General features: G+C 38.0%; 1 protein-coding gene across 1 annotated transcript; it reads right to left on the reverse strand.

The window, feature by feature from the left end:
• Positions 1-4,665: 4,665 nt before the first annotated feature.
• ZMAT1 (zinc finger matrin-type 1) lies at positions 4,666-44,306 on the reverse strand. The gene is made up of 6 exons (XM_065901278.1): positions 44,027-44,306; positions 29,780-29,886; positions 25,766-25,867; positions 25,514-25,688; positions 7,231-7,330; positions 4,666-5,980 (listed from the first exon to the last, which is right to left on the reverse strand). The coding sequence occupies exons 1-6, from the start codon at positions 44,304-44,306 to the stop codon at positions 4,666-4,668; spliced, it is 2,079 nt and encodes a 692-aa protein (XP_065757350.1).
• Between the last annotated feature and the right edge of the window lie 27,783 nt (positions 44,307-72,089).

Below are 72,089 nucleotides of genomic sequence, written 5' to 3' on the forward strand. Positions count from 1 at the left end.
CAAAGGACTCAGCTGATCCCATGGTCTTTCAGAGTTGCCCAAAATTGAAACAGGTGGCCTGGTTTTTGTATACCTACATTATCCCATCAATGTGGGCTGCCCCCAGAAGGCATTACCTTAGGAGAGTCAGTTCCCTTCAGACAAGGCCAATTCCCCAGAATGGGAAGTGAGTGCCTCTGTCCTGATAAGGCCATACTGTAAGAGGGCAGTTCTGGGGAGCACAACACAGCACCCATTACAACAATTTGTATCTCCATTGCTGTCTGTTACCTATTCTATCAATCTGTATAATTTTCAAAAATTTATTTTTTCTATTATTTTCCTTACTATCTTTACCATAGTCTCTTCTCTCTTGTATTCCTTCCAATTTAAGTTTACTTTGTTGTCATAATACTTCCTGGGATCTGCTTTCTCTAGACTCTTCCTTCATCCACTGCTATCTGAACTTTTCCTTCCCCTTCCCCACAATGTTTCTGCCCTGTTGAATTTGATTTCTGACACTAGTGGTTTTCATTTTATATGTGGGTTTGTTCTTCTGGAGTAAACTATATGCTGGATAGTTCTGAAGTCCTCAAGGGCTTAGTTCACCTGAGCACTTTTTGATCTCTTGCTGATACTGTGCATTTTTTTCCACTCACCTGTAATTCAGAGCCTGTAATGACTTCTTTCAATGTTTCAGTTGCTCACAAACCTATTTTCTCAGTTTGATCAAGAAATAATGATGTCCCAGATGAGACTGGTAACAGTGAAGATGAGAATTGGACATTACAAGAGATATTTTGGTGATATGATCAAGGGGAATTGCTTATGGTCTAATGCAGGAGTGAAGAGGTGCTCAAAAATGGTTTTTGGCTTGAGCAACTGAATGAAGGTTTTATAGAAATGGGGGAAACTGGGAGATGAATGATTGGTAATGGCAGAAGCAGGCACTCTATTTGGATAAATTAAGTTTGAAGTACCTGGTAGATAGCTAAGTGGGTATATCAAAGAAGTAAGTCTTTGAGAGGAAAAGGTCTGCTTAGATGTCATTTCCTTTGGGAAGCCTTTCCTGAATACCCACTTACCATCCCATTAAGCTTATTACCCTTGCTACCCACAGCATCCTTCATCACTCCTATTGTAGCTTTTATCAAATTTATATTGCAGTTTCCTATTTATTGGTCCATTTTCTCTGTTAGAATGTGAGCTGTTTGTGGAACAGAACTTATGTTCTTCATGTTTTTCTCAGATTCCTTCCTGGCTCAGTGCTAACAGTCACCTCTTATTATTTGTTCAATGCATGCATATAAACCAAGCAGCCAATTCCATTTTTCTCCATAGCTCCAATTACTGAAAATTATTTTCTAAATTCAGCCAAAATTTGCTTCCCTCTACCTTCTATTCAAATGAGGATATACCTATGAAGCTAAGTGCTATTAATTTACTTGTCTGAATACTGACCTCGATAACTTGCCTTAGATCTATGTGATTATATATATATATGCCTATTAGTCTTTCAAAACAAGCATGTAATAAAAATCCCAACATTGTTTTCACATGTAGTATCTTTTTTTGCCCCCCCTACCACGTAATATCTTAAAAATTATGTCTCCTCAAACATGTTTTTGTATTGTCTTCCATAGCCAAATGTGGATTTAATATTTACGCTCTTAAATTCATCTTGCTAGATTCAGTACTCAACTCCAGAAGTGGAAATCATTTTGGATCCCTGCATATATATATATATATATATTTTTTTTTTTTTTTTTTTTTTTTGCGGTATGCAGGCCTCTCACTGTTGTGGCCTCTCCCGTTGCGGAGCACAGGCTCCAGACGCGCAGGCTCAGCGGCCATGGCTCATGGGCCCAGCTGCTCCGCGGCATGTGGGATCTTCCCGGACTGGGCACGAACCCATTTCCGCTGCATCGGCAGGCGGACTCTCAACCACTGCGCCACCAGGGAAGCCCCTTGCATATATATTTAAATATCTTGACATACTCTGACCTTCAAGTGCTCAGAGGCAGAAGTTGGAAGCAAAGCAAATGTGCTAAAGTTGGATCCAAGTCCTTGTCCCCAGATTCAAGCAGAAAATAATACTTTCTGGTTAACAGAAAATTTATTTTATGGTGGGGTTAAGATAAAGCCCATTTTTGGCAAAAAAAAGGGTTTTGTCCTAAAAATTTTTTAAACCATTTACTAGAGGTCACTGATAACTTCTCCAAGAATGCAGTCAACACCACACCCTTATCCCTCCCCCAACTTGCCACACCACCAATTTAAATGATTTACCCAGTATTGACTAAAATTTTAATTTTTGATGTGTGCAGCTAATTTTAATAAATAATTCATTTATTTATTTTGGAAAGATCATAGTAATTTGGTATCTTAGTGAATATTCTTACGATATATAGTTTGAATTCCTAAGCTCCAGCTTTAAACGCAAAATGGACTTCTGCAAAAGAATTTACCAATTCTAAAAATGCTTACAATTCAATTGAACTCATCTTGTACTTCCTGTGGAAAAAAATGCTACTTTTTTTTACATGTTCAGAAAAGAGAATTTGCCATTTTTGTGGCCAATTAACACTCTATTTGCTCTACTCTGGTTCTTCTTTCCCCTCTCCTTTCACCAGTACACCAGATGGGTTTTTTAACAAGAGGGGAAGTGATATTGTAACACCAATAATGTTATACCAACAGTATTCTGGAAGAAAAGTTAATTTGAGGACCATCGAACTCCCCTTTGGACTATTCATTCAACCAGGTATAAGCCCAACAATCGTATTATGCTTCAGTTAATATTTACCATTTTATTCAAATCTCAATAAAAAACAACCACTAAATGCCTTGCCTAAGTGCAGATAAATCACCGTCTAAATTTATTTGCTTTTTGATAGGATTAACACATCAAGGGAATACTATAGCCTATTTTTCCTATTCCTGATGACTCCATGTTTGGATTTTGATGGTATTTCTACAAGGTCACACAGCAACTTGATGGTACAACTGAGACCAGAATCCTGGGATTTAGATTCCCAGGCTATGACTCTTTATACTATACCATGATGATGCTCAAATGCTTACAGGAGGTGTTTATCATAAAACATAAAAAATAAGGAGCACCAGAGTAAAAAGCATAATCAAGATGAAACAAGTTAAAGGTAATGCCTGGGCTTCCCTAGCAGTACAGTGGTTAAGAATCTGCCTGCCAATGCAGGGGACATGGGTTCGAGCCCTGGTCCGGGAAGATCCCACATGCCGTGGAGCAACTAAGCCCATGCGCCACAACTACTGAGCCTGCACTCTAGAGCCCATGAGCCACAACTACTGAGCCCACAGGCTTAGAGCCCATGCTCTGCAACAAGAGAAGCCACCGCAAGGAGAAGCCTGCGCACTGCAACAAAGAGTAGCCCCCACTCGCCACAACTAGAGAAAGCCGCACGCAGCAACGAAGACCCAATGCAGTCAAAAATAAATAATAAATAAATAAATTTTAAATAAATAAATAAAGGTAATGCCTCCTCCTCACAGTCCTCTCCCACTTATAAATTCTTCCTTTTTCAGTTTCAAGTATTTAGCTGGTCATATTTTTCTAACTTAAAACTGAGCTCAACTCTGAATATCAGCTTTTCCTAAGCTAGATATAGGATAAATGAAACTATTAAAACTTTATAGTGTGATCTCCCCAGAGGTGCAAACTGTTTAATTATTTCCCCTCTCACTCCCAAAGTAAGATAATATCCAGCTGGGAAATGATCATTTACATAAAACAATACGTATAAATTAAAACACTTTAATATAATATAAACATTTCCAGAATATAGACTGATTTTTATCAGTACTTTTTTAGAGCTCTTTAAAACCATATATCATCTTAGTTTACTATAGACTGTTTCATTTTCCACTTTCAGAAATAGAAAATACAAAAATACGCTGCAAATTAGATTTAACAAACAAACAAAAAATCAGTCTAAATCGCTTCACACGTTTTCCTTGGAGAAAACCAAGAAACATAAACAAACACACAATAACAACAATAAAATACCACCAACACTAACACAAACCCAAAGAAGGGATGGATTCTGTAATGCCTGGTGATTCATTTAAAATAAATTATCTCCCACAGGTGAGTAATTCACTATCACAGCAATTTGAAGAATAGAAGCAGAGACAGCCTCATTAAGGGAAATTACTTTATACACAGGAAACATGTAATTTTTCTTTCAATAAATGAGGAAAAATAACTTAAGGAAAAGGCATATTGAATACTCTTATTTCACTTGGCTTTTGTTAGCAGTTAAAGTAACTGTCCACTTAGGACAATTCAATAACATGAATTTAACAAAACCAAACTCTTCAACTTATTTCTTCAATTCAACCTAATGAACAAAACTGAAAAGTTCAAAATTCAAGAGAAGACTCATCCTAAAGCACTGACACCTTTGTCTTTTCTTCAACAGGCTTCCTTTTCTCTTATGTTCTTAGGTTCTTCTTTCTCAGAGACTAGGTTTAGGCTTGTCTTTTCTTTCAATTCAATTTCAATTTTTACACACAAAAAACTAAGCTTTCCTGAACTGACTGACACTGACTGTGTTCACCTCTCCTTTTCTTCATTGGATGTTCCTGTCTTTGTCTAAATTCCCCTATTCTTAACCGATTTCTCATTGGGTAAACAAAGCTAAAAGTTCAAAATCCAAGAATAGACTCATCCCAAAGCATTTCCTCTTCCGTCTTTTCTTCAACAGATTTCTTTTTCTCTTTCTTGTGCTTATGTTCTTCCTTCTCAGAGGGAACACCATGTCTTTTTTTCTTTTTTCGATGCTTAAGCTTTCCTGAACTGACTTTATCTCCCTCTCTTTTCCTTTTCTGGATGCTCTTGTCCTTGTCTAGATCTGTATCCCCATAACTCTTTTTCCTTTTATGCTTCGACTGCTCCTTCTCTGGCTTTTCTTCACCTTCCTCCAGGTGCCTTCTCTTCTGATGTTTCCGTGTATGACTTGCTTCATGGTCACTGGTATTGTTTTCTGAGGAGAGGTGCTTGTAAACTTCAGATTCTACACTGTATGGGCCAGAATTATTTTCCTGTTGACTAAGGCTCAGGGGTACTGGTTTTTCTGGGAAATAGTCTCTGGTGGGTTGACAGTAGGTCATAGAGTCTAATCTCTGTTTGCTGTCATGAGTTGGTAAGCAATGAGGTAACTGCTTTTCCGCTGCCTGTGAAATACTATATGATACTGGGTAATTCTGGAAAGTCTCAAATGGGAGCCTCTGCTCAAACATTCTATATCTGGGTCTGGAATCAACCATTTCTCTGTATTTATGGGTTTCCACAGAGCTCTTGCTTACATTTCTGAAACAAGTCTTTGGCTCTAGTCCTCTGGCTTTCTGCACTTTGATATAATCCTCAAGTTCATCTTGGAAAGAGTCATATGACCTCTTTGAATGAGCTGGTAACGAGTGATGTAATTGGCTTCCCACTGGTGAAGTACCATATGGTCGCTGGGAGTTCTGAGAAGTCTCAAATGAAAATCTTTGCTCACACATTCTTGGTCTGGGTCCAGAATCAACTTCTCTGTACCCATGGGTTTCCACAGAGCTCCTGCTTATCTTTCTGAAACAAGTCTTTGGATCTAGTCCTCTGGCTTTCTGCACTTTGATATAATCTTCCAGTTCTTCTTGGAAAGAGTCATATGTGTTCTTTGAGTGAGCTGGTAAGCAATGAGGTAACTGGTTTTCCACTGTTTGTGAAATATTGTATGATCCTGGGTATGTCCAGAAAGTCTCACATGGGAGTATTTGTTCAAACATTCTATGTCTGGATCTGGAATCAACTGCTTCTCTGTACCTGCAGGCTTCCAAAGAAGTCTCTTGCATCTTTCTGAAATAAGTCTTTGGTTCTGGTCCTCTGGTTTTCTGTACTTTGATGTAATCTGTACTTTCATCTTGGTAAGAGTCTGGTGGCTTCTTCGGATTCTTCACTAGATTGGTAACAATGGATTCTCTGCAAATAAGACAGTAGAAAGTTCTTGTTACTAGATTATTTTATTTGGAATGTTTGCTTTGCTTTCAAAAATATTAGTTTGAAAAAACAAATACAACAGAGGCCCAAACAAAATTTTAAAACCTACCTCAATATAAAAGCTAAAAATTGTGACTTTTTGTATGTCAAAGAGAAGCAGCAGGGATAGTCAGATATCTCCTAAGCACCTCACAATGTTTTACACATAAAAAAATTTTCAGGCCTGGGATGAATGGAAATATGGGTACAAAGAAGCAGACATATTTGACACTGCTATAGTACTGAAAAATATAAAGCATGTTGGGATGTGTGGGAAAGGACCAATAATATTTAATGCCCTAAAGATGGTCTGATCTGAATGTCACATTGCTTTAAAAAACTTTTGATTATTAGTTCCCTGTACAGATCTATAAATGTGACAGCTATTTATTCTGGAACCCTGAGATTTTAAAAAAGAGTCTAAATGAAGGTTAATTTGGTCAGTGAGACAACTTAGCTACTTAGTATACAGACTCAATAATATAAATATTTTCCACTAAAATAATGTAACCGAAATAGTATGCTTTGATTTTAAAAGCAACAAAAAAAATATACAATAGTTAAGTGCCCCACTGTCCCACTACCTGACTTATCCGATCCCCAATTGTCCACTCAATCCTCTCCTCCTTAAAATAACAAAACAGACTGGAATAAATGTGTATTGAGCTCCTACTATGTGCCAGTCAGGCACCTTGCACATATTTTTATATTTCATTATAACCACTTTATGTCAGAGCTGTCCAAAGTTACATACTTGGCAGAAAGATAGATCTGGTATTCCAATTCAGTTCTGTCTAACAACAAGACCTTCTTTCTTAACCACTATACCTCATTGGAAGGATGATGACTGGATCACTGAATCTCTGGAACTAGCCAACCTTCCAGGGATTACAGGGATTATTTGAATTTATATGGTTAGCCTGAGAATGATCCTTTAGCATCTTTCCAAAGAAGGACAACGCTGTCTGGTCAGGAGGAGTGCCAGTTAGCCAGCTCCGTCAGTTACTATCATGGCTAGAGAACTCCCTGGGAGATGGAACTAACATACAATATGTTACAAATATCACCAACCATACCCAGGATCAACTCTTAGGGAAATAAATGCCTAGAAAGTTTGTAAAGTACATGCAAAGGTACTTGACAGAAGCCCTGGTCTTTGGTATCACAGGAGCATTTTGGCAAGAAATACTTACTTAATTTGATGTTCACTTCCTTGCATATGGGACCGGAACATTTCTAAAGATGTAAAGGTGATATTACAAATATGACAAACATAGGTTTTCATACTAAATGCTGAAAAAACAGAGAGTTCAAGTTAATACGGTCAATAGGAATACACTTCGAATCACACAGCTAGACAGGAATTTACTAGAGATCATCTACTTGAGCCTTCCCAATTTAAAGCTAAGGCCCAGAGAGGTCAAATGACTTGGTCAAAGTCACACAGCATTAGTAACAAAGATAGCCTCTCAGAGCCCATGTCTCTTAATTTAAAGTCCAAAATTTTTCACACTACACCACACTGCCTCTCTAGCCTTGGTCTCTTTCCTAAGAAACTGCTATCTGCCTGTTTATTGTTGCTACATGAAAGTACAACAGACACTTCAAATCTAGCATGCCCAATCAATCTTTGCCTCTTAATCCCTCAACCAACCTCTTTTTTGTTTGCCCCTAATTCTCTTTCTACCCAACTAAAACTTGAAACATCCCAAAATATTAAAAACAAATAAAAGAAAATTCTTACTCTCTTACCTGAAATCACTGTAGTGCATTACTTTACCAAAAGTTATTTCTACAGACAGATTTTAGAAATGAGAGAGGTTTAGTGAGCCCCACTCTCAGGATAAATTCTGAAAGCAAAATTCTAAAACAAAACTGCTAGTTACCACTTCATAAGAGTCAAGAACTATAGAATAGATATACTAGCTACCTCTCTATTCTGATTCATAGGTAGAACAGGAAGCAGGTGACAGATTAAGTTTTATTTTCTTAATCTTATCACCTTCCACTTTCTCTTTGGTCTGAAGAAGCAAATTAATAAATTTCATAAGCTAAATATAAAAACAATCCCACCCTAAGGAAGAGGCAATAAACTGATGGCTGCAGAGATTTTTAGGGTCAGGGAAGACCATCTTCTTTTAAATCAAACAGCAACTTAATCATTTAAAGGCCACTAAATTAATTATTACTAAGTGTATTGGCCTTGTCTAAGCAAAGATTATTCACAGAAACAGGAGATTACTGTCAAGTAGAAAGAAGAATTTGACTTTGAAGAACATGAGGACTACATTCACTATTGACATATACTCTGTGGTGGGCCCAGGAGAGCTCAGCCAGTTATGTCAAAGTCTAAATAAATAATTCTTCAAAACTATCCTCTCTTCCTGTGCTCTGATTTTGTGCTTGCCAAGTCACTTCTGATTATAATTTGGTTTCCCATATTACTGATACAAAAAAGAGGATACCCTAGATGATAGGTATTTTTTTAAAAACCTCAGAACTGGAAATATATATTCCTCCTCCTACCATAAATCAAGACCAGAATGACAGTGTATAAAACTACAATGTTTCCCAGCCTTCTCTGGCAAGAATCACCTGGAGGTCTCGAGAGGAAGGCCTCCCACTAGCAGCCGTGAGGCTGTTCTTGAGGAAGGCTGATTCCAGCACAGTCATGGCTGCAGCTAGAAGGATTCCTGGACCAAGCCACCGTGGTGTAGCAGCATTCTTTGAAAAACAACGACTGAGCCAGTGACCGTGTGGATGAAAGGCTCTTGGTGCTGCAGCAAGGAGTCAGTGCTGTGCCTCTGAGGTGGGAGAGCCAACTTCAGGAAACTGCTCAACAAGAGACCTCCCAGCTCCACATAATATTAAATGGCAAAAATCTCCCAGAGATCTCAATCTCAATGCCAGCACCCAGCTTCACTCAATGACAAGCAATCTACAGTGCTGGACACACTATGCCAAACAACTAGCAAAACAGGAACACAACCCCACCCATTAGCAGAGAGGCTGCCTAAAATCATAAGTCCACAGACACCCCAAAACACACCACCAGACGTGGACCTGCCCACCAGAGAGACAAGATCCAGCCTCATCCACCACAACACAGGCACTAGTCCCCTCCACCAGGAAGCCAACACAACCCACTGAACCAACCTTAGCCACTGGGGACAGACACCAAAAACAATGGTAATTACGAACCTGCAGCCTGCAAAAAGGAGACCCAAAACACAGTAAGATAAGCAAAATGAGAAGACAGAAAAACATACCGCAGATGAAGGAGCAAGATAAAAACCCACCAGACCTAACAAATGAAGAGGAAATAGGCAGTCTACCTGAAAAAGAATTCAGAATAATGATAGTAAAGATGATCTAAAATCTTGGAAATAGAATAGAAAAAATGCAAGAAACATTTAACAAGGACCTAGAAGAACTAAAGATGAAACAAACAACGATGAGCAACACAATAAATGAAATGAAAAATATGCTAGATGGGATCAATAGCAGAATAACTGAGGCAGAAGAACGGATAAGTGACCTGGAAGATAAAATACTGGAAATAACTACTGCAGAGCAGAATAAAGAAAAAAGAATGAAAAGAACTGAGGACAGTCTCAGAGACCTCTGGGACAACATTAAATGCACCAACATTCGAATTATAGGGGTTCCAGAAGAAGAATAGAAAAAGAAAGGGACTGAGAAAATATTTGAAGAGGTTATAGTTGAAAACTTCCCTAATAGGGGAAAGGAAATAGTTAATCAAGTCCAGGAAGCACAGAGAGTCCCATACAGGAAAAATCCAAGGAGAAATACACTAAGACACATATTAATCAAACTGTCAAAAATTAAATACAAAGAAAGCATACTAAAAGCAGCAAGGGAAAAAACAATGAATAACACAGAAGGGAATCCCCATAAGGTTAACTGCTGAACTTTCAGCAGAAACTCTGCAAGCCAGAAGGGAGTGGCAGGACATACTTAAAGTGATGAAGGAGAAAAACCTGCAACCAAGATTACTCTACCCAGCAAGGATCTCATTCAGATTTGATGGAGAAATTTAAATCTTTACAGACAAGCAAAAGCTGAGAGAGTTCAGCACCACAAAACCAGCTTTACAAAAAATGCTAAAGGAACTTCTCTAGGCAAGAAACACAAGAGAAGGAAAAAACCTACAATAACGAACCCAAAACAATTTAGAAAATGGGAATAGGAACATACATATCGATAATTACCTTAAATGTAAATGGACAAAATACTCCCACCAAAAGACACAGATTGGCTGAAATGGATACAAAAACAAGACCCATACATATGCTGTCTACAAGAGACACACTTCAGACCCAGAGACACATACAGACTGAAAGTAAGGGGATGGAAAAAGATATTCCATGCAAATGGAAACCAAAAGAAAGCTGGAGTAGCAATTCTCATATCAGACAAAATAGACTTTAAAACAAAGACTATTACAAGAGACAAAGAAGGACACTACATTATGATCAACGGATCAAGCCAAGAAGAAGATATAACAATTGTAAATATTTATGCACCCAACATAGGAGCAACTCAATACATAAGGCAAATACTAACAGCTATAAAAGGGGAAATCGACAGTAACACATTCATAGTAGGGGACTTTAACACCCCATTTTCACCAATGGAGAGATCATCCAAAATGAAAATAAATAAGGAAACACAAGCTTTAAATGATACATTAAATAAGATGGACTTAATTGATATTTATAGGACATTCCATCCAAAAACAACAGAATACACATTTTTCTCAAGTACTCATGGAACATTGACCAGGATAGATCATATCTTGGGTAACAAATCAAGCCTTGGTAAATTTAAGAAAATTGAAATCGTATCAAGTATCTTTTCTGACCACAATGCTATGAGACTAGATATCAATTACAGGAAAAGATCTGTAAAAAATACAAACACATGGAAGCGAAACAATACACTACTTAATAACGAAGTGATCACTGAAGAAATCAAAGAGGAAATAAAAAAATACCTAGAAACAAATGACAATGCAGACACGATTACCCAAAACCTATGGGATGCAGCAAAAGCAGTTCTAAGAGGGAAGTTTATAGCAATACACGCCCACCTTAAGAAACAGGAAACATCTCGAATAAACAACATAACCTTGCACTAAAGCAATTAGAGAAAGAAGAACAAAAAATCCCAAAGTTAGCAGAAGGAAAAAAATCATAAAAATCAGATCAGAAATAAATGAAAAAGAGATGAAGGAAATGATAGCAAAGATCAATAAAACTAAAAGCTGGTTCTTTGAGAAGATAAACAAAATAGATAAACCATTAGCCAGACTCTCCAAGAAAAAAAGGGAGAAGACTCAAATCAATAGAATTAGAAATGAAAAAGGATAAGTAACAACTGACACTGCAGAAATACAAAAGATCATGAGAGATTACTACAAGCAACACTATGCCAATAAAATGGACAAACTGGAAGAATTGGACAAACTCTTAGAAATGCACAACTTGCCAAGACTGAATCAGGAAGAAATAGGAAATATGAACAGACCAATCACAAGCACTGAAATTGAAACTGATTAAAAATCTTCCAACAAACAAAAGCCCAGGACCAGATGCCTTCACAGGCGAATTCTATCAAACATTTAGAGAAGAGCTAACACCTATCCTTCTCAAACTCTTCCAAAATATAGCAGAGGGAGGAACACTCCCAAATTCATTCTACAAGGCCACAAGTACCTTTATACCAAAACCAGACAAGGATGTCACAAAGAAAGAAAACTATAGGCCAATATCCCTGATGAACATAGATGCACAAATCCTCAACAAAATACTAGCAAACAGAATCCAACAGCACATTAAAAGGATCATACACCATGATCAAGTAGGGTTTATTCCAGAAATGCAAGGATTCCTCAATATACGCAAATCAATCAATGTGATAAACCATATTAACAAATTGAAGGAGAAAAACCATATGGCCATCTCAATATATGCAGAGAAAGCTTTTGACAAAATTCAACACCCATTTATGATAAAAACCCTCCAGAAAGTAGGCATAGAGGGAACTTTCCTCAACATAATAAAGGCCATATATGACAAACCCACAGTCAACATCATCCTCAATGGTGAAAAACTGAAAGCGTTTCCATGAAGATCAGGAACAAGACAAGGTTGCCCACTCTCACCACTCTTATTCAACGTAGTTTTGGAAGTTTTAGCCACAGCAATCAGAGAAGTAAAGGAAATAAAAGGAATCCAAATCAGAAAAGAAGAAGTAAAGCTGTCACTGTTTGCAGATGACATGATACTATACATAGAGAATCCTAAAGATGCTACCAGAAAACTACTAGAGCTAATCAATGAATTTGGTAAAGCTGCAGGATAAAAAATTAATGCACAGAAATCTCTTACATTCTTATTCATAAATGATAAAAAATCTGAAAGAGAAATTAAGGAAACACTCCCATTTACCACTGCAACAAAAAGAAGAAAATACCTAGGAATAAACCTACCTGGAGAGACAAAAGACCTGTATGCAGAAAACTATAAGACACTGATGAAAGAAATTAAAGATGATACAAACAGATGGAGAGGTATACCATGTTCTTGATTTGGAAGAATCAATATTGTGAAAATGACTATACTAACCAAAGCAATCTACAGATTCAAGGCAATCCGTGTCATATTACCAATGGCATTTTTTACAGAACTAGAACAAAATATCTTAAAATTTCTATGGAGACACAAACGACCCTGAATAGCCAAAGCAGTCTTGAGGGAAAAAAATGGAGCTGGAGGAATCAGACTCCCTGACTTCAGACTAGACTACAAAGCTACAGTAATCAAGACAGTATGGTACTGGAACAAAAACAGAAATATAGATCAATGGAAAAGGATAGAAAGCCCAGAGATAAACCCATGCACTTATGGTCAACTAATCTATGACAAAGGAGGAAAGGATATACAATGGAGAAAAGACAGTCTCTTCAATAAGTGGTGCTGGGAAAACTGGACAGCTACATGTAAAAGAATGAAATTACAACACTCCCTAGCACCATACACAAAAATAAACTCAAAATGGATTTGAGACCTAAATGTAGGACCAGACACTATAAAACCCTTAGAGGAAAACACAGGAAGAACACTCTTTGACATAAATCACAGCAAGATATTTTTTGACCCACCTCCTAGAGTGATGGAAATAAAAACAAAAATAAACAAATGGGACCTAATGAAACTTAAAAGCTTTTGCACAGCAAAGGAAACTACAAACAGGACGAAAAGACAACCCTCAGAATGGGAGAAAGTATTTGCAAACGAATCAATCAACAAAGGATTAATCTCCAAAATATATAAACAGCTCATGCAGCTCAACATTTAAAAAAGAAACAACCCAATCCAAAAATGGGCAGAAAACGTAAATAGACATTTCTCCAAAGAAGACATACAGATGGCCAAGAGGCACATGAAAAGCTGCTCAACATCACTAATTATTAGAGAAATGCAAATCAAAACTACAACGAGGTATCATCTCACACCAGTTAGAATGGGCATCATCAGAAAACCTACAAACAACAAATGCTGGAGAGGGTGTGGAGAAAAGGGAACCTTCTTGCACTGTTGGTGGGAATGTAAACTGATACAGCCACTATGGAGAACAGTATGGAGGTTCCTTAAAAAACTAAAAATAGAATTACCATATGACCCAGCAATCCCGCTACTGGGCATATACCCGGAGAACATCATAATTCAAAAAGACACATGCACCCCAATGTTCATTGCAGCACTATTTGCAATAGCCAGGTCATTGAAGCAACCTAAATGCCCATCGACAGACGAATGCATAAAGAAGTTGTGGTACATATATACAATGGAATATTACTCAGCCATAAAAAGGAACGAAATTGTGTTATTTGTGGAGACGTGGATGGATCTAGAGACTGTGATACCGAGTGAAGTAAGTCATAAAGAGAAAAACAAATATCATATATTAATACATATATGTGGGAGCTAGAAAAATGGTACTAATGAACTGGTTTGCAGGGCAGAAATAGAGACACAGATATAGAGAATAAACGTATGGATGCCAAGGGGGGAAAGTGCTGGCGGGGAGGGGCTGGTGGTGGAATGAATTGGGAGATTGGGATTGACATGTATACACTGATGTGTATAAAACTGATGACTAATAAGAACCTGCAGTATAAAAAAATAAATAAAATAAAATTCAAATAAATAAATAAATAAAATTATAGACTAATATCCAGCATGAACACAGACTAAATGTTATTAAATTTAAAAAAAAGTTGCAGGATGCAAAATTAATGCACAGAAATCTCTGGCATTCTATACACTAATGATGAAAAATCTGAAAGTGAAATCAAGAAAACACTCCCATTTACCATTGCAACAAAAAGAATAAAATACCTAGGAATAGACCTACCAAAGGAGACAAAACACCTGTATGCAGAAAATTATAAGACACTGATGAAAGAAATTAAAGATGATACAAATAGATGGAGAGATATACCATGTTCTTGGATTGGAAGAATCAACATTGTGAAAATGACTCTACTACCCAAAGTAATCTACAGATTCAATGCAATCCGTATCAAACTACCACTGGCATTTTTCGCGGAACTAGAACAAAAAATTTCACAATTTGTATGGAAACACAAAAGACCCCGAATAGCCAAAACAATCTTGAGAAAGAAAAACCGGGCTGGAGGAATCAGGCTCCCTGACTTCAGACTATACTACAAAGCTACAGTAATCAAGACAGTATGGTACTGGCACAAAAACAGAAAAATAGATCAATGGAACAGGATAGAAAGCCCAGAGATAAACCCATGCACATATGGTCCCCTTATCTTTGATAAAGGAGGCAGGAATGTACAGTGGAGAAAGGACAGCCTCTTCAATAAATCGTGCTGGGAAAACCAGACAGGTACATGTAAAAGTATGAGATTAGATCACTCCCTAACACCATACACAAAAATAAGCTCAAAATGGATTAAAGACCTAAATGTAAGGCCAGAACCTATCAAACTCTTAGAGGAAAGCATAGGCAGAACACTCTATGACATAAATCACAGCAAGATCCTTTTTGACCCACCTCCTAGAGAAATGGAAATAAAAACAAAAATAAACAAATGGGACCTAATGAAACTGCAAAGCTTTTGCACAGCAAAGGAAACCATAAAAAAGACCAAAAGACAACCCTCAGAATGGGAGAAAATATTTGCAAATGAAGCAACTGACAAAGGATTAATTTCCAAAATTTACAAGCAGCTCATGCAGCTCAGTAACAAAAAAACAACCCAATCAAAAATGGGCAGAAGACCTAAATAGGCATTTCTCCAAGGAAGATATACAGACTGCCGACAAACACATGAAAGCATGCTGAACATCATTAATCGTTAGAGAAATGCAAATCAAAACTACAATGAGATATCATCTCACACCAGTCAGAATGGCCATCATCAAAAAATCTAGAAACAATAAATGCTGGAGAGGGTGTGGAGAAAAGGGAACACTCTTGCACTGCTGGTGGGAATGTGAATTGGTACAGCCACTATGGAGAACAGTATGGAGGTTCCTTAAAGTACTACAAATAGAACTACCATATGACCCAGCAATCCCACTACTGGGCATATACCCTGAGAAAACCAAAATTCAAAAAGAGTCATGTACCAAAATGTTCATTGCAGCTCTATTTACAATAGCCCGGAGATGGAAACAACCTAAGTGCCCATCACCGGATGAATGGATAAAGAAGTTGTTGCACTTATATACAATGGAATATTACTCAGCCATAAAAAGAAATGAAATTGAGCTATTTGTAATGGGTGGATAGACTTAGAGTCTGTCATACAGAGTTAAGTAAGTCAGAAAGAGAAAGACAAATACCGTATGCTAACACATATATATGGAATTTAAGAAAAAAATGTCATGAAGAACCTAGGGGTAAGACAGGAATAAAGACACAGACCTACTAGAGTACGGACTTGAGGATATGGGGAGGTGGAAGGGTGATCTGTGACAAAGCGAGAGAGAGGCATGGACATATATACACTGCCAAACATAAGGTAGATAGTTAGTGGGAAGCAGCCGCATAGCACAGGGAGATCAGCTTGGTGCTTTGTGACCGCCTGGAGGGGTGGGATAGGGAGGGTGGGAGGGAGGGAGATGCAAGAGGGAAGAGATATGGGAACATAAGTATATGTATAACTGATTCACTTTGTTATAAAGCAGAAACTAACATACCAATGTAAAGCAATTATACTCCAATAAAGATGTTAAAAAAAAAAAAAAGAATCACCCTAGTGTGAGTTTAAAATACAGATCCCTAGACCCCCTCCTCTGGAGAATATGATTCACTGGGACAGGGATTGTGTATTTTAACAATATCCCAGCTAATTATTGTCAGAGGATGTGTGGAGAAAACCACTAAGGGAATACCTCTCCAGTTCCTTGGTTATTTTTCTGCATCTTCCAATTTTGTTTTTGGTTTTCGGAGTCCCTGATTTGAGGCTGATCACCTCTGAAGACTCTGGACTTCCTGCAAAGCTGAGGACTAAATCCAGGACTCTGCATGCTCATAACAACCCTTTTCAGGAAATTATTACTAACCTTATTTAACAGGTGGGAAAATTAAGGCTCATATTCACTTGGCCAATACCATGTATTTTGAGGGCACCCAAGTTATGCAAGATAAGGAGGAATCCTTGTTTCCTCTAGACTAGTGGTTCTTAAGGTTAGTTACACATTGGAATCTTGTGGAGAAGTCTAAAAATATTCATGTTACAGCTCCACATAAGACTAATTTAATCAGAATCTCTAGGGGTAGAACCAGGCTTTCTTACTTTTTGAAAGCAGTCTAGGTGATTTTTCTGTGCAGACACTGTTGAGCACCACTGCCTAGATTATCAAGTCAATGATCTTCAGTATGATTATAAACTCAGATTATATTTCAGAGGTTTAACATATTTGTTTAGTGCTTATAGAGTATATTGTACATAATGTTCTCCTCAGTTCCTCCTTAGTTTTGTCACAAATTATACCAGAAGATTATAATATAGGCAATACAGTAGTTTAGAGCAGCTGCAGGTCACATATGAAAGATCCAGAGGCAGTTCTGGAACTATGGTCTGCTTTCTATTACCTTAGCCCTTGTCTTTTTCACACACTGATATTCTTTATCTTTTTCTAGGATATAGACATCTCAGAAAATAATATATAAAAATGGTGTAAACCCTTTCTGTGAAGACATGAAGTCTATTTACTGGCCCCAAGATCAAAATTCCTGGTCTGATCCTACTGAAACCTGCCTCTACTATGCTCCTTACACTGTCCATTCTCCTATCTGAGTCTGCTCCTTGGGCCTGTCAAACTTTGCTCCCCTCAGCCCTGCTAGGATTCCGTTTCTGACTTCACCCAGAAACTCAAGCTTCTTTGCAACCTGTAACTTTCAGAATCATCCATAACCTAACACTTGTGGAGTCCACTTTTCTCCTAATCACAGCCGTACCTCATAACTCCCTGGACTAAGGTCTTTGTTTTCAAAGGATAGATTGAGGAACTGCATATCTTTATAGTCTAACATTTTGGTTCTCAATCTTGGCTCTATATCATAACCTCTTGGGGAGTTAAAAAAGAGAAAACAAAACACTAATGTGTGGGTCCCAGGGATTCTAATTTAATTGATTTTAGCGATGGCCTGAGCATTGGGATTTCTAAAAGCTGCCTGCATGATTCTAGTATGTAGTCAAGAATGAGAACCATTGATCTAATATCTTAAATCAACTGAGAGCTACATGCAAGCAAAAATGCAACTTAATGTGGCATTTAGCTTATGAAGAAAAATAGAAAATGTCCAGTTTACATGTTTTTAAATTACGGCAGGAAAACAAAATATTTCAAGAAAACTAACATTTGTTGATGACCCATTCTGTGATGGGTACTGTATATACTGCTTCATTTCATCCTCTTTCAATCCTGTGAAGTAGTCTTATTTTCGTTTTATACCTGAGGAATCTGAGGTGCAACTGGGCAACTGACTTCAAACATTTCTCCAAATCTATGTTTATCCCACTACACAACACTGCCTTTCAATAAACAATTATCAAATATTGAGAAAAACCATATACTCATTCTCATATAAAGCACTGAGAAGGATATTGCAGAATAAAATACAATCCTTTGTCTCAAGGGGGCCAATTCAGTTAAGGGACTATAATTAATGCAACTGTCAATGAACAGTAATACCTATGAAAAATCAGAGGAAGGGGAGAATACCAAGAGCTAGAGAAGTGAGGGAAGTTGTGATGGACTTTGGAGGAAAAGAAGGATTTGAATTGTAAGGAAAGCAGTTAGGGAATTCCAGGGGATGAAAACAATATCAATATTCTGAAGAGACAGAAATGAGCATGATGTGCTGAATTCAAATAACCTGTTCAACCAACACTAGACACCTCTGTGGCACCAAGCATCATGCTAGATGCTAGAGGTACAAGATTAATAAATTGGGCAGGCTGCTCACAAATCCAAGTGAGAAACAGACACATGAACAGAGGATTTCAATCTCATTTGGTAAAAGGTAAGACAAGTATGCTTAAGAGCTATGGGAATTCAATGAAGCAGAGGCACTTAGTACAATATGGGAGCCTGAAGAGGGCTACTGGAAGAGATGATGCCTTAGTTAAACTTGGAAAAATGAAAAATAGTTAACGGTTAAGAGTTGAGAAGAGTACTGTAGGCAGAGGAAATAGCATGAAAAGAACACAGAAGTGTTTACAGTAACTAGTTAAAATTTGGAATTGTTGCAGAATAAAATATAAGGGGATGAGATGGGAGAGGCAAAAGTATATCACATCAAAGAGACTTTTATATTATGCTAAGGAGCCTAGATTTTTATTCTGTGGGCTGGGAAACCTTGAAGTGGTTTAAGTAGTAAGTAACATGGTCAGCTGTGTGTTTTAGAGAAATCTCTCCTCTAACTGCAATATGGAGGGTAATTTTAAGAGGAGCAAGCCTGGAAGTAAGGAGACCACAGTTACATAAGGCAAGAGATGAGAGGGCATGGGCTAGAAAGGTCACAGTAGGGGTAGAGAGAAGCAGGGATATTGGTGAAATACTTACCATTAAAACAGACAAAATTTAATGACTGAGTGAATGTGGGATATAAGGGAGAAGGAGGAATCTAGAGAAGTCTAAAATACCTCTCAGCATAGTTTGGTGACTGAGTGGGTGGTGATCCTAACTGAAATTGGAACTTCATAAGGAAGTACTATTTTAGGAGGTGGGAGAATAAGCATTGGTGAGTTTGAATTTGGACACACAGAGTCTGATATATCTGTGAGCTTTTCATGTAAAGGTGTCCAATAGGCAGTTAGATATGGGAATTTGAAAGGCAGAAGATAGGTTAATTTTGGAGAAGTCAGGGGATGGGGGTTAGTTAAGACAATCAGAGTGGGTGAGATGTCCTGAGGATAATGTATGGGTGGGCATAGCAACACCAACATAATGATAAAAACCCTGGAGAGCACCACTCTTTAAACTAGATGGTAGAGGAGGAGGGGGACTATGAAAAATCAAGAAGTAAAGGACAAAGTTGTAAGGATGAACAGGAGAGACTGATGTCAAAGGAGGAAAGTTTAGTGAATGGAGTAAAGATGGTCATTGGATTTAGAAATTTAGAAGTCACAATAACCCTGTGAGGGACAGTTTCAGTGGAACGGTACAGTGGTGGTGTGGAGGGCTGGGGGAATGTATGTCAACAAATGGTAATGAGTTGAGGAGTGAATATCAGTAAAGACAGTTAAGAGTATATTTGAAAAACAAAAACAACAACACAACAAAAAAAAAACCTGGCAAAGAAGAGAAGGGGAAAGTGTAGTAGTTAAAGGGAAACTCAAGGTTAAGGGATTATTTGGTTAAGGCAAGATACTTGTTTACCACATTTGATGGCCACATTTTTCTTGATGAAATAAGGAATAAGCTTGCCTGAATGTTGTGAGGAGGGGGAGTGTTGAACAGTAGAAGAGAGTCCTGGAGAGTGGTGTAGGCTTAAAAATCACTGCTGAAAGGAAAGTGAAGGAAAAGGAAAAGTATTAAGTAGGACTAAAAGGCCACAGAGATTGGATACTAAGACTCTGTAGAGGCACCCAATCTCTAGCCTTATATAATTCTCCATAGCATCACTCAGTGTTCTGAATATAAAAGTAGAACAAGTGGACAGTGGAATTGATCCTGGGTTGAAATCTTGCTACTAGGTAGTGAGAGAATAACAATGAGGTATAAGTAAAGCCTTCAGAAGGTGGTTACAGCATTAAACTGTGAGATGATGGTAGTGAAAATGCAATGGAAGGATAAAGGAAGAAGAAATAGTTCTAAAAAGACCTGATAAGACTGTGGACGGATAGGAGATAGGGAAATTTAGTCAAAGATGCCCTCAAAGATTCAAGTGTAGGTGACTAATAAATAGTGGTACTACTGGCAAAGAAAGAAAACTTGGTAAATTTAAGGTGGTTTTAGGAAAGATTATTAATTCAGTTTTAGATATGCTGAGTTACAGGTGAAGGTGAGACATCTAAGTGCAATAATGGGGCTAGAAATTAGTAAAGTAAACAAAACAAATACAGTAAATTAAAAATACATACATATTTTATTTCCATATTGTTATGGTAGCCATTCCTGTGCTAATAAGATCTGGACTGAATGAGGGACATGAAGAGAGCAGTAAGAATGATGAAGAGAAAGGGAAAGAGATTAGATATAGTAGAAACATATATAAACCATAGCAGATAGAAAAGGCAGAGACAGAAAGAAGGGAGAAAATGGGTGAAGAGTGAATATAGTTAAAGTGGCACAGGTTAAGCTGTTTTTGTCTTACCGCTTGCTCACTTATAATATGGGCTTCTGCTGTAGCTGTTCTTTGCAATTCTCATTTGCTACTTTAAATTCTCCAGCTATTTTCTTAATCCTCAAATGTTTACTGTTATCAAAATGAAATAGTCAAAGCAGGGTTGAAAATCTGTTCTTTGAGCTTCATCTTCAGAGGCTAGTATAAAATGACTTCAATGACTGGATTAAATTATGCTGATGATCAGCACTCGCCTCCCCAGCCAGATAAAAATTTCACCAAAATCCTTCTCTCAATCTAATAACCTTGAAACTTCAGAGTACTAAAATGACCCTCCTTTCAGAAGTGACCAAAGTGCACACATTTCTCATGGCTGACACACTTCTCAGTTCCAATTTACCTAATGCCACAAACTAGAAGCCACTTATTTCAGATCACCCTCAGCGTAGCGATGGGAAAAATACCCTAACAAGTGGAAGTCTGTCATTTCTCCAAACATCTACGACTTTCAGAAGCCCTACCACTTCTATTTCTACACTTGCCTAAATCAATGTTCTTTAAAATCCTAGATAAAAATACAGATCTCTATGTAACTTTTGGGGACATGCTGAATCACATTAAGCAGAAAACTTAATAGTACAAACACAGGGTTAGCACTCAATAAATAAAGGTTAATAGTTCACTGATTCATATATTAAACTAATCTCTATTGAGGTAGGCCTACTCTGTGCCAGTTTCTATCTCTAGTACTGGAAATATAGATGAGTTAGATGAAGTCCCTTCCCTCAAAGACCTTACATTCTAGTGGGAGATAAAGACACAGGGAGAGATAATTAGATATTCAGGTTAAGGAAGCACAGAATATAAGCCTTGAAGGAAGTGAAAAAGCTTGAAAGAAGTGAAATGAGTAGGAGTTGGTCAAGAGAAGAGGGACATGAAGATGTTCTAGGCAAAACAGCAGCATGAAGGGCACAGAGACAAGAAATGGGGTAATGGTTTCTGGAAACCATAAGCAGTTTGTAGATTCTGACCCACATAAATCATAGCAGGAAGTAGCAGGGAATAAGCCTGGAGAAGGAGATAGGGACAAGATGGTAGAGAGCTATGAAGCTTAGATTTTTATCCTTAGAAAATAGAGAAATAAGGACTTTTAAGCAGGGGGATGACATGAAAAGATGTACACTTTAGATGAAACACTCTAGTGGTTAAATTGAGGGTAGATCTGGGGAGACAAAACTGATGGCAAGGAGAGTAGTTAGAGGTTGTGGCAATATTCTAGAACAATGCTTCTCAAAATTTATTGTGAGCACAAATCACCTAGGCATCTTGTTAAAATGCAGATTCTGATTCAGTAGGTCTGCAGTGAGGCCTGAGATTCTTTTTTCTAACAAGCTCCCAAGTGATGTTTATAATGCTGGCCACAAACCACACTTTGAGTAGCAAAACTCTAGAAAAGATGTTGAGGGCCTGAACTAGTGTGGGAAAAGCATGGCTGGAGAAAAGGTAACAGTAAGATTCAGGAGGTAAAACAGTCATGGCTTGGTGCCTCATTAGATATAGGAAGTGAAGTAGATGGTGCTGTGGGATTTACAATTAACTACAGGTTTCTACTTTGAATGACTGAGTGGATTTGAAATGGCTATGAGGTATACAGGTGAAGAGGTAGCTGCTCTTTGAATATATGAATCTAAAGCTTTGCAGAAAGGTCATAAGCATACAGATGACAAATGAAATCAGAGGAACAGATTAGATCATGTTATAGATTAAGGTCAAGAATGGAACCATGGGAACGTCTACATTTAGACAATGAATTTAAAAAAGAGCCCCCAAAGAAAACAGAAAATAAATAGAAACACAGGAAAAGAACAACAACATAAGGAGTTACTAATGACAAAGAATAAAGCTTCAAGGAGGGAGTAATGAACATTTTCATATTAAGCAAAAAGGTCTAGTAAGGAAAGAATTGAAAAATAATGGTGAGTAGAGGAAAAGTGGGTGGAGAAGAGAATATGAAAAGGGAATAAAAATACTAGTAGTGAGATGGTGCCTGTGGGGGAAAAATGAAAAAACATATGGTTAGAAGAGCAAGTGGATCACTCCAGTCAGGATCAGAATCTTTATTGCACCTGAATTCTTGCCTCTCTTTCTCAGCTCCTTTGTTCATCCTCTCTCCTTCCCACTGCTATCAATCTAAATCATATACTTCCTCTATAAAGCTTTTCTGAACCATGATGTTTGGCTCCTCTGGTTACCAAAAATATGTACACAAAAATCCATGTCTGCAGCCTCTTGCAATGAAGTATTATTAACCCAATTAGTTATACACTTGCCCCTTCAGGGAAAATAGTATATCTTCATTTGTATTCCCAAGAATAACTAGCCTAGCAACTAAGAGACACTTAAGTCATACTTAGTGACCGAATGATATAACTACATGATACTAATTTAAAATACTTCCTTATGTACCTATGATATAATATGAAACCGTGGTAATATCTATATTTTATTAGTGTCATCTAAACCTTTCTGGGTCTCATTTTCTAGAAAACCAACAGACAGACCTATATGGACTCTAAAGTCCTTATCGAAAATTCTATGATCCCATGAGTATTATAAACCCTGTATTCAGTAAAAGCAAAATAGTATATACATAAGCCAGATATGTTTAATAAAATATAAACTTTCTAAGAAAGAGATTTGGGATAATTTTACTATTTACCATTTGCATCTGATTTTGCTGGAAGAGGTTTCTCTCTTAACTTGTCTACAAACTTCTTCTTAGCTTCATTTCTTTTGTGTTTTTTCCCAACATAATGTTGTTGGGCCATTAATGGACCATTAAAGGAAGCAGGACAGAGCTTACAATACTTGTTTGGATTATTCAAATCCAAAGCACTGCTGGAAGAGGAAGGCGTAGTCTCATCTTTAATCCCACCTGGAGGAGGCTTGACAACAAGGGGCTTCAGAAAAGTTGACTCAGCAGAAGTAGTAATAGGCACACCTGCTGAAATAGTCATAATGAAAAGTGATCAACATGTGTCCAGCTATTAGAGCTGCATTCTTATAAAGTATTAGGGAAAGTTAGAGTTTTTTTAAAGCCTACTATCTCTGGACTTTTTCCATATAGGGCTGTTGGATAAAGGTACTCAGGCTAAAAAGAATTTCCTTCTGTGAGAATAGAAATTTGAATACAAGTCTGTCACCAAGTTTCTCCAACAAAGATACAGGAAAGAATATTCAGCATTAGGCATGTATTTCAAATGAATTTTATTCATCTGAAAAATCAATGAAGGCATAAGAGATGTCTTAGGATGGTTCTTGAAATTAGTGAGGGTAAAAGAGATGGTACCAAATTCTAAGTTGGTGTCTTTCTTGAGTAGCAAAGTAAATCACCTATTCAGTCCAGATTTGTGGTGTCTGTATCAAAATAAAATTTATGCAGTTGTTTAAGGCTATAAAATTATGTTTCCACATTTACAGTTATTTCAGAGCTCTTTCATTTAGTCTCCTCTCTGAGCCCAAATTTATGAATTCTGGGAACTAAAGATAAGGCTTTACAAGATGCTTTCTCTTGTAGGGCACACTGATTCTGTCCCTCTTGACTGACAGGCAGAAAAACAAATATACAAAAATTAGAGAAACTAGAATAAATTTAAAAATAATTCTGGTTTCAGTTATTAAGAAAACTATATGTTTTAATGCTGATGAGGCCTACACTATGAGTTGGAAATTAATGTTGGTAAAATTTCCATGCTAGACATGCTTTATTCCTAAAGTGTTGAAGCTAGTGAGAATGTGGTAAATTATTTATTCCAGAGAATTGATCATCTTATTTTTTGTTCTGGCACACATTTTCAAAATACAGGCACATTTTCAAAATACAGGCTGGGTTTTCCAGGGTGTACTCTGCCACTTCAGGCCAGAAGTGAGATCTGTGGGTCAGTTCTCTCATGCGCTGGCGGCCCAACATCACTGGAAGGAGGAAACAGCAACGTTTCACAGTTCTCTGTATCTTTGGCATCTAACATAAAATAAGTACTCAATAACTGCTGATTGATAATGCTAGTAGTACCTTTTCTTTATATTCATAGGAAGAAAGAAATGAGCAATCTGGTAGAAGAAGATTCCATACCTTTTTTTTTTTGGCTATAGTTATAGTCAGAAAATGCTGCAACATAACTATATTATGGTGAAGACATTGGTCTGAACACACACTATGAGATAATGTTTTGGAAAGTACTAAAGCAAAAAAAGAAGAATGAGATAGATGCCAAGGGGAAGAAGTAAGAAGTAGCTAAGACTTTATAATTTGATTAGAAACTGGAGAGTTCAGGTTGCTTATTGTTCTTTCTTTATAGCAACATAGCAAATAACTTGCTTTTATTTGGATTTAATAAACTGAAAAGGAGAGGTCACAACATTTCTTAAAATTCAGCTAGCAATTATGATCTCTATATTAAATTACAAGGATACAGAAAGAGATTAACCAGGCAGAAGAAGAACCAAGTTACTGTGGCAGAGTAAAAGTCTCTCCAATAAAAAATGGATGGCAGAGATGGGGAAAAATTATAGAGAGACCCTGTATTGAAGTTAAAGAGGTGAATGTGATCTTACCCATCTCTGGCTGAAATCCTGATGGAGATACCTGATCATGCTCCTCCATTAATTGCTTCAGTTTTTTAGCATGGAATTTCCCCACATAGTGAGACTGAGCAACAACTGAGGAGCTAAAAATCATGTTGCAGAGATCACAAAATTTGTTTCTGTCCACTACTTCACTCCTATGCATCTGAAATAAGCACAATCTTGTTAGAAAGATTCAATAACTCAAACTTTCGAATTAGAACATCAACAAAGGCCACTCACCTGAAAATTCCTAACATCCATCTTCATTTTCTTATCAGGCACTTCATTTTGTTCCCCATGCATTTGAAAATAAAACCTAACATTTTGAGCATGTTTTTCACTCTAAAAATATATATATATAATATGACTTTGTTTATTCAATAACAGAGGTACCCCAAATTTACACCTCTTCAAATTTGAGGACAGTACCCGTGAATTGAAATATATTTAATGTGTACCAAGTTTACGAAAAGGCTTCACATGCTTTCAAATCTCTAAATCTCAATTAAAATGAAAATAATGCTGTAATTTAGAGTCCAATAACTTCTAGGTTTTTGTTTTTGACAGAGACTCCTAGATTTTTTTGCCTAATATCAAACTTATTCTTCTTCCTTAGTTACACATCTTAGGCAATATACCCAGCTAAAAGACTGCATGTTCCAGCCTCCCTTTCAGCATGACGTAATCTTGTGACTCTATTCTGGCCAATAAGATGTAATCTGAAATGCTGGGTAGAACTTCTGGGAAGCCTCCTAAAAGGATGGAGGATGAACCCTTCTTCTAACCTTCTTCCCTCCTGCTTCTGGAATTAAGATTTAAAGGTCATCTGGGACTATGGGGGATCTTAAGGACAGAGGCTAGTTCATCAGAGTAGAAAGAGAGAAAATGCCTAGATCTCTGATAATGTTATGGAGCTGTCACATCAGCCCTGTACTGCTTACCTCTAAAATTCTTTTATGTGAGGAAATTAACTCTTCTAGGTTAGGCACATTAGAAAAATCTCTGAACAAATGTAGAACAAAATACGTAATAACGAAAATGTTGGTGTAAATAGAAGGGAAACTAACATTCCTGAACATATACTGTGAGGCAACTACTTACCCTCTCTCTACAGCATTTTAAATTGTGAAATATATACATATAGAAAAGCACAGGAAATAATATAGTTGAAGTACATACCCACTGCCCAGTTTTAACAGATACTATTAACATTTTTCTATATTTGTTTCAGATCTCCTTTTCAAAAGAGGTGAAATTTTACACATACAGTCCTATCTCCTCATGCCAACAATCCCTCCCCTCCTCAGTCTCTCCCGATAGGTAACCACTATCTTAAAGTTGGTCTATATCATTTCTTCTATGCTTCTCTTCTTTTACTAGATATGCATGTGCCCATAAACAGTATTATGTACTACTGTCATTTTTTTAATTTTATGAAAATGGAATCAGTCTATTCATATCCTTTTCAACTTTTTATAACTCAATATTATGTAAGATTTGCCCATATTGATACATAGAGCTCTAGTTCATTCATATTACATGCTGCATAATATTCCACTCTATATGCTACCCATCAAGTTACCTACTGAAGGCAGTTATGTTTCTGTTTATTTTGCTATCACAAGCATTTCTGCACTGAACATATGTAAATATATCTCCTAATATAATGTCCAAGAGTTTCTTTAAAGTAGACACCTAGATATGGACTATTTGGCTTATAAGGTATGAGGATTTTCAGCTTTAATAGGTATTATAAAATTTCTCTCCAAAGATGTTGAAGCAAGCAACTATATTCCAATAAAAATTAATTTAAAAAAAGATGTTGAAGCAGTTTACAACTCCAAATGTAGCATATATGAGTGATTTGTCTTCCTATATTCTCCTGAAGTGTTAAGTGCTATTAGATTTCAATTTTTGCGAGCATGATGGTTTTGATAAGATAGTTAGTTCATTATCACTTTAACTTGCATTTCCCATATGATCACTTCTGAAGTTAAGTATCTCTTCTATAGCCTGTTTATAACACTTTCCCATTTTTCTACTGGGTTGTTTCTTGTTCTAATTGATATATAGTTCTTTATATATTCTAGATACTAATCCTTTGTTAGTTATATCAGTTATAAATAGCACTCAATCTGTGGCTTGTCTTTTAACTTTATAATGAGTTTTTTGTCATATAAATTTTCCCTACCAGGTATCATGGCATATTTTAAAGCTATACTAATAAGGTGAAATTATTATAGAGGCAGGCAAACAAAGCAATACAATAGAACATAATATTATAAATATATATATATATAAATTAACTTATGATAGAGATGCCACTGCAAATCAGTGAGGCAAGGATGGACTGTTTAAATAAATATTGCTGGGATACCTGGTTATCTGTATGGAAAATAATGTTACCACCCTCCATATGTGAAAATCAATACCAGATGGATCAAACACTTTAACCTAAAAAATAAAGCTTTTAAAAGTATTAGAAGAAAACAGAAATATCTATATGACAAAAGAACAAAGAATGGTTTCTTAAACATGTAAGTATAAATACAAAAGGAAATATTAATAAGTGCAACCTCATTAAAATTCAAATCTTCTGCAGTACTGTCCTATTTTACATGAACAATAAATACTATGCTGAGATAGTCTGACACTATTAACCAAGCTGTATACTAAAGAGAAAAAAATCACCTTTTCAAGTAGGATATTTGCACAGAAGTGCTTTCAAATATATGGAAAGTCATGTATAGTTTTGATTTGATTATTTAACAAGCTTAAGTACCAAACTTACAGATGGCACTTAAATTTAAAAATATGCTACAACATTACATAACATAATGCCTTATAGCCATTAAACTATTACAGAAAAGTACAACGATGTAATGATAGGACAAAGTGTTCAGAATATGTTCTTATATGAAAAAGCAAGTGCAAAACAACATACAATTCTCTTTTGTAAAAATATGTCTGTGTGTTTAGAAAGCATACTGGAATCATATAAACTAAACAGAAGTTAATTAAATGATGCTTACTTACAAGCAACAGAATTATGATTGATTCATATTTTCTCATATTTTTGTATATTTTCTACACTGAATAGTACTTCATAAGCCCATAAAAGTAATTTTTCAAATTTAAATTCAAATGGTTCCAACCACAGTTATCACAGAGCCCCTTGATTATATGTCTCTCTTTATTAACTCTAAATCTTTGAGCTTTGGGGTCCCAGGATATGCTAGGCACAATCACATATCTGATTTCACTTAATTCTCACAAGTATAGTAAGAGAGATCTTATGCCCCCATTTTGCAGGCTCAAGAAACATGCTCAGAGAGGTAAAGTGATTTGCCCAGGGTTTCACAACAATGGTGGAGTTAAGACTTGAATCTACGTCCTCTCAATCCACAGCCAACACAATTTCACTATCTGTAATTACAGTAATTGAATCCCAATCAACATAAGGACTGAAATATAGTTGCCAATAAGATTAGCAATGGGCAAAACAAGATGAGGTGTTTAAAAAAGTAGAACTGGCATTATATTTCTTTTAAGTAAATGTATCTAGTACTTTTGTTAACACAGATACCAGATATGAAAATAAATCCAATAGTTCATAATATGATGTAGAAATGGGAGACAACACTAAAAGAAAGGAAAGAACACTGGATATGAAATTAGAAGAAATCATTTTTAAGCTTAGTCATGCCAAGATTATCTATGCAGAATCACTATCCCTCTGGGTTTGTTTTCTAATCAATAAACTAAAGAAGTAAGAACATTATACATTCCTCTTTTAACTCTAGAATTCTATGGTACTGTGCTTAAAAACATGTAGCTAAATCAAGTGCAAGACAAGTTCATTTTGTTTTTATCCTTCATTTACTGTAAAGGAAAACTCTGGAGTTCAATAATATCCCTTGATTCACATTAACTGTTTCCTACACAAGCTTTATAAAACTTCCCTTATATTTACTACAAGGACATGAAGGATATAGTGGCTTGATAGATACAAATGGAGGCAGAATAATGTGAAAAAAAGAAAACATGCTTTGGAGTCAAAAAGGCTAAGTTTAAACCCGAATTCTCCAAACTTAAGCTAGTAAGTTACTGTCCCTCTCTGAGCCAGGTTCCTCATCCATCAAAGGGAAATAACACACAGGATTCTCATAAGAATCAAAAACAGATAATATATGAAGTTTATCTGTTATATTTAAAAACCTATTTTAGATTCTATTCCCAGTATTTTTAACCTACCTCATAATGTGAAATCCTTTGTGATTCAAACTGCAGCACCACTCCACATATATTACAAAAATTATCTGTAAAAAGTTCAGTCTTTTCCTGTTCTTTCCAAGTCATATCTATGAATAAAATAAAGGGTAATGAGACTATATATCACATAAATGAATATTTAGAAGTATCATTTTCATTCTTCAACTACATATTGTTTCATATACCACCTCAAACCTGAGTGCTTGTGAGGCTACAGTAAAAGCTTTTTGCTTATTGAGTATGCAATTTAATATGAGCATAATAAATATGCCTCTAATGTAGGATATAGCAAGTGCTATTTATTTAACATGATAAGCCTAGGCAATACCATTCCAAATGAAAAGTTATGGGGGTACCAGTAACTTCATGAGCTTCGTAGACTGATTTGGGGCACCAATAATGAGCGGCAGGATTAAAAAACCAAGCCTTGGAATTTGTGTTTTATAGTAGACAATCCTTAAAAAGGCATTGTTATAAGACTGTCACTTATCTGGAGCTATGGTTCCAATGTTATCTAAAAATCACACAGAACCACAAAAAAATTTTGCCCACAGTAGGCAAACATTTTCCATTGTTCTACGAACATTAGCACATTCATCTGGCCAAACAAGTCTCACAGAAGCCCCCAAAGCTATAAAGTAATGTTCATATAATACCATCTAGAAGTGTTATTTCTAAATGTTTCTCACTGTAATAAATAACACATGCCAAAATTTTCTGAATTTACACTTGAGGTCCACACTTCTATCTAAACTTCTTAACAGCTGCAATGTATTCCCCCCAAATTTATTAGTGCATCTATAAATCACAAAACATCAAAATTTTGTTTGCTATTTGGCTATTTAAATGAATAAGCTGATACCACACATACTTTCACAGAGAAAGGCCAATGATATATTAAATGGATAAAAAGTTGTAGAACAATAAATACAATACATCCATTTCCAACACTAACAAAAATTAAATATACATCACATATAAAAAATATGGAAAGATATAAATTAAATTTAAAAGTGATTAACTTTGGGAAGTGGGGCTAGAAAAGGAAGAAAGGGAGAAAATTTAACATTTTATTTTCTGTACAACTGTTTTCTTTCAATTTTTGCAAGAATTATGTAGGACTTTCTATTTAAAAACCTTTAGAGGTATTTATTTTAAAAGTTGTGTTGGATATCTACAACTAAGCTTTGTTTTCAGTACCACTGTATGGATTAAAATGCTTACTTAAATTGCATGCTCAAGATAATAATAACTGTAACTAGGAACATGTCAAAAACAAGTTGATGAACACATAAAAATTTATCCCTATAATATATAGTATCCTCTCTGAATTATTTTTAGGTTGTTTTAAAATATATGATTTCTCTAACTTTGACTCTTAAAGTCAGCAAGGTAGAGAGTTTAACTAAAATGTATTTCAGGACTTGCCTTGTTTCAGAATTAACTACTATATGCAATCTGAGCATAGTGATAAGATATTGAGCTTCCTATTAAATTCTTTAATAATAAGTAAATATTATCATTTGGTGGCAATATAACTTGTTACAGAGGGAAAGTTTCCATTAAGAAGACAAAAGGAAACTACTAATTTAGAGGTTCAACAATTCCTAAAATGTAACTTATTTCTTTCCTAGATCAACCTTTAATTCCAGATTTCCCCACTTCTAATAGTCAAAATTTGACACTGACACTCAAGTTGGGAAATATGAAGGCTAAGTATTTTAACCTAGCCTTTCATTACTGGTGACCCAGATAAATTTCCATGAAGTCCATGAAGTTACTGGTACCCCTACAACTTTCCCTTTAGAATGGTATTACCTAGACTTATTGCCTTTGACTCATTTTCTCAAACAAGATCTTGGTCTGTTTTTCTTTATTAAGTGGCATAATATTCCAGACTCAAAATCTCAGCCATTCTGCTCCCCAGCAAATCACTGTTTCATGTCAATTCTAGCTTATAACATTATCTGATATCCATCTCTTCCTTTTAATTCCCCATAACACTACCCAAGTTCAGGTCCTCAATGTCTTGCACATCATTTAGCTTTATTGGTATTTACTGAGGTTAGTTTCAAAGTACTATGGTACACATTTTGGAAAGAGATAAGAAAAAAGAAAGAGCACTTATTGAAGGCCCTCTATGTGTAAACAAGATAATAGCTTACCCCTTTAGTTCTTTAAATAAATCTGCAAGGTAAATGATATTTGCCACATTCTGAAGGTTAGGAAATTAGGATTCACTGAAATCGAAATAACTTGTCACATGTGTGGAGTGGAACTTTGTTTTACCTTGACTTTTTTCCATTATAAATACATGACTGTTCCACATGTTGGAAATGACACAGCAAGTGAATAACTCCTAATCTCAAGGAATTTACAACTTAGTAAGAAAGATGTGTATAGCAAGAAACATGGGGACTTCACTGGTGGTCCAGTGGTGAGGACTCTACACTCCCAATGCAGGGGCCTGGGTTCAATCCCTGGTGGGGGAACTAGATCCCACATTCCGCAACTAAGAGTTCGCATACCACAACTGAAAAATCCTGCATGCCGCAACTAAAAATTCTGCATGCAGCAACGAAGATCCCGCAGGCCACAACTAAAGATCCCCGTGCCGCAACTAAGACCTGGTGCAGTTAAATTAATTAATTATTTTTAAAAAGAACTATGATTCCAAGATCAAAATGTCATAAGTGATTTAAGACATAAGGTACAGTGGGTTCCTGCTGAGGAGTTTGGGAAAAGCTTTCTAGAGGTGAACAGGTATTGAACTAAGCTTTAAAAGATGAATAAAATTCAGATAAAAAGAGTGGAAAAAAGGTACCTGGGGATACACAAGAATATGAAAGACAATAATTGAAAGCTTGGAATGAGGCCAAATCATAATTGGCTTCATCAGGGCATTTGGACTTAATTCTGCATTCAACAAAGGAAAAGAAGTGATTAAAAAGGGATATGAGAGGAGCTTCAAGATGATGGAAGAGTAAGATGCGGAGATCACCTTCCTCCCCACAAATACATCAGAAATACATCTACATGTGGAACAACTCCTACAGAACACCTACTGAACGCTGGCAGAACACCTCAGACCTCCCAAAAGGCAAGAAACTGCCCACGTACCTGGGTAGGGCAAGAGAAAAAAGAAAAAACAGAGATAAAAGAATAGGCACGGGACCTGCACCACTGGGAGGGAGCTGTGAAGGAGGAAAGTTTTCCAAACACAAGGAAGGTCCTTCCCGGACAGAGACTGCAGGCGGTGGAGGGGGGCAGCTTCGGAGCCACGGAGGAGAGTGCATCAACAGGGGAGCAGAGATGAGCATGAGACGCTAAGGCTGCTGCTGCAGCAATCAAGAAGCCTGTATGCAAGCACAGGTCACTATCCACACCTCCCCTACCGGGAGCCTGTGCAGCCCGCCACTGCCAGGGTCCCGGGATCCAGGAACAACTTTCCCAGGAGAACACACAGCGCGCCTCAGGCTGTTGCAAGGTCACGGGGGTCTCTGCCGCTGCAGGCTCAGCCCACATCTGTACCCCTACCTCCCCCCGGCCTGAGTGAGCCAGAGCCCCCGAATCAGCTGCTCCTTTAACCCTGTCCTGTCTGAGTGAAGAACAGAAGCCTTCAGGCGACCTACACACAGATGCGGGGCCAAATCCAAACCTGAACCCTGGGAGCTGTGCGAACAAAGAAGAGAAAGGGAAATCTCTCCCAGCAGCCTCAGGAGCAGCGCATTAAATCTCCACAATCAACTTGATGTACCCTGCATCTGTGGAATACCTGAATAGACAACGAATCATCCCAAATTGAGGAGGTGGACTTTGGGAGCAATGATATGTATATTTTTCTCTTTTTGTGAGTGTTTATGTGTATGCTTCTGTGTGTGATTATTGTCTGTACAGCTTTGCTTTCACCATTTACCCTAGGGTTCTGTCTGTCCGTCTTTTTTTTTTATTACTTAAAATTTTTTTCTTAATAATTATTTTTTTAATTTATTTTATTTCAGGTATTAATTTTTTATTTATTTTACTTTATTTTATTTTATCTTCTTCTTTCTCTCTTCCTTTTCTCCCTTTTATTCTGAGCTGCGTGGAGGACAGGCTCTTGGTGCTCCAGCCAGGCGTCAGCGCTGGGCCACTGAGGTGGGACAGCCAAGTTCAAGACACTGGTCCAAAAGAGACCTCCCAGCTTCACATAATATCAAACGGCAAAAATCTCCCAGAGATCTCCATCTCAACGACAAAACCCAACTCCACTCAATGACTAGCAAGCTACAGTGCTGGACAACCTGTGCCAAACAACTAGCAAGACAGGAACATAACCCCATCCATTAGCACAGAAGCTGCCTAAAATCATAATAAGGCCACAGACACCCCAAAACACACCACCAGATGTGGAACTTCCCACCAGACAGAGAAGATCCAGCCTCATCCACCAGAACACAGGCACGAGTCCCCTCCACCAGGAAGCCTACACAACCCACTGAGTCAACCTTAGCCACTGGGGACAGACACCAAAAACAATGGAAACTACGACCTGCAGCCTACGAAAAGGACACCCCAAACACAGTAAGTTAAGCAAAATGAAAAGACAGAGAAACACACAGCAGATGAAGAGGCAAGGCAAAACCCCACCAGACCTAACAAATGAAGAGGAAACAGGCAGTCTACCTGAAAAGGAATTCAGAAAAATGATAGCAAAGATGATCCAAAATATCGGAAATAGAATGGAGAATATACAAGAAACATTTAACAAGGACCTAGAAGAACTAAAGAGCAAACAAACAGTGATGAACAACAAAATAAATGAAATTAAAAATTCTCTAGAAGGGAACAATAGCAGAATAACTGAGGCAGAAGCACGGATAAGTGACCTGGAAGATAAAATAGTGGAAATAACTACTGCAGAGCAGAATAAAGAAAAAAAAATGAAAAGAATTGAGGACAGTCTCAGAGATCTCTGGGACAACATTAAGCGCACCAACATTCGAATTATAGGGGTCCCAGAAGAAGAAGAGGAAAACAAAGGTACTGAGAAAATATTTGAAGAGATTACAGTTGAAAACTTCCCTATTATGGGAAAGGAAATAGTTAATTAAGTCCAGGAAGTGCAGAGAGTCACATACAGGATAAACCCAAGGAGTAACACACCAAGACACATATTAATCAAACTATCAAAAATTAAATACAAAGAAAAAATATAAAAAGCAGCAAGGGAAAAACAACAAATAACACATAAGGGAATCCCCAAAAGGTTAAAAGCTGATCTTTCAGCAGAAACTCTGCAAGCCAGAAGGGAGAGTCAGGACATATATAAAGTGATGAAGGAGAAAAGCCTACAACCAAGATTACTCTACCCAGCAAGGATCTCATTCAGAATGAAGGAGAAATTAAAACCTTTACAGACAAGCAAAAGCTAAGAGAATTCAGCACCACCAAACCAGCTTTACAACAAATGCTAAAGGAACTCCTCTAGGCAGGAAACAAAACAGAAGGAAAAGACCTACAATAATAAACACAAAACAATTAAGAAAGTGGTAATAGGAACTTACATATCACTGATTACCTTAAATGTAAATAGATTAAATGCTGCAACCAAAAGACATAGATTGGCTGAATGGATACAAAAACAAGACCCATATATATGCTGTCTAAAAGTGACCCACTTCAGACCTAGGGACACATACAGACTGAAAGTGAGGGGATGGAAAAGGATATTCCATGCAAATGGAAATCAAAAGAAAGCTGGAGTAGCAATTCTCAAATTAGACAAAATAGACTTTAAAACAAAGACTGTTACAAGAGACAAAGAAGTACACTACATTATGATCAAGGGATCAATCTAAGAAGAAGATATAACAATTGTAAATATTTATGCACCCAACATAGGAGCACCTCAATACATAAGGCAAATACTAACAGCTGTAAAAGGGGAAATCAACAGTAACACAATCATAATAGGGGACTTTAACACCCCTCTTTCACCAATGGACAGATCATCCAAAATGAAAATAAATAAGGAAACACAAGCTTTAAATGATACATTAAACACGATGGACTTAATTGATATCTATAGGACATTCCATCCCAAAAAAACAGAATACACATTCTTCTCAAGTGCTCATGGAACATTCTACAGGACAGATCATATCTTGGGTCACAAAGCAAGCCTTGATAAATTTAGGAAAATTGAAATTGTATCAAGTACCTTTTCCGACCACAACGGTATGAAACTAGATATCAATTTCAGGAAAAAATCTGTAAGAAAAACAAACACATGGAGGCTAAACAACACACTACTTAATAAACAAGAGATCACTGAAGATATCAAAGAGGAAATCAAATAATACCTAGAAACAGATGACAATGAAAACACGACGACCCAAAACTTATGGGATGCAGCAAAAGCAGTTCTAAGAGGGAAGTTTATAGCAATACAATCCTACCTTAAGAAACAAGAAACATCTCAAATAAAAAACGTAACCTTACACCTAAAGCAATTAGAGAAAGTAGAACAAAAAAACCCCAAAGTTAGCAGAAGGAAAGAAATCATAAAGATCAGATCTGAAATAAATTAAAAAAGAACTGAAGGAAACAATAGCAAAGATCAATAAAACTAAAAGCCAGTTCTTTGAGGAGATAAAAAAGTGGAGAAACCATTAGCCACACTTATCAAGAGAAAAAGGGAGAAGACTCAAATCAATAGAATTAGAAATGAAAAAGGAGAAGTAACAACTGACACTGCAGAAATACAGAGGATCATGCGAGATTACTACAAGCAACTCTATGCCAATAAAATGGACATACTGGAAGAAATGGATAAATTCTTTGAAATGCACAACCTTCCGAGACTGAAGGAGGAAGAAATAGAAAATATGATCAGACCAATCACAAGCACTGAAATTGAAACTGTGATTAAAAATCTTCCAACAGGGGCTTCCCTGGTGGCGCAGTGGTTGAGAGTCTGCCTGCCGATGCAGGGGACATGGGTTTGTGCCCCAATCCGGGAAAATCCCACATGCCATGAAGTGGCTAGGCCCATGAGCCACGGCCACTAAGCCTGTGTGTCCGGAGCCTGTGCTCCGCAACGGGAGAGGCCACAAGAGTGAGAGGCCCACGTACCGCAAAAAAAAAAAAAAATCTTCCAACAAAAAAAAGCCCAAGACCAGATGGCTTCACAGGCAAATTCTATCAAACATTTAGAAAAGAGCTAACACCTATCCTTCTCAAACTCTTCCAAAATATAGCAGATGGAGGAACACTCCCAAACTCATTCTATGAGGCCACCATCACTGTGATACCAAAACCAGACAAAGATGTCAAAAAGAAAGAAAACCACAGGCCAATATCACTGATGAACATAGATGCAAAAATCCTCAACAGAATACTAGCAAACAGAATCCAACAGCACATTGAAAGGATCATACACCATGATCAACTGGGGTTTATCCCAAGAATGGAAGGATTCGTCAATATACGCAAATCAATCAACGTGATACACCATATCAACAAATTGAAGGAGAAAAACCATATGGCCATCTCAATAGATGCAGAGAAAACTTTTGACATAATTCAACACCCATTTATGATAAAAACCCTCCAGAAAGTTGGCATAGTGGGAACATTTCTCAACATAATAAAGGCCATATATGACAAACCCACAGCCAACATCATCCTCAATGCTGAAAAACTGAAAGCATTTCCACTAAGATCAGGAACAAGACAAGGTTGCCCACTCTCACCACTCTTACTCAACATAGGTTTGGAAGTTTTAGCCACAGCAATCAGAGAAGAAAAGGAAATAAAAGGAATCCAAATTGCAGAAGAAGAAGTAAAGCTGTCACTGTTTGCAGATGACATGATACTATAAATAGAGAATCCTAAAGATGCTACCAGAAAACTCTGAGAGCTAATCAATTAATTTGGTAAAGTACTAGGATAGAAAATTAATGCACAGAAATCTCTGCATTCCTATACACTAATGATGAAAAATCTTAAAGAGAAATTAAGAAAACACTCCAATTTACCATTGCAACAGAAAGAATAAAATATCTAGGAATAAAGCTACCTAAGGAGACAAAAGACATGTATGCAGAAAATTATAAGACACTGATGAAAAAAAATAAAGTTGATATAAATAGGATATAAATAGATGGAGAGATATACCATGTTCTTGGATTGGAAAAATCAACATTATGCAAATGACTCTACTACCCAAAGAAATCTACAGATTCAATGCAATCCCTATCAAACTACCACTGGCATTTTTCACAGAACTAGAACAAAAAATTTCACAATTTGTATGGAAACATAAAAGACCCAGAATAGCCAAAGCAATCTTGAGAAAGAAAAACCGGGCTGGAGGAATCAGGCTCCCTGACTTCAGCCTATTCTACAAAGCTACAGTAATCAAGACAGTGTGCTACTGGCACAGAAACAGAAATACAGATCAAAGGAACAGGATAGAAAGCCCAGAGGTAAACCCACGCACATATGGTCACCTTATCTTTGATAAAGGAGGCAAGAATATACAGTGGAGAAAAGACAGCCTCTTCTACAAGTGGGGCTGGGAAAACTGGACAGCTACATGTAAAAGAATGAAATTAGAACACTTCCTAACACCAAACACAAAAATAAGCTCAAAATGGATTAAAGACCTAAATGTAAGGCCAGAAACTATCAAACTCTTAGAGGAAAACATAGGCAGAACACTCTATGACATAAATCACAGCAAGATCCTTTTTGACCCACGTCCTAGAGAAATGGAAATAAAAACAAAAATAAACAAATTGGAGCTAATGAAACTTAAAAGCTTTTGCACAGCAAAGGAAACCATAAAGAAGATGAAAAGACAACCGTCAGAATGGGAGAAAATATTTGCAAATGGAGCAACTGACAAAGGATTAATCTCCAAAATTTACAAGCAGCTCATGCAGCTCAATATCAAAAAATCAAACAACCCAGTCCAAAAATGGGCAGAAGACCTAAATAGACATTTCTTCAAAGAAGATATACAGATTGCCAACAAACACATGAAAGAATGCTCATCTTCATTAATCATTAGAGAAATGCACATCAAAACTACAATGAGATATCATCTCACACTGGTCAGAATGTCCATCATTAAAAAATGTACAAACAATAAATGCTGGAGAGGGTGTGGAGAAAAGGGAACCCTCTTGCACTTTGGTGGGAGTGTAAATTCATACAGCCACTATGGAGAACAGTATGGAGGTTCCTTCAAAAACTAAAAATAGAACTACCATAAGACCCAGGAATCCTACTACTGAGCATATACCCTGAGAAAACCAAAATTCAAAAAGAGTCATGTACCAAAATGTTCACTGCAGCACTATTTACAATAGCCAGGTCATGGAAGCAACCTAAATGCCCATCGACAGACAAACAGATAAAGAAGTTGTGGTACATATATACAATGGAATATTTCTCAGCCATAAGAAAGAACGAAACTGAGTCATTTGTTGAGACGTGGATGGACCTAGCGACTGTCATACAGAGTGAAGTAAGTCAGAAAAACAAATATTGTATATTAACGCCTGTATGTGAAAATGGTACAGATGAACCAGTTTGCAGGGCAGAAGTTGCGACACAGATGCAGAGAACAGACGTGTGGACACCAAGGGGGGAAAACCATGGTGGGGTGGGGATGGTTGTGTGCTGAATTGGGTGATTGTGATTGACATGTATACACTGATGTGTATAAAACTGATGACTAATAAGAACCTGCAGTATAAAAAAAACAAAGAAAAACAACTAATACTAAACTTTCTTTGGGTTATTTGTATGGAAATACATTAATATAAATGTTTTAGACATTACATGAAATTTCTAAAAATCTTGTATGTTCTGGTATAATGTTATATGTCATAATTCTAGTTATTACTTTAAAATGTATATTTCAGAAATAACTAAATATCCTTGTCAATTGCATTAATATGAACTTTCATCAAATCTTTAACCATGGTCATTTTTAAGTCTTTTGTCATTTACAGACAGTTCTGGGTGTACTCTGATGCTTTCACAAAAATGTTCCTATAAAAGGGTTTCATCTTCAAGGTGTTCATGGAAAAGACTCTGACAAATACAGGTTTCTGGTAACTGAGTATACTGCTGAACTGAATGAATAAGCATTTTCAAAACTCTAATGGAAAACTGGTGAATTCATAAAAGTGCTAACAAAAGGTCAAGATGAAAAAAAATTAATTACATGGGACTCAGTGAACTGATGAGGATGATTATAATTTTTGTGACCTTTTGTTTGAATAAAAGAAAAATCCCACAGGGACTCAAGAGACAAAAAAATATAGAAATCAATTTTCACTGCAAAGTAAAGGAGCTGTTACAGTGGAGGATTACTGGACTGAATGGCAATATTATGAAATAGTATGAGTGTGTTTCGTGTTTGGTAATTGCAATCGTTGCTTTTGTTGTGGTCATCCATTTACAATGTTTGGTGTCAGTTTATTTATCTCTTGTAAAAATAAAATACAGTGAAAAATAAAACCTATGATTTTGATTTTAAAATTTTAATTATTTTGCTCTTTTTATAAAATCTTCAGTTTATGAGCGAATGAATGTATGTTTCATAGTAGTTTAAAATACTTCATGTGACATTGGAAGATTGTCTCAATTTGGAAAGCAAAGCAATTATGCCAGTAGGTACTCAATCAATGACAAATGTTGTTTATTAGATAACTGCTAAGAATATATTTTATAAATTAACCCATATAATGCTTTATCAGTATTATGGTCTATCTGATGATTGTTAAATATGCCAACAACTTCAAGTGTTAAATAAATTGCTTCAGTCTGGAAAAAAATTAATTCTAACAGTTGGCTAATTATTCTTCCTTAGTACTAACATTAGATATATAATATAATGTGTTTTAGTGTGCCTATAGTATTTGAAACACCATGGGCAAAGTACAGATTTACAGTAAACGATGGTGGAGCCTTGATAGTTTAGGAGTCTGGCTAGTTACCCTTAAAACTGCTTTTTCCCCAATTATTTTTTTATTTTATAATTTTACTATCAAGCACTACTATTGGGCTCTATAATATAGCTGTGTCTAGTGCGCCTGTATATTCTGGGCACTGAACCAAGTGCCTGGCACAGGTGCATGTGAGCCTGTGCACACGTGCACACACACAGGTGTTCAATAAATGATTCCTGAACAAATGAAGGAAAGGCTATTAACTAGGTTTTCTTATGCTGCACTTGAACTTACTGAATAACATCAAGACAAAGGAAAGTCTTGTTAGGTAATGGCTGTGCAAACAGATCATTAACTAAATTAAATGCCAGCATGTCCTCCAATCTAAAAGAGAATCCATTTAATAATTTCTTTTTCTTAAAAGGAAGAGGGAAATAAACAAGAGGGCTTTTGTTTATTTTTGTTTTGATTTTTACTATGATCACATGGCAACATCAATACTGGATGAATATTCAGTTTTGAGCCATTAAACATTTTTGAAAAACTTCACTGAATGAAATGTGAAGGGTCCCTCAAACTCTCATGAGTCCCCTTGCCATGAATTTGGGGTAGGTATGTGCTTTTTTCATGTGTGTTCACTTGGCATTTCTTTTATTTGTTGATTGTTTTTATGCTGATTGCCCAATTTCCCACTTGTAACCTTTCAGAGTTTCTAATCTTCCTTGCTTGGCAATCTCTAATCTCCACTGATATTTGCTCATTACCAACCCCAAGACAGATGAAATCCTCCGGAATGTTGACTACAGTTGAAAATGGATCAGCAAATGCTTTATCAAACAACTTTTAATGGTCCTATCTGGAGTGGATTTATAATAATCTGAATCTTGACAATTCTTTGCCACCTGTTAGAGCCATCTCTTAACTAAGACTTAAAAAAATAAACAAGCAAAAGACATTGGCACACCACCAAGAAACATTTTTCTCTCTTCTCTTTTAGCCACTATCATAATTGGTAACCACTTATGACATTTATAAATATCTAAACAAAAATATTTTGAGACCTAATAGTGTTTTGGACAGTGTACTATATCAAATATGCAAAATTTGTTAGGTGAAAATTTAAGAGTTTTGGTTTGGACTGAACAGTTAATGAAGGATATTTACCCAAAATGAAATGGTAAGAGATAATTTTTAGGTAGCAATTATATTTGGTTTCTCATATCTTAGTAAATTGTCTCAACACTTACAACACAGATTTCATTACTCACTGAATGTCAGGTCATAACTCTCGATGAAGGTTTCTATGGCTTATGAATCACTGTTCCAGTGTACAGCCATGGAAATGCCATCGAAAGATTATCAATGCAGAACTGCAAAATCATGGTTCATGCTTTCAGATCTGAAATCAACCTCGAGTTTGGCTACTCCATTACCTCTATTTAAAAAATGTCAAGACCCAAATCCAGGAAGCTTGGGATCTGTTCAGGGTCAGAAAAATCTAGCGGATAAACTAACAACAGAAGCTAGATTCACTACGCCAGACCCCTATTCAAGGGCTCTCCTCATTTTTACCAGCTAGTAGTAGTACAGACAGGGTATTGATGCTACTTTCTGAATTTATATCTCTTAAAGCCATTAATACTTGCATATCAAAGATAATGCAACCAAGCCAGTCACAGAGCCAGGCAAAAAGGCATTTTTCCATAAGATGCTGGTCCTAAACCTTACTGTGAAAAGGCCATGAGAGCCAAACTGAATTGTGATCTTCACCCCTGAAAAACTGTTCTCTCCTTCCTGCTGGTTATAGACAGAAACTTTGGTATAAAAACAAAAAATCCAGGAGATTTCATACTTTCATCCCAGAACAACTGTACAAATGCAGCCTGACTGAATGCACTAAATAATAGTCTTTCAAAAGTTGCTTTCAGTAAGAGAGTTAATAAATTAAAAAAACATCATGTTACAGTGTATTTCTAACTTCCATATTTAGTAAGTGCCATTTATGTAATGTGCATATGACAAATATTGTAAGGGATTTTTTTTTACTGCTTTGCCATTCCTCCAAAGTGAAAGGAGTCAAAGGTTATGGGATATATAATTTAAGAATGTGAAGAGAAAATTATTTTTATGGGAAAATTTTAATGCAGTGTCCTCCTAAGAAAAAGTAACTTACATTATTTTACTCTATTTTGGCGTCCACGATCTTTCACTTTGGAGGCAAATTAGCAGCATACAGTGACACAGAATATACTGGAAATAATTATGAACTTTACTATGGCAAAATGCTTTACTGAGATCTTCTGCGGTGGACTTGGTCTCAACCACCTAAGAAGCATTTCCAATACTGCTTTAAAACACATTTCAATGGCAAATTTTACAGTTTGCTATTAGTAGGCTGTTTACAAGTATATAATATACTTTGTGTGAACTAAATACCACTTCTACTGAAATAGTCAAGAAATATCTTTTTATGTTAGGAGTAATACCTGTTGGTAGGTACAAAAGCACTTATTAAAACCAAAACCACCTTAAAGATGGGCATGAAAACCTTGCTTTATAAGGTCACACCCTCAAATAGCCAAAGAAAATTCTAAAATCTGTGCTTCTCCCTCTCTTCTTTCCTCAGCACAACCCCCTCCACCAGACCCTACGATCCTAAAATCCAACCGATCCTACCTTAAAGCTCAATATACACTCTAACCTCCCCAAATGTCTAATGTTGTCTCTCCTTACGTACACTACTGCAAGTTTCTATGCTGCGAGATGCTGAATTTCCCCAAAGGGAGATTTCCTCCCTCTCGTTTCTTTGGCCTTTTCTCTCTCATCTCTGCCCCTTCTCTCCGTCAGTCCCCCTTCCCTTACCCTGACCTTCTAGTTCCACTGCACTTTTCTACCTTGCCTCCTCCGCTTTCACCAAATCACACCTCAGCTTCCTACAGAGAATACTAAAGCGCCCTGACTGGGAGAGAAATTATGTGGTATTTTTTTCCCTTCGAACTCCTGCCTTGTGAATACCTGCAGTTCCTTTTCCTGGGGGCCATCCTTCTCGGGGCAGGGGGAGGTAGGGAAGCCCTTCTCTGCTTCGTCCGTCTGGCACATTCGGGGCTACAATGGCGGGGCGGGGCGGGGCGGGGCGGGAAGGGGCGAGGTTGGCCTTTACTGCGCCACAGCAGGTGGGGGGTGGGGCGCTAACGAACCGCGCCCAGTCCGATCTCGGACTGACTGAACTGAGGCAGCGAAGGAGACGGGGCCGCCCCCACACCCCGGGACGGGAACTCACCTTCTCTGAGGCAAGGGCGGGTGTCTACTTTAAAACTACTGTCCCCCCTCCCCGCCGCCGCCATAGTGGAGCCGCCAAAGCCGCCGCCGCCGTCGCCGCAGCCACCGGCAGGCGGGCAGGCAGGGGTGGAGGTGGCGGAGGAGACAGTCACAACCGCTGCCGCCGCCGCCGCCGCCGCCGCGCAGGCGGTGTAGGAGGAGGAGGAGGCGGCAGAGACGGTAGCTTCCTGAGGGGAAGACTCCGCCGCCAGCGGTGTGGCTGTACTCCGTGCCGCCGCCATCGCAGCGAGGCGCGGACAATTGCACTTCGTCTCTTTCCAGTTAAGTTCCTTTGTCTCCGCCTCCTTCTTAGCCCCGCCCCTTGCCCCTCTTCTCTCTTTGGCTCAAGCCTCGTTCTCACTCCTTCTCTCCACCAATAGGAACGCTTCAGATCCGCGGGCCACCCCTCCCCTCCCCCCATGGCTCGGCGTCACCCGCCTCCCTTTGGAGGGGAAGCAACGGTGACCAAGGGCAAAGGGCAAAAAGCGCGGGATGTGAAAGCACGTGGGCCTCACACAGTGAAGCTTCTTCCGTTGGAGGAGCTAATCTAAATCCAATTTAAGGTAAAAAAAATGTCTGGAAACCAATTTATTTCACCCCATATGTTCTCCTGCCTTTCTTACAGCCCTCAGTGAACAGAAATAAGCAGAAGCCTTGGTCATGAAGCGTTTCATCATGGGCCCTAAGGTCCTGCTTAACTATGGATCTACCCATCTAAATTACAATAAAAACCTGGGAATCCAGTACCCAACCAAAAAACTAGAATATTACTTATAATCTGAATCTCCTCACCATCTTTTCCTCAACTTCCAAAGAAACCAATATCTTGATTTATGTTATTATTTCCATACCCCTTTTACATACATTCTAGCCATAGATGTGTGCCTAAACCATGTTGTTTTGTTTTCAAATTTAACAAAAATTTATATATTTTTCTAGGTAGCATTTTGGGGCTTGTTTCTTTCACTAAAATTTTGTTTCTGAGATTCATCCATATAGCTGTAGTTCACTCACTGTCAATGCTGTACAATATCCAACCATTTCTCTGTTGATGGGTATGTATCATGGTGCATCTGTGCAAAAGTTTCTCTTGGGTATGCTCTCCTTTCCAGTCTCACTTCCATTGCCCTATTTCAAGTACTCATCATCTCTTGCCAGAACTATGACATCTGCCCCACTGGTCTCCTTTTCTCTGATCTCAAACCCTCCAATCTATTTCCATTTTGCTGCCATTTATCAATAGCTCACCTTTGCTTGTTAGACAGTCAAAGGACACACCTTTGCACTATTAGTCTCCCCTCTTACTTCCTTATCTCATCCCCTTCCACTGCCCCCACCTCCCCACACTTCTTTTACTTTATTATTTAGCTGTATTAAATCTTCTTACAGATTCCTATAAAAACTGTTATTTCATGATGTAATGCTATTGTATATATTGCTCTTTCTTCCTGAAATGCCCCTTCCCCCACATTAGGCACCTTCCTACTGAATCCTTATACACCCCTGGAAACACAAATAATACATCACTTCTTCCAGGTAACATGTCCTGTCCCTGCTTAGACTTAATTCCACCCTCCTCTGTGCTACACCTATATCTTGTGCACATTTTTATTGTGTGCCTCTCTTGTCCATAGCCTGGGACCATTTTGAGACAAAAGACTGTTTTATTTCTGACTTCTCATGGTCCAGCACAGTAAAGTCCTAGGGCAAAGGTCAAAAACCAGTGGTCCCCAAGCCTAGGTCCCTAAGTCCTTAGGTCTGGTCCACAGATATGTTTTAACTGCACAATTATTTATTTACTTGCCTGTCAACATTTGAAAGGGGCATTTCATACAAAAGAAAAAAGTCTCTTAAAAGCATTTGAAGATTTGGCAGTATTGGTTGTGTATTCCTGACTGGCAACAACTGGCTGGAGCTGAATAGCAAATTCAGAGACTTGGAGTGCTAGGCTCTTAAGGACATTTTCTATGTTGTTTTTGTGGTTCAATAATTTACCCAAGATTACCTGAGTCATTAGGTGGTTTCTCTGATGTGCTTTCCTGTCCTTCTCTAAGTTAGTGCAGCATTCACTCATCAAAGAAACTACTGGAAAGATCATGCACAAGAAATATTCCACTGAAATAGCCAGTAGGACAAGGTAAGCATAAAAAGGAGTATTACTTTATTCCTTCCAATATGCGAGGGGGAATCCCTCAAAAGCATTGTTTCTGAAAATACGAATCACAGTCTGCTGTATAAGAACTATTCAGTCAGAATGTCCTGGGAGTGTGCATCACTCAGGATTCAGTCAGCAAAAGAGAAACTGCACTAGGTATTTCGAACAGAAATGATTTAATATAGGGAATCAGGTATTTTTTAAAAATTAGAAAGGTTAGAGGACTAAAACTCAGAGGACTTTTCCGAATACTGTCAGCTAGTATTGGATAGCCTTTCCATACCCTTCTGTGCTCTCCCCTGTGTTGCAGAAGCTGGAAGCCTATGAATTACATTTCCCAGACTTTTTGGCCAGCAGGATTCTGAATATGGTTTAGGTCTCACCAATGGTAAACATTTTAGAATAGAATGGAGATAAAAGCCATTCTTTACATGCACTCCAACAGGTACAAAACATGAGTTTTTGTGGTGGCCTTAACATTCTTCTGCAAGGTTTGCACCCAAAGGCTTTGGAGGACCTGTAAGATTAGCAATGGTTTTCTGGAGCCCGCTGACCTCTGTGTGACAGTTACAATTTCCTGTCTTTGGACTATAGCAGTCAACAAATATTTATTAAATTATAGAGTTACTTCTTCCTTCTTAGGCACTATGGAAAATTCTGTGTCTGCTGTTCAATCAAACAGTAAAAAGAGGGGAGAGGATAATGCATGAAGTAAAAGAAAGTAGTTAATTTTCTGCACATTCCCCAACTCCATTTGGTGACATGCCATAAAACAAAAATGCCACCAAATCTGAGTTATACACTGTGACAATATGCACCTACTTTCCTGTCTTCCTCTTATACTTCTCATTGCTCTCTATGACAGTAATGCTATTAAGTGAATGACAAAGTAATTTCTTTCACAAGACAGAGGAGGTGGAATGGGGCAGAGAGTAACAATTGATGAAAGCCTGCTATGGGCTAGTCTTTTCCCATAATTTCCCAGTCATCTCACAACAGTGATATTACACTGGGCTCATTAACCCTGTTTAAAGAATGCACTCAGCCTCATGGATGTAACTAACTTTTCCATGGTTTTCAATTTAGTGATTGAAATGGTTTGTTTATATCACTGGACCAGAGGGAGGAGGACAGTATTGGTTGAAATGAGTTTTAACTACCAACTCCCCAAATCATAGAGAGAAGACAGGGGTGGGGGGTTGTGGAAGTGGGTCTAAGGTGGAGGTCAAAAATAAATAAAGGAGTGTATCTTTGAATATTTGAGAAATCAATAAGAAAAAGCATACCAATTGCTATTTTGCTATTTCTACAGTGAAACATAATATGCATTGTTTGGAATAATGTGGGGAAATTAAAAATTCATTATTACCAAATACGGTACACTTAAAGATATCAGAAAATGGAAAAAATAATTAGAACATAATTTAGTGGCATATAGCTAGTGTGGTTGACATAATAGGGAGGGTGGGAGGGAGGGAGACGCAAGAGGGAAGAGATATGGGGATATATGTATAGCTGATTCACTTTGTTAAAAAGCAGAAACTAACACACCATTGTAAAGCAATTATACTCCAATAAAGATGTTAAAAAAAAGAATCTAAGTAGAACAGTGATGTTCAAATTTTATCAACAAATAAATCAAAGCTGAAAAACAATGGCAATCAAATATCCGGTTGTTCAACAACAGTAAAATTAAAGAAAAGCAAACAGACACATTGATATGTACAAATAAGAAAGACATAAAATAGCATGTATAATGTGACAAAGTTTTAAACAAAAAATATATACATATGAACATACAGATATAACAACTGAATTATGTACAAACACATAAAATGTATCTGCAGAATACTAAGAGTATTTCATATTTCTCCATTGTTGAAGCAGTAATATAGATAAAATTATGACAGCATAAGATATATCTCATTAGGAATTGATGTTATAGAAGTGTATTTTTATTAATATGAAAATTGTCAAATATCTATACAGTTAAATGAAAAGGAAGTTATACAGAGACTTCACAGAAAGTATATCTGTGTATGCCTAATGTCTTGGTCTCATGGTATACACTTAAGTATATTCTCATTCTTGTTCTCTGCTCCCCACCCCCATCACACAGACACATAGACAGACAGACAGACAGACACCCCCCCACACACACACACAGAGAACTCTCTTGTCAGTCTAGAGAGCGTCTGAGGGGAATATCCTACCATGTGATTTAGCATCCAGATCTCTACCAGAATCACTCTTAATGCTCCATATGCTCCATAAACATACAGAAAATTCTCACTGGTTGGGAACTACAGGGAAGTGTTTTCCTAAACCTAAGTTTATTGTCTATGATGGGTTAAGGGAAGAACAGTTTAGGTATTGGTCACTTTATCACCCAATGGAGTTTGGAGTCAGGGACAAATTTCAGCACCCCACCTTCACTTGTTTCATATGCTTTCCTGACTTCTGACTTTTACATTTTATGTTATCCATCCTCTTTACATCGCCATGCAGCTCTTGCTTTAAGAGACATCAACTGCCCTCTTAGGTCCTATTTAGAGTTGTTCTTTCAGCTAGAGACTACTCAGCATTAAAGTGACAATGAAGTTAAATAAAAGTAATTGCCTAAGTAATAGTATGAGCTAGAAATTTTTTTTAAATTTAGAACTAATCTTACTACCCAGCCAATAATTATTTTCTGTATGTAAATAATGTCAGAATAAATGTCACTGTAGCCATTTTTTGTTGTTGCAAAAGGTGGTATTTCACGTGAGCATTTAAAAAATATTTAGCTCTATTATAGAGAGATTTTATGATACAGGAAGTGTCTGAGAATTTAGTTTGCTGATATCTGGTGTGCGTGTGTGTGCGTGTGTGTGTGTGTGTGTGTGTGTGTGTGTACTGAACAGACCAGATCCACATCTTTGAAATTCTCTTCAACAGAGCCACTCACAAGTCTTTTCTTCAAGAAAGATTTTCTTTTAAAATAGCTCCATTCTAGAAGTGTTTGGGTGAGGGTCTGAATATTTTTACAGGGTCTTGTAAAACTACTCAAAAGCACCACAGGACATTTACTTCACTATAATAATGAGTTGGCATTTATTGGGTGCTGAACATGATGACAGGGAATGTGACCTACTTCAGGTCCTACAAAGACTGATGGGTCTGACTATGGGATACACACCGGCTGGCTCTCACTTTAGCACTCAATCTAACAGACCTACTCCCTTCAGTAATTTGTCTTGTCAGCCTCCAGGGACAGCATAGATGTGAGGTCCGTGGAAGTAAGGATCTTGCAACTCTATAGCAAGTTTATATGGTGATAGTTCACAGAGTCCTTCCCCAAAGGCACCTATAGCCTTTTACTTAACTAATTGTACATTGGGGAACAATTACCCAGGCATATTTAGGCTCTTGGACATGGAGTTCTAGTTGACATTGATGCCTGAAGACCTAAAGCATATTCATGGCTCTCTGTTTGAGAGGGAGCATATGAATTATACCATGTCTGACTCACTGTGGTTCTAATAAGTCTATGAAACAATCTGCTTGGCATCTCCCTGATCCACAAATATATAATTAGAGTAAATGTACATGGCAGGTGGCAGAACCTCCACATCGTTTCCTTAGCCTGTGAGGAAAAAGCTATTATTCTGGGGAAATCCAAGTGGAAGCCTCTGAAATTGCTACTACTCTGGCCAAGACAGTAAATTTTAAAAAAATCTTGTGGGGAGTGGCAGAAATTTGTCCCACTCTTAAAGACTTAGAGGATGCAGTGGTAATAATGCCCATCATTTTCCCACTTAATTTATCAGTCTGGACCATAAAAAGTCCAGAGGGACCATGGAGGAGGAGAGTAAGTCACCACAAACTGAAACAAGTATTAGCCTCAATTGCAGCTGCCATATTGGTTGTGGTATCTTTGCTAGAGCAGATTAACATGGCTTTAAGTACACAGGACATGGCCACTAATCTAACAAATGAGTTCTTTCCCATCTTTACCATGAAGAACGTCCAGGCACAGTTCACATTCACATGATTTGGACAACCTAATTAATGTAAGCCTTTGTCCCAGAGATATGTTAACATTCCAATTCTATTATAACATAGTTTGAAGAGATATGGAACATGTAGATATTCTGCAGAATATTGCTTTGGTCCACTATATAGATGATATCATGTTAATTGGATCAGATAAGAAAGAACTGATAGGTACATTTGAGTCCTTAGTAAAACAGATAATGTTCCAGAGGGTGGGAGATAAAACCATCACAGATTCACATCAGTGAAGTTTTTAGGGGTCTAGTGGTGTTGGGCACACAGGGACAATCTTATGAACGTACAGGATGTATTATAGCATTTTTAGCCATCCACCATCAAGTAGGATAGATAAGACACCAGATAGACCTCTTCAGATTTGGAGGCAGCATATTCCAACCTGGAAATACTGTTCTGACACATTTACTTAGTGGTATGCAAGAATACCAACTTTGAGTTGGGCTTAATTGAGAAAAGGCTCTGTAGTAGGTCCAAGTTGGGGTGTATGCAGCCTTGCTGCTTGGGCCATATGACCCAACAGATCCTATGATATTAAAGGTAGGTACATGTAGAGGGAATAGATGATGTGTACTTTATGGAAAGCCTCAGCAGGATATTTACAACATAATCTCTGATGTCCTGGAGAAAGGGCATGCCATGTGCAATGAAGAATTAGATACCATTCAAAAAAGACCCCCCAGCACATTATTTGGCCTTGGTAGAGACAAAGCACCTGATCCTTTGACACTAAGTGAATATACAGCTAGAATTTCCCATCATGAGCTGAATACAGTCAGACCCACAAAATCATAAACTTGAATGGGTCCAGCAATGATTCATTGTAAATTGGAAGTGATATGGCTGGGATTGGGCATGGGCAGGTCCCCAAAGCACAATTAAACTACTGATGTGGGTGACCCAGCCTCCCAAGTTAGCAAAACTGTTGCATCAGAGACTCAAGTCTCAAGTCACACTTGTGGCCATGGGAGATTCCTTATGACTCGCTTGGAGAAAGAAACATTCATGTGTGGGTTGGCCCAGTATGCAGGTACAAGCTGAACATGGAATGCTGCTGCACTAAGCTTCGCTCAGAGGTAGCCTTGAAAGACATACCCTTTAAGGGTAAAGTTTCCCAATGTGCAGCACTATAGGGAGAGCATCTGGTCATTCACCTTGGTTCAAAGAGAACTGGCCCAAGATAAGAATATATATGAATTCACAGGCAGTGGAGAATAACTTGTCAAGTTGGTCAGGGTCCTGGAAGGAGAAAGATAGAATATCCAGTACAAGAAAATCTGGAGAGGAGTTATGTGGATGGACTAATGGGAGTAGGCAAAAAGTGAACATCTTTGTATTGCATATTAATACCCACTAAAGAGCACCTACCACAGAAGAGGTACTAAACAATCAAGCAGACAGAATAAGCTAGCCAGTTGACCTTAGACAGTTCCTGTTAGAAGCCTACCATAGTGCTAGCAAAATGGTTACTTGAAGGGAGCATTAATATAATTAATGAATTATATTAATCAATTAATATAATTAATGTTCATTAATGAAAATGATGTAGGTTATGTATGGGCCCAACAGTATGTATCTCCTGAATCCATTTCTCTGTTTAGCAGTCTCACTATTATGCTCTGTCACTCTGTCCATCTTTTCCTTTTGGAGATCAGTGGAAAATTTTCTCCTATATCATACTATACAATAATTTCAGGAGTTAGGAAAACACATGAAAGAAAAGAAAATGATAAAAAATATTCTTTTCTTTACCAACTCCATTAGGTAATTTATCCTATAACCACTGAATGTTGAAAACAATGTGAACTGGGACTCGAATGCATAACTGTCTGACTCCAAATAAATATTTAATACCACTAAATTCTATGACAGTTTGTTACACAGCAATAGATAACTGGAACAGTAGGTATTAAAGTGACTTCTTTATGTGAGGGAGAAAGCAGAGTGAGGCCAGTTTCTGAGTGTGCCCAATGTGACAAACCTTCTTAGGTTTTCTCATTTTCTCCTCCCAGTGATCATGCAAGGAAGGTTCCATTGCTCCCATTTTGAAGATGGGCAATGCCTGAGTTACAGGAGGTAAATTACATTTTCTGGGATAGGCGCGCGTGCGCGCGCACACACACACACACACACACACACATCTGGAGACTATACATCCAAATATTGCTATTGGTTTATTTTGTGATGTGGCAAGATGAGAGGCAACAATATAAAAATTTCCTCTTATATTGATATATTTTCCAATGCTTGCCTCAAATATATTAATTTGGTCATCAGGAAAAGAACTTGATATACATTTTTAAAATGTAAGAAATGGAGTTTTAAATTGAATCAAAAAATTATTTTGTGTAAATGTATTTCTCTTACATTCAAAGGTGTTAAATATGTATCATTGACAGAAAAAAATGAGGTTATAAACACCTTTTACCTGCATCTTTTGTTCAGTCATATATCACAGTATATTTATAGTGTTAATATATAGTATATATTTTTTCAATAATATAATATATAATACTATATATTCTCTTAGTATGTCATTAGCTTCTGAACACTCCTTACACCTTTCTCTTCCTCTCCCTCTCTCTCTCTGTCTCTCTCTCTTTCCCCAGGGTCTCACACAAACACACACATACACAAACACACACACCTTTCTTGTTAGCTGAGAAAAGATCTAAAGAATACTTTTTGTCATGTGATTTAGTGTTTGAGTGCTCTGCCTGATTTCCTGTACCACATATAACCCCTTCATGCCCCTTCAACTCCTTGTTACCTGTTACATGATGTCCAAGCTATAATATTGGGTGTCTTCACCAGATGGCACTGACCTGTGACTAAAAACAATATATATAGCAATCTATTTTAAATATAGATTGTGAAAAAGTATAGAAAAAACCCTAATAGCCATATTCAGTGTTAACCTTTTTCTTCACTCTTAAATTATTATTATGAATGCAAATAATACAATTTTGCATTTACATTATCACATGGTACTTTTAGGGCCGGTGGATGTAAAAGGCCTGCAGACAGAGTCCCCAGTGTGCAGGGACTTAGAGACCTTAGCAAAGTGGTCTGGATACAGACTGAAGCAGCAGATGCCAGGATGTCAACTACCCATAACCAGAGCTAACCAGTTTCACTTTAGCCACCGAGAAACTTCTCAGACCATCCATTTTCCAGCAGAGGGTCTATGTGGGTCTGTTCATATAACAGTGCCAGAAGGAGGGTACTGGATTGGACAAAATGCAATAAACTTCCCCAGTCTCCAACCACTAACCTTTATTCTTTTTCTGGTTGGCTGGGAGGAATACAAGTAATGATATATTCAGCAAACATATATTGAGAATATGTTAAATGCCAGGATCAAACTGCTTAAGTTATGTGCATTCTCTCTTTTACTCTTCACTACACTTTTATATGGTGTGTACTTCCACTTCTAGTTCACAGATGGGGAAATAAATGTTTAGGGAAAATACATAACTCTGGTCAATTATCATGCAACCAGCAAGAAGTTTGAAGTCAGGTTTTTATTAAATATGTCTGTATATTGGATCTCTTTTTGAACAGGCCATTTTATTCCTGAACAATTTGTCATCCCCCTTCTAGCCATAAATGGGCACTTCTCACTTATAGGTCTAGGTATACAATATCCAAATGTAACAGCACCTTCAAATTAATGACATATCCCCATTCTATTACCCCATTTCTATCCTGGCACAAATCATGCTGAATTGGTGCCTGGATGAAGGGCAAATAATAGAATGAGACTCACCAAAAATTTAGTCTGCCTCCACCCCAAAAGGTTATTCTGTATGCCACAAGGAAGCTTTCCACAAAAGTCTGCTGTCCTTTCCCAATATGATGGTTTTAAAGTTTGGTCAACTAGAGGTTCCTCTTTCCAAGGAATAGAAGTCTCCACACCTGATACTACTTACAACTGTGTGGCTCTTCCAGTGAAGAAAGATCTTAACTTAGTTCTCTGGGCCAGTATTGCTAAATAGCATACCAGCTGTGGATCCACCTCATTACAGTGATACCAAATGAGGAGCCACTACAGGATCTGGGATGACAATGCCTATGACTCTCAACATAATAAACAGGCAGCCCCAGCACACCTGGGACTATATGCCAAAGGCCCAAAGTTGTGGAACATTCTAGTTCTGCTTGTTCTTGCTGTGCCTTATTTGGCTCATGGTTTGGATGTGGGATTCCACCACTTCAGCTCAATGCCAAACTGCTTGGGCTCCTTTTTCTCCTACTTGTTTGAAGTGTTCAATCAGTTCACAGTTTCCCCATAAGAAGTTACTCTGTAACACCTGGAGAGCAAAAGGCAACTATTCAGCCACTTTTGTAATATTTTTCCAAATGTAAAACTTTGCTTTAAAGTCTTAAAGGTAGCTCAGGATTCATGTCAGGAGCTCCTGGTCCCCCTGCCCCACTAGGCTCCTTACAGGTATCACCCACAAGCCAGTAATGGACAAGAACACAGACAACAAACCATCACCTCAGAAATGATGGCCTCCGCCCAGCAGCCCAGCACTTTCAAGATGATGACCTCTGCCCAGTAGATGAACACATCTCAAATGATGATCTCAGCACAACTTGGCAGTCCTAACCTTGACACTGACACTGCAAGATGTCCTGCCAACACAGTCCAATGCCAAAACCCACCAAATAAAGTTTCTGACCAGGCTCACCTTCTCTGTTTCCAGACTCAACCCTTGGCTCTTCCACCCCACCTATATACCCAACTAGATCCCCTATAATTTCCCTAACTGCCCTCTCTTCTCTCTCCTCCTACCTTATCCTTCAATTTCAATCTATGCAGGCCTCTGTTCCCTACCTAGATGATGCCAGTACCACCATGGTTATTGTCAAATGCTTAAATGAAGATCCTACCCATCCTGCTTACCTACATCTCTATGATTTCATATCCTCTCTTATAACACATAAGAATACCTTGCAAGGAACTAAAGCCTATTGGCAGGCCCCATTATCTATCCTGCTGCATCAAAGAACTCTTTGCAGATTATTTAGATTTGTTCTGGGCCCACTCTTTTCCATCTCCATGCACTGCCTTCTTGGTGTAAACTAGCACCCTCTAAGTTAGCTGATTTATTCCTACTGGTGCCACACCATTTAATTTCTCCTCTTGAGTACCTAAAACCTGAATTGGGATCCTCACCTCCACTATCTCTTCACAAAGGCCTAAAAGTCTACCTACTATTATGCATAGCAGTTGGGACCTGGCTGTGATTACTGTACCTATAATTGTTCCCACATCATTTTCCATTGTGACCCCCACAACTGCAGTAGCTATGATTTCCCCTTGTCCAACAACCCACACTTCACTCTCCACTATCTCGCAGTCATCATTCCCACTTCCTCCTTTCTTTGACTTGCTGGAAAATATTTATGCAACATGTTACCTAAGAGCTAAACCTCTAATAATGCTGGACCTGCTACCTGGTGCTCCAGCCTGGACAACCACTTATACAACTAACCCCTGTCCCCTTGGAGGTGTTTGATGTCCATATTGACTACTCATCATTTTCTCCTCATCTGGCGCCCCTGCATTTCTTCCCAGCATTCCCTTGCCCTCATTAAATTTCCCTTCATTGGGCTTCCCTGGTGGCTCAGTGCTTGGGGGTCCGCCTGCTGGTGCATGGGATGCGGGTTCATGCCCCGGTCCGGGAGGATCCCGCATGCCGTGGAGCGGCTGGGCCCGTGAGCCATGGCGGCTTAGCCTGTGCGTCTGGAGCCTGTGCTCTGCAGCGCAAGGGGCCACAACAGTGAGAGGCCCACGTACCGAAAAAAAAAAAATTTCCTTCATGGACCGTATATCCTTCCTGTCTCCCACCATCAATCAATATTATACACAGCCATGTCCCTCCATTAAGACTATTTGATCCTCACATGTCTGCACTGATCTAAATTTTCCCATCAGAAATCCCACTCTCCAAGCCCCCTTGGGCTACTGGTTCTCCTGTGGTACCACTCCTGTTCAGTAGGGTAGCATATTCTACTCCTCCATTCCTCCCCTTCTGCCTTATGCACCTTGACCTTTGTTTTATGCATATTTAGTCTCTGGTCTCATTATATCTAATTAGAAAATCAACTTCTCTTATCTAGCCTTCCCACAAAAAGTAGCAGCAAATTATCTTTTTACCTATTATATTGGGCCTCTTCAAAACCTTTGGTATAACAGGCACAAATTTAGGTATTTTCAATTTATTAACACAAACTCAATCCATATAGGCCACCCAGACAATGGCATCACTCCTAGAAGACCGTGTATATCAAGCATATCAAGCCTTAGAAGCCCTTAATGTGGCATAAATCTCTCTAGCTCCTATAGTAACTGATTAAAAGTTAGCATTGGACTACTTACTGCCATATCAAGGTGAAGTTTGTGCCTTAAATATGGGCCAATAGTACAGGAAAGATCTTTGGAATATTCCAACAGATAGAGAAAACCAAGTAATAAATATTACAAAAGTACTCTAAGAGATTCCTTGGGCCCTGGTTGATTTCTTCTCCTGGATTTCTCCTTCTGCCTGCAGTGAAGGTGATGGCTGTACTATCTTTCAGGGAGTTATAATAATTGCTGATCTGATTATTTTGAGTTGGTTTTGCAAATTTGATCTCTCTCAAGCATACGTTTATCTACAGGAAATGTAGTAAGCTGCTGTGCTAACTCAGACCTCAGGAAAAAATTTGTATCCTAACTGATGTTTGATTTAGTACCAGCGACCTCTAGGCCACATTTCCTATTTGTGTCTGTTGCCTCCTTCAGCATCCTAATAAGGCTCACCCTGCCCACACACATACTCCACAAGCTCTTGCACCCTCTTGATGCCTCTTTTAAACTTTATGCTAATAGCTGTCTCTTAAATTTCATACCAGTTGGGACTCCATATTTTTTAATTGAAGTGTAGTTGATTTACAATATTATATTAGTTTTTAGCTGTACAACATAGTGAGTGATTTGGTATTTTTACAGATTATACACCATTTAAAGTTATTATGAAATATTGCTATATTCCCTGTGCTGTACATTATATCCCTGTATCTTATTTATTTTATACCTAATAGTTTGTACTTCTTAATCTCCTTCCCCTATCTTGCCCATCCCTCCATCCTTCTCCCCTCTGGTAATGACAAGTTATAAAATGCCCATGCACTTGCCTCTCTCTCTATCTCTCTCTCCCTCTCTCCCCCCAGACTTTTTCCCAAAACAACTATCTTCCTAGCATCTTGCCTCAGAATTTCCCCACTTGTGTGAGTAACACATCTTTCTTTGATAGTACCAAAGAATTACTGTCTTGATTTTTAGTATCTGAACCTAATATTTGCAGGCAAGGAGGTTTTATTTTTTAAATATTTATCTATTTATTTACTGAGGTAACATTGGTTTATAACATTACATAGTTTCATGTGTACAACATTATATTTCTACCTCTGTATACACTACAGTGTGCTCACCACCAAAAATTTAGTTTCCATCCATCAGCATATAGTTGATGCCCTATACTCATTTTGCCCTCCCCACCCCTTCCCCTCTGGTAACCACTACTCTGTTCTCTGTATCTATTTTTTTTTTTTTTGGTTTGTTCATTTATTTTTTTTTGTTTGTGTTTTATAGATGTCACAGTCGAGATGGTATAACAAGATGGTTTATTACCCTCCACAACAGCCAAAACAATCAGGATAGGCTGTTCTTCCTCCAACTGGTTTGAGTCTGCCTAGGCAAGCAGGCACACATGCCCAGCTGAATCCTACAAGAGGCCTCTGCTCCCACCCACTGTCCCCAGGCTTCATTCTATATCATTCAATGCAACATATCTGAAAAGGGAGACCACCACCATTTCACATGCACATCTATTTAAGCAATAGGGCAGAGGATGAAGAAATGGAGATGGGAACTCTGAGAAACAATGAATACGTTATAATCTGAAAAATCTGTCTTTCTTGGAGAGGAAAACCAAATTGGGGGGGAATTCTGTCCTTTTGGAGAGAAAAGACAAAAACAGGGGAAAGACTTTTGCTGTGATATAAGCACATTCATCCATTTAATTCAACACACACTTACTAAATATCCTCTATGTTCCAGGAATTGTAGATGTTTGAGAAAGAAAGGTGAGTAAGAGAGCATACTCCTTGACCTTAGGGAGTTTATAGTCTGATGGAGTAGGCAGACAAGTAATCAGGCTTAAGATACATGTAAAGAGTGCTACGAGGATATTCCAGGATGAAAGGAGAGAGATCCCTGTTGGGTAATTAACTGAATATAGGGGATTCAGTGAGGCTTCACAGAGAAGTGACTTCTAAACTGGGGTTTAAGGATGAAAAAGAGTGGAACAGTTTGAGGGTATTTTAGACATAATATTTCAGAATTCAAAACAGATGAGCATGCATGATGTCAGGGAGACATGGGAAATTATAGTCCATTCAAAGGTCAGTGGGTGATTGGATTCAGCTGAAGTATAGGGTGTACATAGAGAAGAAGCTAAAGAAGGAAATGTCAGGAGTCAAATCATTAAGAGTCTTGGGTGGTATGCCAAGGGGTCTGGATTTTATTCTTTGGTTGGTGTGAGTTACTGTAGAGTTTAAAGCAGGGAAGTGATAGAATCAGGTTTGTTTTTGAGATATAGCATTTTGATAGCACTGTGGAGGACAATTTAATTAGGAGACGGGAAAGGCTGGTTAAAAGAATTTACCAGTGATCTGTATCCAGTGATACAGTTTTATTGATGCAAAAATAGCTAAAATTAAGGCACTGACAATAGGAATAAGGAAGAGTGAACAAATCCAAGTGATAATTAGGAGGTAGGAATTGGCAGCCAAGTGGATGAAGGAGAATGATAAGAAGTGATCAAAAATGACTTCCAACTTTCTGACTTGGACCACGTGGCTGTTTGTTAAGGTAGAAAATACCAGAGGGAAAGAAAGAGAAAGAGAAAGAAACAGTTTTGGTGGAAGAAGAGGAAAGAAAAAAAGGGGAAGACTTTAATTTTGTATGCCCAGTTTGATGAGCTCTGAAGAGTGTCTTAGAAGCAACTGAGTGTGTGGGTCTACAATTTAGGAACAAGATCAGGAGGCTGAGATTTGTGAATCATCAGCCTATAGGTGGCCATTAAGGCTAAGGGCCTGACTGGGCTCATGTAACAAGCTTGTATAAAGTGAAATGAGAATGAGCTAACAATAAAGCCCACCACAGGAAAGGCTAATATATCAGGGGCAGTTAGAGAAATAAAGCCAACAAGGGCAATTGAGATGCACTAGGCACATTTCATGAGAATCACAAGAAAGTGGTGTCACAGAATCAAGGGTAGGAAGTATCAATTGATGAAGAGTTCAAATAAGATAAAGACTAAAAAGTATCTGCTGGAATTAGCGTTGGTAAAGCCATTTTACTGGAGGGATGGGAGGCCTGCAGTCCACAGTAGGTTCAAGAAGGAATGGGAAGTAAAAATGTGGAGATAACTATAAGAGACAATTCTTCTTTAAAAAAAATACTTGGTTGTGAAAACAATGACCAAAGAATCTCCATCTTCTTTATTTACTGCAATGAAAAAGCCAGTGGATAGTGAAATGTCAAGGGAAGGAGAAAGGACAATTTAAGGAGGAAGGTCCTAATGTCACAGGAGGGCAGGGGAGTTTCAGAACACAGATGTATGATTTAGTTTTGAAAAAGGAGGTCTCGCATTCCACTAAACTTCTAGGGAAGATTGTAAGGATGAGTGGAGATACAGATATTGTCGTAAGGGTAGGAGGATGAACTGTAGGGAATCACATGTTCTGGACTCTGTTTTCTCTGACAAGTAGATGACATCATTTGATGAAAACAGAGGACTCAAGGACAGTAGTGAATGTCTGAAATAACTACTGAGTTAAAGGGGAGAGAGAGCCAATGAGGGACACATAGAAGCATTTCTTTTTTTTTTTTTTAATCAATCCATTGAAGCATTTCTGGTTAGCACTGAAGGCCAAGTTGAGACTGTAGAACTGGAGCTTGTAGAGGCACATGTGCTTGGAGATGTGCTATTAAGGAAAGTAACTAAGGAAAGCTATGATTACCACCCTCAAGTGAAGTAGGAAAAAAATGGACAGTTAAATAAAATTGGTTCAAATGCTGCCAAACAAGCGGGTAGAATGGTCAAGAAGGATAGAGGGTTTAGTGCATTGACAAGAAAGTGGTTAAAGTTATGAACTGGCAAGATAAGGAAAGATATGTAGACGGGAGATTGCTGATAGAGAAAATAAAATGTCAAATACTTGAGGTCTCTATGAGATCATACACTAACTTTAGTGGAAAGAAAGGAAAGATAGGTGAAAAGGTAGGAAGTGGTAATTAGAAAGTAGTACTAGAGTTTAAAATGTCGGAAGTATAGAAGTTGTGAATTATGACTGTGTCCAGGATGTGGCCATGAGAGGGTATGCCTGGTATGGAAGAAAGGGGAAGACAACTGGAATTGAGTAAACCAAGAATCCGTGAAGTTAGGGAGTTAGTTGACTTGTATAAGCAGATATTGAAGGCAGTGAAGATGAGATGGATAGGATAGATAGTAAGGACATGAACATAAGGAAAATGACCAAGGGCTAGCAGACAGTAGTGATCAAGAAGGGTAGCTGATTATATAAAATCAGATGGCATGAGTGGAAGTTTTTATATGCGGGTATAAAAATAATGCGTTCGAAGTGGCAACTGGGTCTCAGAGACATCTCTAGGAATGTAGTATCAGGGCTTGAAAGAACTATCAACTTTCCCATAGAAGCTGCAAGAAAAGGAAATGTCCTCAAATGAGAGCCGAGTTTCAATTGCAAGAATTCTTCCAAGAGATGGAGATTACATGCAATAGACAGGGTTCAGAGGACGGGAAGTATTCTGGGTATAAAAGTATGAGAAACTGGAAAAGCTAACATTATGGGCAGAGGTAACAGATATGGGGTATGCTGGGACCACCTGACTTCAAAATCAGGAACAAGTGTGGTCTCAGGGGGTGTAAAATAAAAAAGCAGATAGAAGAGGGCTTTGCTGAAATTTTTGGAGATCTCAGAAGAATTTCTAGTTTAGAGTATCATACTGAGTCAACTGATCCCAAGACCCTCACTACTAGCAGAGACACAAAAGCAGTCTGCCAGAAAATGGGGAGATGTTGTCTACAATTTTAAAAATATACTTACTCAGTTGTACAGTGGACCTGAGTAGATGATTCCTTCTGGAAAAAAGACCAGCAGCTCCTTAAGGAGTGAAAAGAATTGGGGAGGGGTGCAGTGGAAGAAATTATATGGAAGTAATATATTTTTAAAACATTTTTATTGGAGTAGTATAATTGCTTTACAATGGTGTGTTAGTCTCTGCAGTATAACAAAGTGAATCAGCTATACATACACATATATCCCCATATCTCTTCCCTCTTGCATATCCCTCCCTCCCACCCTCCCTATCCCACCCCTCTAGGTGGTCACAAAGCACCGAGCTGATCTCCCTGTGCTATGTGGCCGCTTCCCACTAGCTATCGATTTCACATTTGGTAGTGTATATATGTCCACGCCACTCTCTCACTTTGTCCCAGCTTACCTTTCTCCCTCCCCGTTTCCTCAAGTTCATTCTCTAGTAGGTCTGGGTCTTTATTCCCGTCCTGCCCCTAGGTTCTTCATAACCATTTTTTTTTTAGATCCCATATATATGTGTTACGGAATTTGTTTTTCTCTTTCTAAATTAATTCATTCGTATGACAGACTGTAGGTCCATCCACCTCACTACAAATAACTCAGTTTCATTCCTTTTATGGCTGAGTAATATTCCACTGTATATATGTGCCTCATCTTCTTTATCCATTCATCTGTCGATGGACACTTAGGTTGCTTCCATGTCCTGGGTATTGTAAATAGAGCTGCAATGAACATTTTGGTACATAACACTTTTTAAATTATGGTTTGCTCAGGGTATATGCCCACTAGTGAGATTGCTGGGTCGTATGGTAGTTCTATTTTTAGTTTTTTAAGGAACCTCAATACTGTTCTCCATAGTGGCTGTATCAATTTAGTTTCCAACCAAAAGTGCAAGAGGGTGCACTTTTCTCCACACCCCCTCCAGCATTTATTGTTTGCAGATTTTTTCATGATGGCCATTCTGACTGGTGTGAGGTGATACCTCATTGTAGTTTTTATTTGCATTTCTCAAATGATTAGTGATGTTGAACATCCTTTCATGTGTTTGTTTGCAATATGTGTAGCTTCTTTGGAGAAATGTCTGTTTACGTCTTCTGCTCATTTTTGGATTGGGTTCTTCGGTTTTTTGATATTGAGCTGCATGAGCAGCTTGTAAATTTTGGAGATTAATCCTTTGTCAGTTTGCTTCATTTGCAAATATTTTCTCCCATTCTGAGGGTTGTCTTTTCGTTTTGTTTGTGTTTCCTTTGCTGTGCAAAAGCTTTTAAGTTTCGTTAGGTCCCATTTGTTTATTTTTGTTTTTAATTCCATTTCTGTAGGTGGTAGGTGAAAAAGGATCTTGCTGTGATTTATAAAATAGAGTGTTCTGCCTATGTTTTCCTCTAAGAGTTTTATAGTGTCTAGCCTTACATTTAGGTCTTTAATCTATTTTGAGTTTCTTTCTTTTTTTTTTTTGAGTTTATTTCTGTGTATGGTGTTGGCGGGTGTTCTAATTTCATTCTTTTACATGTAGCTGTTCAGTTTTCCCAGCACCACTTATTGAAGAGACTGTTTTCTCCATTGTATATTCTTGCCTTCTTTATCAAATTAAGGTGACCATACGTGCATGGATTTATCTCTGGGCTTTCTCTCCTGTTCCACTGATCTATGTTTCTGTTTTTGTGCCAATACCATACTGTCTTGATTACTGTAGCTTTGTAGTATAGTCTGAAGTCAGGGAGCCTGATTCCTCCAGCTCCATTTTTCTTTCTCAAGATTGCTTTGGCTATTCGGGGTCTTTTGTGTTTCCATACAAATTGTGAAATTTTTTCTTCTAGTTCTGTGAAAAATGCCAGTGGTGGTTTGATAGGGATTGCATTGAATCTGTAGATTGCTTTAGGTAGTATAGTCATTTTCACAGTGTTGGTTCTTCCAATCCAAGAACGTGGTATATCTCTCCATCTGTACCATCTTTAATTGCTTTCATCAGTGTCTTATAGTTTTCTGCTACATGACTTTTGTCTCCTTAGGAACATGTATTCCTAGATATTTTATTCTTTTTGTTGCAATGGTAAATGGGAATGTTTTCTTAATTCCTCTTTCAGATTTTTCATCATTAGTGTAAGTGAATGCAAGAGATTTCTGTTCATTAATTTTGTATCCTGCTACTTTACCAAATTCATTGATTAGCTCTAGTAGTTTTCTGGTAGCAACTTTAAGATTCTCTATGTATAGTATCATGTCATCTGCAAACAGTGACAGTTTTACTTCTTTTCCTATTTGTATTCCTTTCATTTATTTTCTTCTCTGATTGCCGTGGCTAGGACTTCCAAAACTATGTTGAGTAACAGTGGTGAGAGTGGACATCTTGTCTTGTTCCTGATCTTAGAGGAAATGCTTTCAGTGTTTCACCATTGAGAATGATGTTTGCTGTGTTTTTGTCATATGTGGCCTTTATTATGTTGAAATAGGTTCCCTCTGTGCCGACTTTCTGGAGAGTTTTTATCATAAATGGGTGTTGAATTTTGTCAAAAGCTTTTCCTGCATCTATTGAGATGATCATATGTTTTTTATTCTTCAGTTTGTTAATATGGTGTATCACATTGATTGACTTGTGTGTATTGAAGAATCCTTGCATTTCTGGAATAAACCCAACTTGATCATGGTGTATGATCCTTTTAATGTGCTGTTGGATTCTGTTTGCTCGTATTTTGTTAAGGATTTTTGCATCTATTTTCATCAGTGCTATTGGCCTGTAGTTTTCTTTCGTTGTGAAATCTTTGTCTGGTTTTGGTATCAGGGTGATGGTGGCCTTGTAGAATGAGTTTGGGAGTGTTCCTCCTTCTGCTATATTTTGGAGGAGTTTGAGAAGAATAGGTGTTAGCTCTTTTCTAAATGTTTGATAGAATTCGCCTGTGAAGCCATCTGGCCCTGCATTTTTGTTTGTTGGAAGATTTTAAGTCACAGTCTCAATTTCAGTGCTTGTGATTGGACTGTTTATATTTTATATTTCTTCCTGGTTCTGTCTTGGAAGGTTGTGCTTTTCTAAGAATTTGTCCATCTCTTCAAGGTTGTTCATTTTATTGGCATAGAGCTGCTTGTAGTAATCTCTCATGATCCTTTGTATTTCTGCCGTGTCAGTTGTTACTTCTCCTTGTCATTTCTAATTCTACTGATTTGAGTCTTCTCCCTTTTTTCCTTGATGAATTGGCTAATGGTTTATCAATTTTGTTTATCTTCTCAAAGAGCTTGCTTTTAGTTTTATTGATCTTTGCTATCATTTCCTTCATTTCTTTTTCATTTATTTCTGATCTGCTCTTTATGATTTCTTTCCTTTTGCTAACTTTGGCGGTTTTTTGTTCTTCTTTCTGTAATTGCTTTAGGTGTAAGATTAGGTTGTTTATTTTAGATGTTTCTTGTTTCTTAAGGTATGATTGTATTGCTATAAACTTCCCTCTTAGAACTGTTTTGCTGCATCCCATAGGTTTTGGTCATTGTGTTTTCATTGTCATTTGTTTCTAGGTATTTTTTGACCTCCTCTTTGTTTTCTTTAGTGGTCTCTTGGTTATTAAGTAGTGTATTGTTTAGCCTCCACGTGTTTGTAGTTTTTACAGATTTTTTCATGTAATTGATATCTAGTCTCATAGCATTGTGGTCAGAAAAGATGCCTGATACGATTTCAATTTTCTTAAATTAACCAAGGCTTGATTTGTGACCCAAGATATGATCTATCCTGTAGAATGTTCCATGAGCACTTGAGAAGAAAGTATACTCTGTTGTTTTGGATAGAATGTCCTATAAATATCAGTTAAGCCCATCTTGCTTAATGTATCATTTAAACCTTGTGTTTCCTTATATATTTTCATTTTGAATGATCTGTACTTTGGTGAAAATGTGGTGTTAAAGTCCCCTACTATGAATGTGTTACTGTTGATTTCCCCTTTTATGGCTGTTAGCATTTACCTTAAGCATTGAGGTGTTCCTATGTTGGGTGCATAAATATTTACAATTGTTATATCTTCTTCTTGGATTGTTCCCTTGATCATTATGTAGTGTCCTTCTTTGTCCTTGTAATAGTGTTAATTTTAAAGTCTACTTTTTCTGATATGAGAATTGCTACTCCCGCTTTCTGTTGATTTCCATTTGCATGGAATATCTTTTCCATCCCCTCACTTTCAGTCTGTATGTGTACCTAGGTCTGAAGTGGGTTTCTTGTAGACAGTATATTTACGGGTATTGTTTTTTTATCCATTCAGCCAGTCTATATCTTTTGGTTGGAGCATTTAATTCATCTGTATTTAAGGTAGTTATCAATATGTATGTTCCTATTACCATTTTCTTAATTATTCTGGGTTTGTTATTGTAGGTCTTTTCCTTCTTTTGTGTTTCCTGCCTAGTGAAGTTCCTTTAGCATTTGTTGTAAAGCTGGTTTGGTGGTGCTGAATTTTGTTACCTTTTGCTTATCTCACAAGGTTTTAAATTCTCTGTCAAATCTGAATGAGATGCTTGCTGGGATCTTCGTTGTAGGTTTTTCCCTTTCATCACTTTATATATGTCTCTCCCTTCTGGCTTCCAGAGTTTCTGCTGAAAGATCAGCTGTTAACCTTATGGGGATTCCCTTGTATGTTATTTGTTGTTTTTCCCTTGTTGCTTTTTATATTTGTTCTTTGTATTTAATTTTTGATAGTTTGAATAATATGTGTCTTGGCATGTTTCTCCTTGGATGTATCGTGTATGGGACTCTCTGCACTTCCTGGATTGATTCGCTATTTTCTCTCCCATATTAGGGAAGTTTTCAACTATAATCTCTTCAAATATTTTTTCATTCCCTTTCTTTTTCTCTTCTTCTTCTGTGACCCCTATAATTTGAATGTTGGTGCATTTAATGTTGTCCCACAGGTCTCTGAGACTGTCCTTAATTCTTTTCACTCTTTTTTCTTTATTCTTCTCTGAAGTAGTTATTTCCACTGTTTTATCTTCCAGGTCACTTATCCATTCTTCTGCCTCAGTTATTCTGCTATTGATTGTTTCTGGAGAATTTTTAATGTCATTTATTGTGTTGTTCATCATTGTTTGTTTACTCTTTAGTCCTTCTAGGTCCTTGTTAAACATTTCTTGTATTTTCTCCATTCTATTTCCAAGATTTTGGATCATCTTTACTATCATTACTCTGAATACTTTTTCAGGTAGACTGCCTATTTCCTCTTCATTTGTTTGGTCTGGTGGGCTTTTAACTTGCTCTTTCATCTGCTCTGTGTTTCTCTGTCTTTTCATGTTGCTTAACTTACTCTGTTTGGGGTCTTCTTTTGCAGGCTGCAGGTTCATAATTCCCCTTGTTTTTGGTGTCTTCCCCCAGTGGCTTATGTTGGTTCAATGGTTTGTGTAGGCTTCCTGGTGGAGGGGACTAGTGCCTGTGTTCTGGTACATGGGGCTGGATCTCATCTTTCTGGTGAGCAGGTCTAAATTCGGTGGTGTGTTTTGGGGTGTGTGTCACCTTAGTATGATTTTAGGCAGCCTCTCTGCTAATGGGTGGGGTTGTGTTCCTGTCTTGCCAGTTGTTTAGCATAGCGTGTCCAGCACTGTAAATTGCTGGTCATTGAGTGGAGTTGGATCTTGGTGTTGAGATGGAGATCTCTGGGAGATTTTTGCCGTTTGATATTATGTGGAGCTGGGAGATCTCTGGTGGACTAATATCCTGAATTCGGCTCTCCCACCTCAGAGGCACAGGCCTGACATCCGGCCAAAGCATCAAGATCCTGTCATCCACATGGCTCAGAATAAAAGGGAGAAAAAAGATAGAAAGAAAGAAGAATAAATAAAATTAAAAGTTATTACAATAAAAAATAATTATTAAAAATAAAAAAATTAAAAAGTAATTGAAAACAAGAAAGAAAGAAGAGAGCAACTAAACCAAAAAACTAATCCACCAATGATATGAAGTGCTAAAAACTATACTAAAAACAAAAGAGAACAAAAAAAACCGGGCAGACAGAACGCTAGGACAAATTATAAAAGCAAAGCTATAGAGACATAATTTCATGCAGAAGCATACACATACACACTCACAAAAAGAGAAAAAGAAAACAATATATATATCGTTGCTCCCAAATCCACCACCTCAAATTGGGGTGATTTGTTGCCTATTCAGGTATTCCACAGATGCAGGGTACATCAGGTTGATTGTGGAGATTTAGTCCCCTGCTCCTGAGGCTGCTGGGAGAGATTTCCCTTTCTCTTCTTTGTTTGCACAGCTCCTGGGGTTCAGCTTTGGATTTGGACCCGCCTCTGCATGTAGGTCGCCTGAGGGTGTCTGTTCTTCGCTCAGACAGCACGGGGTTAAAGTAGCAGCTGCTTCGGGGGCTCTGGCTCACTCAGGCTGGGGGGAGGGAGGGGTACAGAATGCGGGGCAAGCCTGTGACAGGGCCGGTGTGACACTGCAATAGCCTGAGGCGTGCCGTGTGTTCCCCTGGGGAAATTGTCCCTGGATCAGGGGAGCCTGGCAGTGGCGGGCTGCACAGGCTCCTTGGAGGCGAGGTGTGGAGAGTGACCTGTGCTTGCACACAGGTTTCTTGGTGGCGGCAGCAGCAGCCTCATCATTTCATGCCCCCGTCTCTGGGGTCCCTGCTAATAGCCGCGGCTCCGGCCAGTCTCTGGAGCTCTTTATCCCCTCTCCTCACGCATCCCGAAACAAAGAGGCAAGAAAAAGCCTCTTGCCTCTTCGGCAGGTACAGACTTTTTCTCGGACTCCTTCCTGGCTAGCTGTGGCGCACTAGTCCCCTTCAGGCTGTGTTCACTCAGCCAACCCCAGTCTTCTCCCTGGGATCCGACCGAAGCCCGAGCCTCAGCTCCCAGCCCCCACCCACCCGGGCGCATGAGCTGACAAGCCTCTCGGGCTTGTGCGTGCTGGTCGGCACTGATCCTCTGTGCGGGGGAATCTCTCCACTTTGCCCACTGCACCCCTGTTGCTGCGCTCTCCTGCGTGGCTCCAAAGCCATTTTGTTGGCGACCTATGATATGGGCTAAAATGATAAAGGCCACCCTGGGATATATAATCTTATAAAACCCCAGAAAATCAACTCTGCTGGCTCACCTGGTACCCTTAATCATCATACATGTGTACTTCTAAGGTTTTCCTTCAGCTTCACCCCTGATCAGAGCCATAATCATCCAAGGCAGTCTGCAGAAGAGTCTTAGATATGAAAAATGTCCAAATAGCTCTCATATAATTTTTAAAAACCCACAAAGCTTGGTGGAAAAGGTGGGTGTGGGGAGACAATATCTTGCTTCAAGTGATATTTCTGGAATTATTTTTGAGATCTAGACTTTAAAATGAATCTTCTGGAAGATTAGGATGAGCACCCACTCACTTCTGCCAAAACCTCACTTAGAAAAGGTTTCAGTACTCTTAGCAAAACCTAAATGGCACAAAACAACCCCCTCATCATAACTCCATGTTAATCTAAGGAAATTAGACATCATCCATCCTGTTAGGCAAGGCTCTGTGATTTGCAAATCAAAACAGAGACTGGCAAAGGAAAACGAGTAAAAGACAGGAAAGACCAGCAGTCCATTAAATACACACAAGATATGGATGAGAATCAATCTGGACTTATCGTTACCCTGTCACTTTCAGCTCATGGATTACTACTACTTAATATCTGCCCCTCCACCCAACACAAACATTAATACACCTTCTTTTCCACACTACCTCTCTCTGATGGTTGTTTCTACTTTTCTCAAGAATTCTTGTAACAGATTAAGATACTGGGACTTATACAGAGCTTTATAACAGTAATAGCTAGTGTTTGTTAGGGGCTTCCCATACATTAATTATATCACACAACAATTTAATTCAAAAATACTAATGTTATCCCCATTTTTTCAGATGTGGAAGCTGAGAGATCAATTTTCCCAAAGCCACACAGCTAAGTGGCACTATTAAGTGATGGAGCCAAGATTATCAGGCAGATATCCAGGTTGTAGCTCCTAAATCACTGTACAACTGTGACTTTTAAACCTGCTTTTAATGGGAATTGCAAAAAGACAGCATAATATACTGTTTATAATGCTCTTTCTCCTTATAACTTTTTGTTAAGAAGATGCATTGCTAATAAAATCACACAATTTTAGTGTTAAAATAGATGGTAACAATCCTTTTTTGTCACTCCTTTTACAGACAGAGAAAATGAGATTGCCAGAGGAAAAGTGACTAGCCCAATAACAGAGCTCATTAGTGACAGAACTGAGAATCTAACCCATGTCTTTCTTACTGCAAAATCTCACTACCATCCACAAGGTGTTTCCTCCAGTGGCCTACTGCAGTGAGTGCAAGTCCATCAATAGTAACTTCTTTTGCTATAGGTTTTGTGTTAAGCTGTCTTTTTTTCTTTTTTTGAAGTATAGTTGATTTACAATGTTGTGTTAGTTTCAGGTATTTAAACCATCTGTCTCCATCACTCATTTGCACCAAGAGAAATCCTGCTATAAAATGTATTAGCTAAGCAATTAGTTGATGAGACATAGGAAAGTCATTTTTAATGAGGAGGAGGAAGAAAGGAAAGATCTACAACTAGAGAAAGGCAGGCCAGTGCAGACACAAGAGTTTCTGCCTCAGAAGTAAGGGAACAGAAGAAGGACACTGAATAACTGGAGAAATGAAATCTAAAGAAGTACTAAAGGGAGTACTGGGGTGCTGATAAAGGAAAGTACTCTCAGGTGGTAAAAACAAATCTCACTTACCCTTTACTATAATGAATAAAATTTCAAAAATGCTTTGCTATTTACAAAGTGCTTTATGTAAAGTAGTTCCTACAGAGCCTGCCTAGTAGGCATTTAATAAATGTTAGCTTTATTTATTTATTTATTTTGCGGTACGAGGGCCTCTCACTGTTGTGGCCTCTCCCGTTGCGGAGCACAGGCTCCGGACGCGCAGGCTCAGCAGCCATGGCTCACGGGCCCAGCCACTCTGTGGCATGTGAGATCTTCCCAGACCGGGGCACAGAACCCGTGTCCCCTTCATCGGCAGGCGGACTCTCAACCACTGCACCACCAAGGAAGCCCTGTTAGCTTTATTTTTATTTTCCTCCTGTATTTACATTCTTGAAAATATTTTGAGATATATCAGGGCAGGCAGTGTTGTGTCTAACAGCAGGCTGTGTCTTACACTGGAAAGAGAATGGACGTCAGAGCCTCCAGACAGGACTTGAATCCTGTTTCAATCACTTAGTTGGTGCTAAGCAGGTGAAAACACAATTCCATCCTGAGAAAGATATTCAGGTTATTTTCCCCCTGAATTTCAATTGTTTTTCCTGAAAATATTCTAGGGAGAGGGCTAAAATGCTTCTGAGAGCTCCCAACATACTGTTTCCAAATTCAGATGAAATCTTTATGGAAAAGAGGTGCCAGATTTGTGTTTTTACCTTCTCAATGCTATCTTGGTAGTGCTTTCTTTTAGCTCTTTATCTAATAAACTCTCAAAGAAATGAACCTTCTCATATTAACTAACATCTTTGGCCAGAATGCAAGCTCACATGCCAATGTGAATACAGAATGCAACACAGGAAAATGGAAGAGAGAAGGCATGAGCACTGCATTTTACAATGTATAACTGTTGCTGGCTGACAGCTCATATTTTTTAACCAAAAGCAAGTACTATTGCTTTATGTTGTCTCTAGAAAATGAAAGGGCTTTCTATGTGATTGTTAAGGGGAGAAGAAATTTTTCCATCCCCTTAAAATTAAGCTGGATCTCACTTTAAAGTAATCAAAACAGAAGATGCTACCAAAATGATAGATGAGCTTCAGATTTTGAAAAGTCAAAGGATGGTTTGCCATAATTTCTGGCACCATATCTGATTCGCTTGGTCTAGCTGTTCAGAGCACTGTGGTAAAAAGACTCAGTGGTAAAGAAAACCACGTTCAATTATTGATGCTACTATGGGTGTAGGAAGAAGTGGTTATACGGTTGCCATATAGTTGCTGTATCTGGGATAGACACACTTATAAGTGACTGTCCAGGACCTATGATCATAACGTATATGTAACCATCTGATAAAAGATATTTTTACATACTGAGATATAGTGAAGTCTTTCTGGCTTATGCATGATTTAGCTTGAATTTTATGCCTGTTTGTGGCCTATCAAACATACGCTGTACATCTGCTTTAATTATTAAAGAAAAGGGCACACTGACAAGAAGTAAAGAATGTCCACGTTAAAAATAAAGATTAAATGCCCTTCTTTCTGGGATGCTAATGCTGGTACTGCTTTGATGATAAGACTTCCTTCCTAGCTGCCAAGGCCATACTGTACGTGCTGTGCTGTATGTGTATGTGCTGGTCTGTTTTTTTTAAACATTGAAGAAATGTATCTCTGACTTGTTTAATGTTCTTTGTTCTGACAAGATATAAAACTGTGCTAAAAACCCTACTTCTCTGGAGCAGTTTCTCAGAGTAATCTAGGAAGCAGGATTCCAGGCTAGCTCTCAGTTTGGCTCAAATAAAACTCTTTTCTATTCTTATTATTGATTGTTTATTGATTATTTTCACAGACACATCCATCATCCTCTTGTCATAGACTGAGACCTTCTCAATGCCTGGAGGTAGGAAAAGACCTCAGGAACAATGCTCAGAATAGGTAGCATGTAGATGTTTGGGTGGGAAAATGCT

The sequence above is a fragment of the Phocoena phocoena genome, chromosome X (genome assembly GCF_963924675.1).
Source record: "Phocoena phocoena chromosome X, mPhoPho1.1, whole genome shotgun sequence".
In the NCBI taxonomy this organism is placed as follows: Eukaryota; Metazoa; Chordata; class Mammalia; order Artiodactyla; family Phocoenidae; genus Phocoena; species Phocoena phocoena.

Excerpts from the sequence above, each read along its gene's own strand:
- ZMAT1 (XM_065901278.1), bottom strand. The coding sequence starts at position 44,306 with ATGGCGGCGGCACGGAGTACAGCCACACCGCTGGCGGCGGAGTCTTCC. Across the intron at positions 29,887-44,026 it reads CCGCCCTTGCCTCAGAGAAG|ATATGACTTGGAAAGAACAG; the intron begins GTGAGTTCCCGT and ends TTTTATTCATAG. Across the intron at positions 7,331-25,513 it reads AGGATTTCAGCCAGAGATGG|CATTTAGTATGAAAACCTAT; the intron begins GTAAGATCACAT and ends CTGTTTTTTCAG.